Source organism: Pistacia vera, unplaced genomic scaffold, assembly GCF_008641045.1.
Source record: "Pistacia vera cultivar Batoury unplaced genomic scaffold, PisVer_v2 Contig1022, whole genome shotgun sequence".
NCBI lineage: Eukaryota > Viridiplantae > Streptophyta > Magnoliopsida > Sapindales > Anacardiaceae > Pistacia > Pistacia vera.
In genome coordinates, this window is record NW_022195053.1 from 1655 (window position 1) to 73743 (window position 72089).

Here is a 72089-nt window from a genome sequence, read left to right on the forward strand (position 1 = left end):
GCAGTATCGACTCAGGAGCACATCCCAAGTCTGTTTCAGCGAGGGGAAGGGAGTACCTCTCTGAATAGCCTCTACTCCGGCCCAAAGAATACTGCTCCTTAGATTAGACTCTGCTAGCACTACTTGCCAATCCCTCTGCTCCAACGGGATGGCTAACACCCTCTGCGTAGCTACGTCTAAGCCGTCCCCGCTCTGCCCAGCACGATTGAAATCGAGCTCTGTAAACAAAAAACACAATCAAGATTTAGTAATCAAAAGTACGAAAGAAACGACGAAGTTCTCACCAGTGGCTCACCAGCCGATCGGGATCTCGCCCATGCCCCTATCTCCGAAAACGGCCTCACCCTTCAGGAAAAAGTATCGGTCTTTCCAGTTTTTATCACTAGACCACAGGTCGGTCACCAGATGAGACCGGTCGTGCCCTAAGTTTAGCAGATATCGGCCCTTCTTCTTATCATTCTCCTTCAAGAAGTACGAGTACAGCAACTCGTGCAACCCGAACACAATTTGGTGCCGAACACACAGATCCTCCAAGGCCATCAGCAATCTCCAGGCGTTCGGCATAAGTTGGGAAGGGGCGATAATGAAGTGATTCAGCACCTCCCAGACGAGGCGAGGCACAGGCAACCTCAACCCATCATGAAACCATTTCTCGTACACACAAACCTAACCTTCAGCTTATGAAAAATTTCTTGCCTTTTCTTATGAAAAATTTCATAATCATAACCTGTGAACTTGGTTAACAACTTATGTTGCAAAGGAATGGCAACCCCTTGGTCAAGCAAATATTTGAGGTTGAAGTGGTCAATGCAAATTGTTATGCCTAAAAAATCACGGCTGATGTAAGCCTACATCAGCTAGCTCCAATTAGAGTTTAGGAAGGTTTTGCGCTATCCAGGAGCTGCCACGTCGCCCCAAGACAGAGAGAATACGGTTGTCACTAATTTGGTAGATTTAGGTTTTGTCTCTGAGTGAATGGGAGCCGCACACTTGTCCAAGCCCCAGGTAACTTGAGGATATATCCTAAGTTATCAGCCAATGGGAGGCGAGGAAAGACTTGCACAACACCTACCCACTTGTAGATTTGTAATCATTACCTTGAAGACTCCCTGTCATTTTCAGAATTCTGATACAAAAAATCCTCATTCTAATTGTAATCTATATTATCAGAGCAAAGATAACCTATGAGAAAGAGATTGACTTGATATTCTATCTGAATAATCAGTTATTGTAGTTATGCTCGCTATTCGCTATATGCGACCTCTTATAATCTCTCATATATAAAAGAACAGTGGATGTAGGATTCGCTTTAAGCATCCAAACCACTTTAAAAATCGTCTTTCATTTATTATTCAGTCTTTGCATTAGATCATCCACAATCATTCATGTGTAATTTCTAAGAGCAACTTAGCACTTGGCACATGCGAGTCGTTGGTGTCAAAATCAAACATCAACAGTTTGGTGCTAGAAGGAGGGCATGATTTAGTATCCGCTCTTCATCAGGAATCTCTGATCAACTAGTTCTATTCACAAACAAATGGCTTGTGGTCTTGAAGCCGAGCTCGCTAGCACCAACAAAGAAGAGATTCTCCAGGCACAGGATGATACTTCTCTTGAAGTACCTCCAATTCTGTAGAGTACTGTGGCGGATATTCCCTCGAGCTCACAGCTCAACCCAGTTGTGAGGGATTACCTGGAGAGGTTCAACAATACTCTTCAAATAGTCAGCCGAAGGCTAGATCATTTGGATTAGGTCGTATCGCCCAATTTTGATAAAGCGGTGTCACTGCTAAAGATGCCTGTAGGTCACACTAAAGCATGGAAACGGGCGAAAGCCCATGTCGTGTGAACTATAGTGCGTAAAGATAAGGGGAAGCATGTGGCTGATAATGGGCCAAAGGGCTCTAAGGGACCAGCAAATACCGGTCGTGAAGCAAGTATAATACCTATGGCTTTGCAACTTGGTGGTATGTCGCATCATGAGCCATCCCACACCACATCGAATGGGCACCCTCACAAGAGTGCATGGCAGGGAGATTCCCATTATCGTTGGGGTGATGGTTCCGACCATCACTGCGAGGGAAATACCCACCATTCGTGGGTCCATTCTAACCATCGTAGAGGTCGGGATAGCTCCCCTAGCCATTCCATGCCTTCACATGGCTCCAGCCAGTGTGTGTCAAGGTATGCTAGAGGATTCAGCCTAGGTGAGGAAGAGTCCGACCTACGGTCTTTCCTCAACCATAATCGTGAGGGTCAAACCCACATTGCGAAAAGTGATCCCCAAGTAGCTTCGCTTCCTTAGATTAAGGAGTTACAGCGAGCTCTAGATCAAATTAGAGCTTATTAGAATGAGTGAGGGTAGATCGCTGAGGCATCTCCGTTTTCTCTAGCAGTATTGACTGCTCCTCTCTCATTAAGATTCAGAAGGCCCGACATGAGAGCATTTGATGGGAATTCTGATCCGCAAGATCATCTTTATGAGTTCAACAACCTCATAGAGCTTCACCAAGTTTCCAACTTGGATAAATGTCATTGCTTAGCTGTGACTCTAATTGCCCATGCCAAGCGCTGGTTTAGATCACTTCCGCCAGGATCTATTAATTCATGGCAACAGATGAGTTCGTTATTTTTTAGACACTTCCAGGCTAACAGGAAGTTCTTAATGTCGTTGAGCTATCTAAGCAATATACAACAGGAGAGGAATGAATCCCTCTAGTTTTATATCGACAGGTTCCATAGGGAGCTGCATAAGGTGGCCAATATGCTTGAAGAGTTAATTTGGACTCCTATTATTACGAGAGTTTGCCCACAAACCGACCTATGGAAGAAGCTGCAATCTGAGGATGATATTTCCCTCACCTGTTTCTATAACCTTACTGAGAAGTATCTCAGGATTGAAAATTCAGTGGTCGCCTTCTCAAAAAAAGATGTGGTACGATTGCATCACCCCCACGAGGATGCACTCGTTATCATGCCGAAATAGGTCGGTGCGAAGTCCACAGGATGTTGGTGGATAATGGTAGTGCCATGAATATCCTATTTCAGTGAGCATTCGAGGAAATGAAATTGGACGAGGCAGATCTGAAGCCTGCCTCTATCCCCCTCTATAGCTTTACAAGGGATCATCTGATTCTCAAGGAAATAATTGCACTTCCTGTCACTTTGGGTGAGACCCACGAAGTGACTAAGATGACCGAGTTTTTGGTTGTAAACTATTCGTTCGCTTTCAATGGCATATTAGGGTGACCTTTACTTCAGAACTTCAAAGTTGTCACCTCCATCTATCATCTGAAGATGAAATTTTTCACACTGACAGGGTGCGGGGAAGTTAAGGGGTCTCAAAGTTAATCTCACGACTGCTATGTAAGAGTAGTGTAGATGGCATGCAAAGGGAAAAAGGAGCCAATCAGCATTCTCGAGCAGGTTATGTCGATCGGCAAGATTGAACCATAACTAGGTCCAGTGAAAGACAGTTTGGATCCTCGGGTTCGTGAGGAGTATTCCCACAGTGGGCTGTTGAGACTCTATCTGAGGTACCAGTCAACTAGAGCAAGCCAACCCATGTATTGAGGATTGGAAGTAATCTCAGCCTTCAGCTCGCTACAAATCTGACAAGCTTCCTTAGACAGAATATTGATGTTTTTGCATGGACTTCTGTTGACATGGTTGGGATCAGCCCGAATGTAATATGTCATGCACTCAACATCGATAGTGAGATCAAGCTAGTTCACTAGAAAAAGGAGAACCCTGGATCCGAAACGTTATGTTGCTTTTAATGTTGAGGTGGATAAGCTCCTCTTAATCGGGTCCATTTGGGAGTCTCTTTACCCTAGTTGGGTCGCTAATCCTGTTTTGGTGAGGAAACCTAACAGCAAATGGCAAACTTGCATTGATTTCATCGACCTTAACAAAGCCTGTCTGAAGGACAGTTTCCCTTTGCCCATAATTGATCAGCTCGTTGATGCCACTTCTAGGCTGTTAAGTTTTATGGATGCCTACTTGGGGTATAATCAAATCCCGATGTACGTGCCCGACGAGGAGCATACCTTGTTCATTACGGATTGAGGACTGTACTGTTATAAAGTCATGCCTTTGGTCTGAAAAATGCTAGCGCAACTTATCAGCATTTGGTTAACCGTATGTTTTTTGAGCAGATCGAGAAGTCAATAGGAGTCTATGTTGATGACATGCTAGTCAATTCGCACGTCGCTTCAGATCACATAGCCAATCTTGCAGAGATGTTCGGCATACTCCAGAGATATAAAATGAAACTTAATCCTCTCAAGTGTTCATTCGGAGTATCCTCAGGGAAGTTCCCGGGGTATTGTTAACCATCGAGGAATTGAAGTCAACCCTGAAAAGATCCAAACTCTTTTAGATATGAAAAGTCTTGCCAACCGAAAGCAGGTTCAGAGCTTAAATGGGAGGATAACGGCTTTCAGTCGCTTCATATCAAGAGCAACAGATCGTTGTTTGCCATTCTTTAATATACTTAGGACCAACAAGAGGTTTGAATGGACTTCAAAATGTGAACAAGCATTCCAGAGTCTTGGAAAGCCACATCTTGTATCCAAGCCACTTCCCAAGGAAATTTTATTTCTCTACCTATCCGTCTCTTGGTATGCGATCAGTGTAGCTCTCATCCGGGAAAAAGGTAGAATTTAGTGACCAGTATATTATATGAGCAAGCGGTTACTAGATGTCGAGACATGATATCTAGAGATAGAATGATTAGCTTTTGCCCTATTGATCGCTTCCAGGAAATTGCGACCTTATTTCCATGCTCACACTATCCATGTATTAACCAACTACCCACTCAGACAAGTTCTTCAGAAGTTGGAGGCTTTGGGTAAGTTGCTTAAGTGGGCTATGAAACTAAGTCAATTCGATTTACATTATAGACCCAAAACAACAATCAAAAGGCAAGTTGTTGCTGATTTTATTTCGGAGTTCTCTCATCAACCAGATCGGGAATTTGAACAGCCAACCAGCGAAGTTGTCTAGGAAATTGTTCAAAACTTGTCAAACTGGAGTCTCTATGTTGATGGGTCTTCAAATAAGAGAAGAGTCGGAGCTGGCTTTCTACTCATTAGTCCCAAAAGGACTCGCATTTATGGAGTCCTCAGGTTTGGGTTCAATGCTACGAATAATGAAGCTGAGTATGAGGTGCTATTTGTTGGTCTATGACTAGCAGGAGAAATGGGGTCAGATATGGGGTCAGATATGATTGACATTAATAGCTACTCTGAACTAGTTGTCAATCAAATTTTGGGAGAATATTAAGCCAAAGAAGAGAATATGATCAGTTATTTGAAGAAAGCTAAGGTCGCGCTCAAGCCCATCAAACGCTATACGATCAAGCAAATCCCGAGAGATTGTAACTCTATTGTGGATGCTTTGGCAAAGATAGCTTCATCGCTAGATTCCGATACTCTAAACAATATTCTGGTTCGATACATCGAGGTTCCCAACATCAGCTCGCCTGATCATGTCATAACTTTAATTGAATCTATTTCCTAGATGACACCGATTGTTCAGTATTTCTGAGATGGGCAAGACTCATGCTAAGTAGAGCTGCTCATTACACACTTATCATGGATCAGCTGTACAAGCAAGGGTTTAACACTCCCCTCCTCCGATATGTAACTAAGGATGAAGTAGACTATATCATGAGAGAGATACATGAAAGGATCTGTGGTAATCACACTGCCGCACGATCTCTCACTAATAAAATTATCCGTTAGGGATATTATTGGCCCCTACTTCACGAAGATGCCTTCAACTATGTGAAAAAGTGTGATAAGTGCCAGATATTCGCGAACATCCCATGAGCTCCTTCCTACTAGCTAACGACAATGACTAGTCCTTGGCCATTCTCTATGTGGGGAATTGATCTTATCGGGCCCATGCCAGCCGATAAAGGGGAAGTATGTGGTGGTCGCAGTGGATTATTTCACTAAGTGGGTCGAAGCAAAACCTTTGGTCGCGGTCACTACAAAGAAGCTCAAAGACTTCATCTTCAAGAATATAGTGTGCTGCTATGAGATTCCTCATACACTCATCTCAGATAATAGGAAGCAGTTCGACAATGAGGAATTCAAGCAGTTTTACGAAGAGTTGGGATTCATAAGAAATTCACCTCAGTGGCAAGACCACAAGCCAATGGTTAGGTTGAAGCTGTCAACAAAACTATTAAGCACACATTGAAGGCCAAGCTTGGCGTAGCCAAGTGCCATTGGGTCCAAGATCTCCCAAAAGTTCTATGGGCATATAGAACGACTCCAAGAACCTCTACTTCAGAAATACCTTTCTCTCTAGCATATGACGACGAGACAATGGTTCTAGTGGAAGTAGGGACTGGTTCACTTTAGAGAGAGTTTTTTAGTGAAACAGACAATGAGACACTCTTACATGCGAGTCTGGACTTAGTTAAAGAACACTACGACAAGGCTCGGTTAAGGATAGTTTCCTACCAGCAGTGGGCAAAAAGATTCTTCGACTCTAAAGTCAAGAGAAGAGAGTTCCAGGTTGGCGACCTGGTTTTGAAAGAAGTCCTTCTTGGCATAAGAGAACCAAGTGCAGGGGTATTGGGGCCTAACTGGGAAGGTCCATATCACTTTGCTAAGTTAATACGACTCAGAACGTATCATCTCAAAAGGCTTAATGGTTCTGAGGTGCTGCGAGCTTGGACTGTTGAGCATCTTTGCCCTTATTATCAGTAATTATAAACTCGCTTATAGCTTGATCATTTTTCACTTGTAAAGTTTTATTGTTGTAAATATCGTGAATAAGATTGTTCCAATTCTCCTCAAAAGAAATACTGTGTTGTAGTCTTAAGTTTTCAATAAATCTTTTTCTTTATAACATTTTACAAGTTCAATGATCGAATATGCTATGTTTATTTTGTGAAGTGCTTGAGTTATAAAAGTGCTATCACAAATGATCAAAAATTCCTTTTTATATATTCAATAAATGTATACAAAAATGACAAAAAGCTACATTATAAAAAGACTCCATTCCAACAGAAAAGTGAGCGATCACAGGTCTTTGTTTTTGGGCCCATTGGGTGCGACCTCTTGGTCGTTTTGCTGACCACCAACCTCCAGATCGATTGTGCAGTCTTCAGAATATCTATTTCTAGCTGATCATCCTCCAGAGAGGTTCTTGTTCCTCTTGTTGTTCAACCTCTTCAGCCTTGAGCATAGAAACAAGAACCGCTTGGTAATCATCAGTGAGGTCAGAGATATCCAATTTCGGATATCTCGGCTACAAGTTGTATATAGCTTGTATTGCCTAGTGAATAGCCTTCCTCTCAAGCTTAAGGTCCTGGTGCCTCATATGTTCATTCAGCAAAGTAACGTGCCCTTGAGCTAGCTCGAGATTTGTCTGTAGTGCCCTCTTCTACTTTTCTGAGTCTTCCCACAACTCAGCTCAAGTCTTTTCTGCTGTTTTTTTCGCACTCTAAGCTTGCTTGCAACTCATTTTCTCTTTGGCTCAACTCCTTAGTGAGCCTCGCTATTGTTCAAAGGAACTCTTTATTTTAATCATTCTTCTTCTCGAGCTCAACCTTGTTGAAGTCTGACGCTCGCAAAATAGAGTTCCTTTCAGTCATATATATATATATATTCACCTGAACTTGGACAGCTTTTGCCTTTGCATCTAAAGTTCCGAGATCTTGCTTGACATTTTCTTCTTTAGTTCTTGAAGTTTGCTGGCAGAGTCCATATCCATCTTCTGTTGAGCCACATTCAAAACAAGCAAAGACTGCATAAGAAAGGAATGGGAAATTAGTTTTTTTTTTTTTTTTTTTTTTTTTTTTTTTTTTTTGTTCTGAAAAAAATAAAGCTTCTGTTGGTAAGCAAGAGTTCTTCAAGAGAATGGGTCGTTTTACCTAAGTTTGCATTTGGAGTGTGGTGGCCACTAGGTCGACGGGTCGAGCAGCCATGAACCCGTCAAAGGCTGTGCCAAGTTGGCATTCTAAGTAGGTGTAAACCACCGATTGTAAATGGTCTGGTAGTTGCCCTAATGAATCCAGCACGGACGGGTCTCTCCTTGTGGAGGCAGGCGCTCCTTCGACCCGTTGCTTGCCTACTCCCTCTTGGGTAGTTGTGGTCGCTCCCTCTCCCCTTCTCGAGCTCTTGGGAGCAACCCAAGTCCTGGGAGCATCTCTTGAGGGCACCCCTGTAGAAAAGACTATAAGTCAGAAACCTGCTTGGCAATACCCTGAAGTCCTCTGGTTCGGATTCAGTGTCTTCTTCAGCGTGTAATTGCTTTCTTTTCTTGGACTTCTGGCCCATAATCTTCTTCTTTGAAGCTCAAGCAGCCACGGGCTAGGGAGCTTCTTCTCGTTGCTTTGCGGGTTATTGCTTTTTGGCACCAATTCGTACCCCCCTAGGGATACCGCAAAAGGTCGTTGCTACTGGTTCGGTCAGGTTAATCCTGTGGAATGTGACCGCCCCCCCCCCCCCCCCCCCCCCCATTTTCTTCGACGTCTTTGGGACCCTTGGTGGCATGGTTACTACATGGCATGAAAATGAATCAACAAGAAAAGTCTTCTCTTGTTAGTAAAAGACTTAAAAAGTTCTTTTACAAAAAAAAGTTACTTACGTGCTGTAGCTTCCAATGACGCCTCGACACTAAAAAAACCATACTTTCACAAATTGACGGTAGTCACGAGCAGCTTCGCGTCATGACTGTTTTTGGCCAAGCGACCAAATGCCTCGATGTAGCTAAAATCAGCTAGCGCAGACAACCTGGTCGTTTTGTTTTCTGCAAGAAAGCAAAAAATTCATTAGCCTTAGTTATCAAAGGAGAGTAAAAGATAAAGTATGAGTAGTTTGAGAATAAAAAGGAAAACCTACTCAGTTCTCTAAATTTACAGACTCTGTCATACTCAAAGAAAAAATACTTGGTTTCGTAAGCCTTGACATTGCTAAGGTAACCAAATATCCCTCATTTGATTGTTGATCGCTTAGAGAGGTAGTATGAATCCTTGTCTTTACTCCTCTTTAAATTATAGGCACAGCCGAGTTCCAATGCTGTTGGCACGCCGAGGTTGTATTCGCCAAATGCAATATACATAGTGACTGCTATCGTATATGCATTGGGTGTCAACTGGAACGCTGTAGCTTGGAAGTGGTCGAGAATCGACCTACTGTAGGGGTGGAAGGGTATCCTCACCCCACATTTAAAAATTGCTTCCGAGATCGCAGCCATTCCCTTGGGAGGGTCCTGAGCAGTATGTGACCTGTGTTGGTAGATGTTTACATTGATCGTAAATTGGTCTATCGCCTTTTGTATCTCTTCTATAAGTGTATATTAGTGTATAAACTAGAAACCATTCGTGTTGTCGGTTTCAGAGCATTTTGTCTTGTATCAATATATCATAAATAGTAGAAGAAATAATTCTTCAATTCATATATATAAATTGCTTCCTTTATTCAGTCATGCATTTAAAATAAAGTATGAACTCTTCAATTCACATATATAAATTGCTTCCTTTATTCAGTCATACATTTAAAATAAAGTATGTATATGAATTGTCCAGATGATTCATTTAATCGGTAAATGAATTATCCAAAGGTTCCCTACGGAAGCAATATAATTTGGGCAACTATATTGCATAGTAGACATACTGGATGCTTTCGAAAGATATCATAAGTTGATATAAGTATGGATGACGATGATAGTCATGTCACTGGGGCAATAGGTTGGATTAGCGGTTGATGAACTATTTTTCGAACGTGACCAAATAACGACAAATTACTTGGAAAAACATGTAGTCAATGATTTATCGTTTGGTTATATCAGTGAATGATGTAATCCTTTGATTTGAGACATTATGGTCGGATTTGATACGGATGCGTATGGTTCATACGGTGTATAAGTATGAGACTAGTAATATTTCGTATGATAAAGCCTATTTGGTCATGCGTTGTTCATATGCGGAAATGAACAATGGTCAAGAAGGGATCCATTGACTCAGAAATATAGGATCAGCAGTACCGCTGACTCCATTCGGATTCGAGTTCTTGGACTTACGTCGATAAATGTCAGAAATCAGAATCTTTGGCCAGAGTCTATTATTAGTCATACGAAATGTAACACCTACTGAAAACTAGTACAATGCATGCAATTAACAATGAAAAATTGGGCCCAAAATGTTTCTTTTCATTACAATTCACATGTCTTTTATACACAAAGGTTACTGTTTACAAAAGTGCATTTTAAAAGACAAAATAGGGGAACAGTGTAGCTATTGCTCCTCGCGCGCCGACGCCCCTCCAACCGCATCAACACCTAGAACCTGCATCCACAAAGGAAAATAACGGGGTGAGCACAAATAATGCTCAGTAAGTAAAACTCTCTAACTGTCTGTCCCCGTGTGTGACTCTTAATTCTTTCCTTTTCTAATTCTGTTTCTATTTCTGTTTCTANCAAACTAAAGAATTAAAAATATGTTAAACGAATAAACAGTTTATGAACATATCTAATAACAGATGAAAGAAAGATAGATACCTATTATTTAAGGTATTGCCATGCTGATTGGGAGAAGGAGCATTTGACCCAGATGGTGAAGCTGAACCATGGTCACCTTGAACTGAAAGCAGTTGTACGTTTGATTGTGAAGAATCTTCAGCCACAGTCGGAGGAGATGAGGGAGTAGCTGTAGGAGCTGGTTCACCTTCTTCTCTCTGAATAGGAGATGAAGAGACAGAACCGGCCGGAGCTGAATTAGGATGAGCTGAAAACACTAAGAACTGTGGACGACCATGAGCTGATGATCTATTCCTATGGCCTTCCCTTCTAGCAATGTGGCGTGCTCGCCCCATTGCAGCAGCTGCAGCTAAGTGCTGGATTATACGCTCTTCAAGTTCGGCATCATTTGCACCCACTGGCAACTGCATTGAAGGCAACAACATTGAAATAACACTAACAATGAGACATACGTGCAATTATTGACCAAATACAGCTTCCAAATATCATAGGAAGAGTACAAACATGCTGCAACTCAAAATCTCCCAGAGTTGGATGATGAAATATGGTAGCATTTCTAGACGTATTAAAACTAAAGCTTCTCTCCTGCTCTACAGCCTCAAGCAATTCCTGGCTGGCAAAGTGAGCAAAATCATAAGTTCTGTTGAACTAAAGGTATAGGTAAATAAAGAAAACAAAGAAGACATGGAATGGGATACAGACCTGGTAGGATCCTTCAGGCTGATAGGTTGCCAACACATGGGGCACTGGGAACTTCTCTGACACCTACAAGATTGAAATAATATCCAAAACTCATGTCAAATATCTGTTTCAAATGTCGTGGGACTGAAAATCTAGACCTGCTATAAGCTTTTGACCAGATTTTCTTCTAACAGAAAAAAGAGATAAAAGGTAACTTATGAGTACTGGATGGCCTGAACTTACATGAAAGTAACCAGAAAGCAACACTCTGATAGATTGAATCATCATTAGCCAACTAATATTAAAGGGATAAAACTCAGGAAATCCAAAACTAACAATTTCCAGAGCAAGGCTCACATTTATTCCGCATTAAGAGTGTAATATGGCATATGAAAGATTTAACTTGGAGTTCACATGATAAAGAGATTGAAGATGAAGTAGATTTGAATGTTTTCAAGAGACTAATTGTCTAACGCAAGCATTCCGAATGTATGCCCAACAATGGAAGAATACAAATGACTCATAAGTTGGTTTCAAATTTATGTTTTAATTGCAATATCAACAGCAAACCAACAATTTTAATTTTAATCCATATTAACAGTTAACCTACCATCCCTGTTTAATGAAAGCTTGTAACCTCTCATCTGAGACATTCAACCATCAACATGAGAAACATATAAAATATTAATTTTAGAATAGCACATCTACATCCAACCAAAGAACCTAACAATAGATATCCTCGGAGTTTGATAAAACCAATTTCACAGTAAACTAGCATGAGTTCCATGTAAAACAATTTATACATTCAAGGACCCTGAAACTACTTGATTCCATTTCATTTACTTAGCATGCAAACTTATTGGGAAATCTAGCATCTTTTGTGACTTTCAAAGCTTCCTATGTTTATAAAACTCATAAGGTAGACATTAACTTCAACTTAGCATCGAATTTAATTTAATCTCTATCCTTGAATGAAAAAGTAAACCTTTTTATGAAAATCAAAGGAGGCTAAAGTGATTTTGACAGCATTAATCACATCTTGGTCATGTTCAAAAGATTATTAGGACATATATATAGACTTCTCTTGTTTGTATCCCAACTCCAGTCAAGTATTGAGCAGAATTAATAATATTATTCGGCTATATAATACCAAGAACAGTACAACTCAATTGCACGTTTATGTGAAATGCAAAGCACTAAATAATCTTAATCGCATTTCCATATGCCCTGTGATTAACAAAGGTCACAGATTGGTAAACATAAAACACTGATACTACCTTCCAAGCAATGCACGCATGATTTTGAGTCAAACTGAGGCTATTAAAGGTCAGTTGCTCATCCACATTGACATTAATTGAACCAGCCATATGTAAAACTACACTAGCAAGATAATTGCTGACACTCTTGTAGTTTGGCCAGGATATAGCAAGGATTTAATGTCATAAAAGTTATTCACATAAAAAGTTCCTTAACGTCTCTTCAAAATCTGACTTGTCCTAAAAAATTTGCAATCTCAAAAACCAAAACACTGTAATAAAAACACTCAAAATCATTATCTACTTCTAAATATGCATCAATATTCCAAGATCATTCATTAGGGTATATTATTTTAATAAGAGATAAGGGTGTATTATTAACTCAAGCATTCGTTTGTTATGACCCAATGAATCCATCAAGAAGAACTATAAATCCCCAAAACTGAAATTGAAATAGATACCATTCAAGAATGCACTGAAGATGGAACTCATGCTTGCAACTAGTCACCTGCATAAAACAACAGACAACACTTTCAAAAATATGTAAAAATGACCAAGTCGAAAGAACACACCATCAAAACTGAATTATAGAATACCGTTGAAGGTTCACTCTCAGAAAAAGCTTCCAGACAAATGCTGCAAGCATCATCACAAGCCTCTTGGATTCCCCCTTCAACAAAAGCTGCAGCCGACGTCAAATGAGCCTCAGACTGCGTGCTCTCATCCATCACTATAAAAAAGACCAAGCCTAAACAGTCAGATTCCAACCAAAATGAACAAATACCTATAAAAAATAGTCGTTTCACCAAAACTGAGTGGTAAAAATTCAAAACAACTAACGAATTCGTTCAGGTGGCAAGTAGAAATGACCGAATTAAAATAGAATTTACCTGTGAATGAAAGATGTAGGAGTATTGAGATGGATTGAGAAACCCTAGATTTTAGACAGGGTAGAATTTTGAGTTGGGAGTAAATGGTGATGACTTTTGAGAAGAAGAGAGAGAAAAGACTAAGCTGAGTCTTCTAGTCGTTGGAATTGCGAAACGTGGCAAAGCGTGTTGCTGATTGAAATATCTGTTCTTTTTTTAAGAGTCTGGTCTTGCTTTAAAGTGGGCCACTGTGTTAGTCAGTCTATGATAGCTCATACCATAACATAATTATAACCCATTCCAAATTCCAAAACAGAAGCCCTCTGCCTTGCCTGCATTTTTCTGACGTCAGATAATAATAAAATTAATGCTTGGTAAATTATATTAAATACCTTAGGCTCCCTTTGGTCGGCTTCGTTTGGTTCAAAATTTGGGGGTTTTGAGAAATTTTTTTTAAAAAAAATTAAAAAAAAGTTGAATTAAGTGGGTATTACGAAATAAGATTTATAAGTTAATAAAATATCTCCTATATTTATTTTTTTACAAAATACCCCCTATAATAAAACATTAAAAGTTAACAAAAACACCCATAACCCACCCTCAAATACTCCCAGTCAGCCACCACCACCGGAGGTGGCCGGAGTCATCTTATCGGTGCATGACCGGCTGGATCTTGTCTGTCATGCACCGCTATAGCCTTTTCCGGTCAGATCCACGTCTGGCTGTAGATCTGGCCTTTACCGACCAGATCCACGGTGGATCTGGCCGGTAAAGGCCAGATCTACGGCCAGATCTGGCCGTATTTGCTCTCAACGATAGCCAACAAACGGTCGTCGTTGATGGTCAACGACGACCGTTTGTTAGCCGTCGTGACCGACTGTTACAGCCAAAGATATGGCTGGAAAAGGCTAGATCGGCACACTACCGGCCAAATTCAGCTGGTACTGCGTCATCCTACCAGATTCCGGCCATTTTCTGACGGTGGTGGCCGAAATCTGGTAAATGTGGATTGTTGGGGTGTTTTTATAATTTTTAAAAAAATATTTATGGGTATTTAATTAAATTAACAAATTTAGAGGGTTTAAAAAAAATTGAATAACATTGAAAGTAGTATTTCCAAAAATGAGAGTTTTTGGGCATTTTACTGTTTAACTTTTTTGGGAATACTAAGAGTAGTATTCCCAATTTTGAACCAAACGAAGCCTTGGTTTTTGGGAATACTACTTTTAGTATTCCCATAAAAGTTAAACAGTAAAATATCAAAAACTCATAATATTATTCAATTTTTTTTAAACCCCATAAATTTGTTTATTTAATTAAATACCCCTAAATATTTTATTAAAAATTACAAAAACACCCTAACAATCCACATTTATCAGATTCCGGCCACCACTGCCAGAAAATGGCCGGAATCTGGTAGGATCGGCCGGTAGTGCGCCGATCTAGCATTTTTTGGCCAGATCCACCGTGGATCTGGCCGAAAAAGGCCAGATCTAAGGCCAAAGATCTGGCCGTTGCCAGATCTTTGGCCGTAACCAGTCAATAACGATGGCCAACAAACAGTCGTCGTTGACCATCAATGACGACCGTTTATTGGCCGTCGTTGATGAGCAAATACGGCCAAATCTGGCCGTCAATGGCCAGATCTAGCCGTAGATCTGGCCTTTGCCGGCCAGATCCACTGTGGATCTGGCCGAAAAAGGCCATATCGGCGCACGACCGGCAAGATCCAGCCGGTCATGCGCCGATACGGCGACTCCGGTCACCCTCCGGCGGTGGTGGCTTGCTGTCCATATTTGAGGGTGGGTTGGGGGTGTTTTTGTTAACTTTTAATGTTTTATTATAGGGGTGTTTTGTAAACAAACAAACATAGGGGGTATTTTATTAATTTATAAATCTTACATCGTAATACCTATCCAATTCAACTTTTTTTTAACTTTTTTCAAAAAAAATTTCCCAAAAACGCAAAAATGTGAACCAAACAGAGCCTTATATTCTTCAAAATCCAATCTAGGCTATATTTAACACAAAACATTTAATGAACACATTTCACAATAAAAAATTTAAAATTAACAAAAATACCCCTACACACCTAACTTTTTATCGATAGCCGACCATCATCGTCAGATGGTGGTCGTCAGTCGTCAGAATAGCATACAACAGGTTGGATTTGGCCAGTCGTGCACCGATCTTGACTTTTTCAATCAGATCCATGATGGATCTGACCATAGATCTGGCATTTTCCTGTTAGATCAACGATAGATCTGGTCGAAAAAGGCAAGATCGACGCATGACCGGCCAAATCCAACCGGTCGTGCGCCATTCCGGCAATTCACGACCACCTTTCGGCGATGATGGCCAGTTGCCGGAATTCGATTGGTGTTAATTTATAAACTTTTATTGTTGAGGGGTGTTTAACTAAATTAACGAATGTATGGAGTTAAAAATAATCTAAATATTTTCAGAAAATGTTTTCCAATAACATACTAAACACACTCTCAGAATCATATCCTAAAATATATTCAGAATAGGATTTTACAAATGTTAAGAAAAGAAATGTACCAAACGCAACCTTACTTTTAAGGCTTCAATTCAAAAATAATCTATCCTGAAAGTTTCACAGCAAACAATAACAATTGTTAGTCCATAGACATATATCGTTGCCATGTTTCTGATTAGCGATGGTCATCGGTTAACCCATAGAAAACATAGTGATATTATTGAATGATTTTAAATTTAAATTAAAAATAAATTAAATAATTAAAAGAGAGTATATATCAAATTTATAGAATTATCAAATTTATAGAATTGTCACATCAATTTGTGAAAACTAGTCTATATAAATTATTTGTAAAAATATATTATTACTTTTTTAAAATTCACAAAAAACATACACATATACAGTAAAACATCTCTATAGTGATACTCTATATAGGAATAAATTTTACATAGTCATAAAAAATTCTAGTCCCAATTTGGGATAATTATAAATAAGAATAAACTCTACACTGTAATAAGTTATAATTTTTCTAATTCCCGCCTTAAGGAAAGTTATCTCTACATAGTAATAATTATATGTATATTACAAAAAAAAAAATATGTTATGTAAAATTAAAGGTTTAAAATGAAATAAAATATTTATTTAAAATTGTTTGGGACAATGATTTATACTTTAAAGTTGTTATCACACCTTTTACGTTACGAGTACGTAATAGCTCGTTAGCTGGATACCTTCTTATTGAAGCCAAAATATTTTTAGTTTCTCAAGCATGTTTAGAGCTTCATGGTGCAAGATTTTTTGTATTTCCGTACTATTATCCTTAGGATTATTTCCTTTCTCTTATTGTCTAATTGCGACAATGATTTCTCCTTTGGTTAAAGCATACACGATTTGTTGCTCATTTGGATAATCGAAGAAGACATTAATATTCATTCGATTAGTGTAGTGAAGTTGTCGAATCTGATCACTCAATTCTATAGTGACTCTTTTATTCTTCTCATCCACTTCATTTGTAACTTACAATTTATTGACATTAGTGATCCTAATTTTGCAGCGCTTAAAAACTATTGACAATTGTCTGTGGCTTCACATCAATTGACCATGCATCAACTGCATTTACAGTTCCATCAATGACATTTCTTTTTGCTGGTTCTAAGAAACAATCTTTTATCCATTTCAAAAGTAGGCAATTGAAGCGCTAAATTGAAATCCTAATATTGAACTACTAAAACATGAATTATAAAATAAGAAATCAAAACTATAATTTTTGTAACTACACCTCCATTAAGTTATAACCTCCTTATAGTAATAAAATTAGTTAGTCCTACCATTATGACTATAAAGGGGTTTTACTGTATATATATATATATATATATATATATATATATACATGCCTAAAAATTAGGGTTGATGTAAGCCTACATCAGCTAGCTCCAATCAAAGTTTAGAAAGACTTTGCGCCATCTAGGAGCTGCCACGTTGCCCTGAGACAGAGAGAATATGGCTGTCACAAACTTGGCAGATTCAGGTTTTGTCTATGAGTGAATGGGAGTTGCACACTTGTCCAAGCCCTAGGTAACTTGAGGATATATCATAAGTTATCAGCCAATGGGAGGCAAGGAATGACTTGCACGACACCTACCCACTTGCAAATTTGTAATCATTACCTTGATTTCCTCTATTATAAATAGAGGACTCCCCCTCTCATTTTCGGGATTCTAATACACAAAAAACCCTCATTCTAATTGTAATCTATATTCTCAAAGCAAAGATAACCTACGAGAAAAAGACTGACTTGATATTCTGTCTGAATAATCAGTCATTGTACCTCTACTCGCTGTTCGCTATACACGAGCTCTTGTAATCTCTCATATATAAGATAACAGTGGATGTAGGATTCACTTTAAGCATCCAAACCACTTTAAAAATCGTCTTTCATTTATTATTCAGTCTTTGCATTAGATCATCTACAATCATTCACATGTAACTTCTAAGAGTAGCTTAGCACCTTGCACATGCGAGTCGTTGGTGTCAAAATCAAGCATCAATAGTTTGACGCTAGAAGGAGTGTTTGATTTAGTATCCGCTCTTCATCAAGAATTTCTAATCAACCAGTTCTATTCACAAACAAATGGCTCGTGGTCTTAAAGCCGAGCGAGCTAGCACTAACAACGAGCAAATCCCCAGGCGTAGAATGATACTTCTCCTGAAGTACCTCCAATTTCGCAAAGTACCGTGGCGGATATTCCCTCGAGCTCACAGCTCGACCCAGTTATGAGGAATTACCTGGAGAGGTTCAACAATACTCTCCAAACGGTCAGTCGAAGGCTAGATTGTTTGGATCAGGTCGTACCACCCAATTCTGATAAAGTGGTGCTGTCGGAGAAGACGCTTGTTGGTCGCGCTAAAGCATGGAAGCAGGTTAAAGCCCATGCCACACGTACTACAGCGCGTAAAGATAAGTGGAAATAGGTGGTCAATAATAGGCCAAAGGGCTCTAAGGGACTAGCGAATACCGGTCGTGAAACAGGTAGAATACATATGGCTTTGCGACTTGGCAGTATGTCACATCATGAGCCGTCCTACACCACATCGCATGGGCACCTCCGCAAGAGTGCAAGGTAGGGAGATTCCCATTATCGTCGGCGTGATGGTTCCGACCATCACCATGAGGGAAATACCCACTATCTACGGGTCATTTCTGACCACCGTGGAGGTCAGGATAGCTCCCCTAGCCATTCCATGCCTTCATATGACTCTAGTTAGCGTGTGTTAAGGTATACCGGAGGATCTGACCAAGGTGAGGAAGAGTCTGACCTGCGGTCTTTCCTCAATCATAATCATGAGGGTCGAAGTCACATTGCGAAAAGTGATCCCTAAGTAGCTCCGCTTCCTCATATTAAAGAGTTATAGCTTGCTTTGGATCAAATTAGAGCTCGGTAGAATGAGCGAAGGCAGGTCGCTGGGGCGTCTCGCTTTTCTCTAGCAGTATTGACTGCTTCTCTCCCGTCAAGATTCAGAATACCTAACATGCGAGCATTCGATGGGAATTTTTATCCTCATGATCATCTCTATGAGTTTAACGACCTCATGGAGCTTCACGAAGTTTCCAACTTGGCTAAATGTCGTTGCTCAGCAGTGTCTCTGACTACCCACGCTAAGCACTGGTTTAGATCACTTCCACTAGGATCTATTAATTCGTGGCCGCAGATAAGTTTGTTATTTTTGAGACACTTCCAGACTAACAAGAAGTTCTCAATGCAGTTGAGCTATCTGAGCAACATACAGTAGGAGAGGAATGAGTCCCTCCAGTCTTATATCGACAAGTTCCATAGGGAGCTGCATAAGGTGGCTAATACGCCTGAATAGTCAGTTCAGACTCTTATTATTGCGAGAGTTCACCCACAAACTGACTTGTGGAAGAAGCTGTAGTCTGAGGATGATATTTCCCTCACCCGTTTCTACAACCTCACTGGTTTCTACAACCTCACTGAGAAGTATCTTAAGATTAAAAATTCAGTAGCCGTTTTGAATCACCACGACCCCAGTCCTTCGACTAGCACTCCTAGTCAAAGGGAGGAAAACCGGGGGGAAGGTAGTAGAAAGTCTGATCGCAAATGGGCTAGTGACAATCAGAGAAAGGAAAGAAGCAGCGGTTTGAGCCCAAGAAATCTTAATCTCAGGTTCCTCATCGCGATCGCGACAAGAATCAATATACTCCACTGTTGGTATTTCTAGATAAATCAGAAGAATCTAATTTGCTCGGAGAGTCGGTGCCTATGAATAACCCCCTTTCAGCAAGGAACAATAAGAAATATTGTCATTATCATCGGGACAATGGGCACCATACCGATGAATGCCGAGCATTTAAGTAGGCAATTAAGGACTTCATTAAAAAATGGGCACTTAAAAGAGTATGTTGATGATCCAACTCCCACTCGGGAAAATGATCAAGGGGACCAGGGGAAGAAGCGCCATGGTCGTAAGGGCCTCTATCTTGTCGGAACGATATTTGGAGGGCCGCACCTTATGGGGAATTCTCGAAGTGCTCAAGAAAAGTACGCTCAAGAAGCTCACCATGACCTAGTGAGTTTGATGAGCACGACGTCGCGACCTACAAGGGTGTGCAGGGAGGAGGAGATTATCTTATTAGAAAAAGACGTGGTACGATTGCATCACCTCCATGAAGATGCACTCATTATTGTGCTTGACATAGGTCAGTGCGAAGTCTACAGGATGTTGGTGGATAATGATAATGTCGTGAATATCCTATTTCAGTGAGTATTCAAGGAAATGCAATTGGACGAGGCAGATCTGAAGCCTGCCTCTATCTCTCTCTATGGTTTTACAAAGGATCATCTGATTCCCAAGGGAACAATTGCATTTCCTGTCACTTTGGGTGAGACCCACGAAGTGACTAAAATGACCGAGTTTTTGGTAGTAGACTATCTGTCCACTTTCAATGGCATATTAGGACGACCTTTACTTCCAAACTTCAAAGCTATCACCTCCATCTATTATCTGAATATGAAATTTCCCACACCGATAAGGTGCGGGGAAGTTAAGGGGTCTCAAAGTGAATCTTGCAACTGCTACGTAAGAGCAGTGCAGATGGCGTGTAAAGGGAAAATGAAGCCAATCGGCATTCTCGAGCAAGTTATGGCGCTCGGTAAGATCGAACCACAGCCAGGTCCAGTGGAAGACAATTTAGACCCTCAGGTTCAAGAAGAATGTTCTCACAGTGGGCCTGTTGAGACTCTATCTAAGGTACTAGTTGACTAGAGCGAAGTTGACCTGTGTATTGAGAATTGGAAGTAATCTCAGCCCTTAGCTCGCTACAGATCTAACAAGCTTCCTCAGATAGAATATTGATGTTTTTGCATAGATTCATGCTGACATAGTCAGGATCAGCCCGAATGTAATATGTCATGCATTCAACATCGACAGTAAGATCAGGCCATTTTACCAGATCACTACAAAGAAGCTCAAAGACTTCGTCTTCAAGAATATAGTGTGCTGCTATGGGATTCCTCATACACTCATCTTAGAAAATGGGAAGCAGTTCGACAATGAGGAATTCAAGCAGTTTTGCAAAGAGTTGGGGATTTATAAGAAATTCGCCTCAGTGGCAAGACCGCAAGCCAATGGTCAGGTTGAAGCTGTCAACAAAACTATTAAGCACACATTGAAAGTCAAGCTTGGCATAGCCAAGGGCAATTGCGTTAAAGATCTCCCAGAAGTTCTATAGGCATATAGAACGACTCCAAGAACCTCTACTTTAGAAACACTTTTCTGGCTAGCATATGGCTGCGAGGCAATGGTTCTAGTGGAAGTAGGGGCTGGTTCACTTTAGAGAGAGTTTTTCAGTGAAACAGACAATGAGGCACTCTTTCTTGCGAGTCTAAACTTAGTTGAAGAACACCATGACAAGGCTCGATTAAGGATAGCTTCCTACCAGCAGTGGGCAAAAAGATTCTTCGACTCCAAAGTCAAGAGAAGAGACTTTCGAGTTGGCGACCTGGTTTTGAAAAAAGTCATTCTCGGTATAAGAGAACCAAGTGCGGGGGTATTGGGGCCTAACTGGGAAGGTCTATATCGTGTCGCTAAAGTAATGTGACCTAGAACGTATCACCTCAGAAGGCTTAATGGTTCTGAAGTGCTACGAGCTTGGAATGCTGAGCATTTTCACCCTTATTATTAGTAATTCCAAACTCGATTATAGCTTGGTCATTTTTTACTTGTAAAGTTTTATTGTTGTAAATATCTTGAATAAGATTGTTCCAATTCATCTCAAAAGAAATACTTGTGTCATAGTCTCAAGTTTTTAATAATCTTATTCTTTATAACATTTTACAAGTTCAATGATCGGATATGCTATATTTGTTTTGTGAAGTGCTTAAGTTATAAAAGTAGTATCACAAATGATCAATAATTCCTTTTAATATATCCAATAAATGTATACAAAAGTGACAAGGAACTACATTAGGTAAAGATAAAAAGACTCAATTCCAGTAGAAAAGAGAGCGATCACTAGCCTTCGTTTTCGGGCCCCCTAGGTGCGACCTCTTGGCCGTTGGCTAATCGCTAATCTTCAGATCGATTGTGCGGTTTTCAGAAATATCTGTTTCTGGCTGATCGTCCTCCAAAAGAGGTTCTAGTTCCTCTCGCTGTTCGGCCTCTTCAGCCTTGAGCATAGAAACAAGAACCGCTTGGTAATCATCAGAGAGGTCAGAGATATCCATTTTCGGATTTCTCGGCCGCAAGCTATATATAACTTGTATTGTCCAGTGAGTAGCCTTCCTCTTAAGCTCAAGGTTTTGGCGCCTCATCTATTTGTTTAGAAAAGTGACTCGCCCCTAAGCTAGCTCGAGATCCGTCTGCAGCACCCTCTTCTGCTTTTCTAAGTCCTCTTACAACTCAACTCGGGTCTTTTCTGTTGTTTTTTTTTTGCGCTCTAAGCTCGCTTGCAGCTTCTTTTCTCTCTGCTCAACTCCTTAGTGAGCCTCGCTATTGTTTGCTGGAACTCTTTATTTTCATCATTCTTCTCATCAAGCTCGACCTTGTTGAAGTCTGATGCTTGCAAAGTAGAGTTCCTCTTAGTTATATATGGATTCGCCTAAACTTGGGCAGCTTTTGCCTCTACATCTAAAGCTACAAGATCTTGCTTTAGTTTGGCATTTTCTTCCTTCAGTTAGTGAAGTTTGTCGGCAGAGTCCATATCCATCTTCTGTTGAACCACGTTCAAGGCAAGCAAAGACTGCATAAAGAAGGAATGGGAAGTTAGTTTTTTTTTTTTTTTTTTTTTTTTTTTTTTTTTTTTTTTTTAAGTTTTTAAAAAACTAAAGCTTCGACTGGTAAGGAAGAGTTTCGAAGAGAATGGGTTGCTTTACTTGCCTTTGCATTTGAAGTGCGGTGGCCACTAGGTCGAGAAGCCACAAACCCGTCAAAGGTTGTGGCAAGTTGGCATTCCAAGAGGGTGTAAACCACCGGTTGTAAATGTTTTGGTAGCTACCCTATGCATCCAACACGGACGGGTCTCGCCTCGTGGAGGCAGGCACTCCTTCAACCCATTACTCGCCTGCTCCCCCTTGGGTAGCTATGTTCGCTCCCTCTCCCCTTCTCGAGCTCCTGGGAGCAACAGAAGTCCCGAGAGCCTCTCTTGAGGGAGTTCTTATAGAAAAAACTTGATAAGGTGGAAGCCCGCCTAGTAATACCCCGAAGTCCTCTAGTTCGGATTCAGTGTCTTATTCGGCGTGTAATTGATTTCTTTTCTTGGACTTCTGACCCATAGTCTTCTTCTTTAAAGCTTGAGCAGCCACGAGCTAGGGAGCTTCTTCACGTTGCTCCGTAGGTTGTTGCCTTTTGACACTAATTCGTACCCCCCCCCCCCATAGGGATACCGTTGGAGGTCGTTGTAACTGGTTTGGTCAGGTTAATCTTGGGGAAATTGAACCCCCCAATTTTCTACGACATTTTTGGGACCCTTGGTGGCATGGTCGCTACATGGCATGAAAATGAATCAACAAGAAAGTCTTCTCTTGTTAGTAAAAGACTTAAAAATTCTTTTACGAAATAAGTTACTTACGTGTTGGAGCTTTCAAAGACACCTAAAGGCTGAAATAACCGTACTTGCACAGATTGGCGGTAGTCATAAGTAGCTTCACATCATGATTTTGTTTAGGCAAGCGACCAAATGCCTCGATGCAGCTAAAATCAGCTAGCACGGACAACCTAGTCGTTTTGTTTTCTATAAGAAAGCAAAAAATTCATTAGCCTTAGTTATCAAAAGAGAGTTAAAGATGGAGGATGGGCAATCTGAGAATCAAAAGGAAAACCTACTTAGTTCTATAAATTTACAGACTCCGTCATACTCGAAGAAGAAACACTTGGTTTCGTAAGCCCCGACGTTGATGGGGTAACCAGATATCCCTCATTCGCTCGTTGATCGCTTAGAGAGGTAGTATGAATCCTTGTCTTTACTCCTATTTAGATAATAGGCGCAGTCGAGTTCCACTACCGTCGACACGCCAAGGTTGTTTTTGCCAAATGCAAAATACATAGCGACTGTTATCATATATGCATTGGGCATCAACTGGAACGGTACGACCTAGAAGTGGTCGAGAATCGACCTGATGTAAGGGTGGAAGGGTATCCTCACTCCACATTTAAAAATTGATTCTGAGATTGCAACCATTCCCTCGGGAGGGTCTTGAGTAGTATGCAACTTGTGTTAGGAGACGTTTACGTTGATCGCAAATTAGTCTATCGCCTTTTGTATCTCCTCCCCTGTAACTGTTGTTCGTACCGCCAGCCTGGGACTTGTCAAGGTGCCTGGTGGCCGCGAGCTTTCCTCTCCTGTTGTTCTTACCTCAAGAGTGTCTATTACTCTTAAAGTCTAAAAATGTGTGATATGTAAAGATGACTCAGTCTCTGTACACATTGTCTCGTACAATGACTTAAAAGAGTAAAGAAACCCTTATTTTTCTTCCATAAACCCTAAAAATTCTTAAGGATGGTGTTTTTTAGGATCTTTGCCCTAAGTTTATATTCTTAAAGGTGTTTCTTTTCAATCACTACCCAAGAATGCTCATCGTCCAAACCCATCAGACGTCTATACCCACCATTATTGTAAAAACAGAGTTTTTTTAATAAAAATGAAAAAGAGAAAAAGAGAAGAAATTTTCTTTACCTCTGGATTGCTGGGAATGGACGTTCTATCGTAACGATGAGTGTGCATCAACCGAGAAGAGAATGAACTGATTTCTTAAGTGTAAAAACGTTGTTTTTCTCTCTGAAAGTGTAAGTTCTGCGAAAAACTTGAAATGGGCTTAGGGTTTTATAGGGAAGATGACGTTTGTTTCTTTTATATGCGACGATTGGGCAAGACGCGTTTCTAGCCATTGATTGTGACCACGTGTCGCCAATCTGTACGAAGAGTAACCATCACGCTTCGTGGAAATCAATCGACGTTTCCCTTCATTTAAATCACCAAGCGACAACATGATTATCTCCTCCACATTAAATGCGCCCTCATCTGTATTTAATGCTTTAAAAGATAATGTCATTTCAGCATGGCTCACATTTAATGCTCATGGCTGGCACTTATTGCGCAAGGACACATCTGTTAGATAAAGCTTATTTTATTGACTAAGACAACTATCAAGCACAACGGATAACATCTGAAGACGTTGTTCGAATAAAACACTCTTCTTCATGTATCTAGCTGTTTTCATGTCGCGAGTGATAGATAAAGTTCGAAACACATTGGTATAGCACTAAGTAGGATCCAACATAGGTTGTTGAACCTTTTTGGAACGATCACCTTAGGTCACTTATGTAACACTCGAAGATCCATGTCGTGACCTCAACTCAATTTGCTAGTCGAGTTAAGCTAGCAACCTCATGTCGTTTTGGTTGTTCTCAACTGTTAGTTTGGGCAGGTACTCCTCGGGACAATTCAGATCGCGACATAATCATGAAGTTCTCAAGATTCAATTCTTGAACCTCAAGAACTGGGGAGTTCTGTTATGCCTAAAAAATCAGGGCTGATGTAAGCCTACATCAACTAGCTCCAATCAGAGTTCAGGAATGCTTTGCGCCATCTAGGAGCTACCACGTCGCCCCAAGACAGAGAAAATATGGCTATCACAAACTTGGTAGATTCTGGTTTTGTCTATAAGTGAATGGGAGCCGCACACTTGTCTAAGCCCCAGGTAACTTGAGGATATATCCTAAGTTATCAGCCAATGGGAGGCAAGAAAGGACTTACACGGTACCTACCCACTTGCAGATTTGTAATCATTACCTTGATTTCCTCTACTATAAATATAAGACTCCCCTTCTCATTTTCGGGATTCTGATACACAAAAAAACCCTCATTCTGATTGTAATCTATATTCTCATAACAAAGATAGCCTACGAGAAAAAGACTGACTTGATATTCTGTCTGAATAATTAGTCTTTGTACCTCTGCTCGCTGTTCGCTATATGCGACCTCTTGTAATCTCTCATATATAAGATAACAGTGGATGTAAGATTCACTTTAAGCATCTGAACCACTTTAAAAATCGTCTTTCATTTATTATTTAGTCTTTACATTAGATCATCTGCAATCATTCATGTGTAACTTCTAAGAGCAGCTTAGCACCTTACACGTGCAAGTCGTTGGTATATATATATATAACCCTTCCTAGAATAGATCAATTTATATATTCAAATCCACTCAAACTTTTAAATAAAATATCAAACACCCCTTCAATCTCTTAATTATACTTAATTTATTGGTAATTTTTTGTTAATGTATAAGATAGGAACTTACATTTTTAATCCATTTCTATAACAATCTTAATAATAGGTTAAAGACATTATATAATATCTCACCATAAAATAAAAATTCATAAATTTCTACAAGCCTTGGATAGCTGAAGTCCACTTTAGTCTATACTCTTGTTTATATTTGCCAAAGTTATTTCGCTTAACTATTGATGTGAAAAATTGCACCAACCAGAAGTACGTGATTGATAATGCTAGAACCATGTAAGATGACTGTGTAATCCTGATGGATTAGCGATGAAAGTTATGCGGTGAGGAATGTGCAATAATAATCACGTAATAACAAAGAACAAAAAAAACTTTTTAAAGTGGTTCGACTGCTTATAATGCAAAACTTACATCCACTATTATGGAACGAACTGAGTAACTGAGTTATAAAGAGTTATTATGAATTACAAAGAGTTATCTTAACGAGTTTTCCCTCTTGAGTTCTCTTTTCTCAGTCTCTATCAAGATTGTAAATTACATCTTCACTAAATCAACATCTAAATCCACTATTGATGTTATTAATTTTTGTTGATGGATTAAGTTATAGTAACATAAATTCTTGAAAATCAATTCAATACAATCTAATAGCTTGGACATTGTTGACTCATAAACATAATTTCTTTTAACTTCTCTTACGAAACAATTAATCTGTCATGAATTAATAAACCATAATATAGTATAACCTCTATATAGTGATACTCTATATAGTAATAACCTCAAGATAATCATTAAAAAATTTAGTCCCAACTTGGGCCCGCTATAAATAAGAATAAGTTTCACATTGTAATAAGTTATAATTTTTCTAGGTTCCGTTTTAAGGAACTTGCCTCTACATAGTAATAATTATATATATATTGCAAGAAATATATGCTATGTTACATTGAAGGATTAAGATGAAATAAAATATTTATCTAAAGTTGTTTGGGACAATGATTTATGCTTTAGAGTTGTTATCACATCTTTTATCTTGTGGGTACGTAATAAGTCACCAACATGGACACCTTCCTATTGAAGCCAAAATATTTCTAGCTTCTCAAGCATATTTAGAGCTTCTTGGCACGAAACTTTTGGTATTTTCGTACTATCATCCGCAGGATTATCTCCTTCATCTTCTTGTCTAATTCCAATAATGATTTTTTCTCCAGTTAAAACATACACGACTTGTTGCATAAAAAGTCAGAGCTTAGGTAGGCCCACAGCCAATTAGAAGCAGTCACGTCGCGTGGTGACAGGAGCAGCACACTTTTGTCAGTAAAGTGGGTGCACGCCAAACCAGCTAGAAGCTGTAGTGATTCCACGTGTCCAATCCCTGCACTAAATCTCGTAAATCACTCTAGAAGGTAGGCAATGTGACATAAAGAAGGATTTGCACAGATAATCCCACCAACTCGCAGATTTAGTAATGATAACCTTAATCTATCCCACTATAAATTGGGAGCTCTTCTCTCATTTAAGGGATTAGTTACTCTCTCTAAAAAAGATATAGCATTCTCTTTCTTGTACAATCATTTGTAAGTCAGTGCGCTAACACAACCTGACTTCTATCATTAATACAAAAGTTAGTGGACGTAGGATTCGCTTCCTTAGCATCCGAACCACTTTAAACGCTGTTTTCCATTGCATTTATTCTCATTTTTCGCATTCGTGTGTGTCTTCTGGGCCTGCTCAGCATTTCACATGTGCATTTGGTTGGTGTCAAAATCACGCATCAACAGTTTGGCGCTAGAAGGAGAGCTTGATTTAGTATTTGTCCTTCATCAGAAGAATCTCTAACTTACTGGTGCTACAACAGCAAATGGCCTGCCAACTTGAACCTGAGCGAACCAACCAGGGTGCTGGGGAGATCCCCCAAGTCCAGGACACCTCTTCTGAGGTACCTTCAATTCCACAAAATGTCGTGGGGGATATCCCGTCAAGTTCACAACTTAACCACGCCATCAGAAGCTACCTGGAGAGATTCGACAATACCCTCTAGACGATCAACCGAAGGTTGGACCGTTTAGACCAAGGCATGCCACCCAAATCAGCTGGGGTGGTGCAACCGCCAAAAACGCATGCAAGTTGCACGAAAGCGCAGCAAAGGGCGATAGCCTGGTCCGTGAGCATTGTAACGCATTGAAGAAAGTGTAAACAAGTGGGGAAAAATAGGCCTAAAGGCTCCAAAGGGCCGGCGAACACCGACTACGTCCTGAGTAGAATACCCGTGGCTTTAAGACTCAGTGAAAAGTCACAAGCTGAGCCATCCCAGGCCACATCGCATGCACACCCCGATAAAAGTGTTGGGCAGGGCGATTCTTATCACCACAAAAAAAATGATCATGATCGTCATCATGCGGGAGGTTCCCACACTTTGCGGGGCGGTTCATACCACCGCGGAGGTCATGACAATTCCCCGCACCATCCATTGCTATCACAGGGTTCTAGCCAGCGTGTGTCGAGGGCGACTGGAACTACTAGCCGAGGCGAAGTGGAATCCGACCTCTGAACCTTTCTCAACCGCAACTGTAAGGTTCAGACTCGCATGGGAGAAAGTAATCCCCAGATAGCTCCGTTGCCTCAGATTGAGGAGTTACAGCGAGCTCTAGACCAGCTAAGAGCTCAGCAAAACGAGCAGGGGCAGGTCACGTCCGCATCCACTTTTTCTCCAATAGTATTGGCTACCCCACTCCCATCAAGATTCCAAATGCCCAACATACGGGCGTTCGATGAAAATTCTGATCTGCAGGATCATTTATATGAATTCAATGACCTGATGGAGCTTTACCAGGTCTCAGATCTAGCAAAGTGCCATTGTTTGGCAGTAACTCTGACCTCTCATGCCAAACGATGGTTCAGGTCGCTCCCAGTGGGATCGATCAGCTCGTGGCCTTAAATGAGCGCGACATTCCTGAGGCATTTCCAAGCAAATTGAAAGTTCTCGATGCCTTTGAGCTACCTCAGCAACATAAGGCAAGAGAGGGATGAATCCTTCTAATCGTACATCGATCGATTCCACAGAGAGCTTAACAAGGTAGCTCACACTCCCGAGGAGTCTATTCGGACTCTCATCATAGCAGGAGTTCACCCACAAACCGACCTGTGGAAAGAGTTACAGGCTAAGGATGATGTTTCCCTCACCTGTTTCTATAACCTGGCGGAGAAGTACCTCCGTATTGAAAGTTTCGTGGCCCCCCTTCACTGCCATGACCACGGTGCTTCGGGTAGTGCGTTTGGTCGGGAGGACAGGAGAGTTGATCGTAGATGGGCTACTGACGATCAACGAAAGGGAAAGAAACCGTGTTATGAGCCCAAAAAGTCTTATGCTTTTGTTCCTCATCGCGATCGCGACAGAAATCAATATACGCCTTTGAATGCATCTGTATCGACTATTCTTGACAAATCAGAAAAAGCTAGCCTGCTCGGAGAGCCTGAGCCCATGAAAAGTCCCCCATCAGCCAGAAATAGTAAAAAGTACTGTCGCTTTCATCGGGATAATGGGCATCACACCGATGAGTGCCGAGCTCTCAAACAGGCAATCGAAGACCTCATCAAGCAGGGACATTTCAAGGAATATATTGACGATTCCACTCCCGCACAAGAGAAAAATAAAGGGGAACCAGGAAAGAAGCGTCGTGATCGCAAAGGCATAGGCAGTATCAACCTGATCTTTGGAGGGCCGCACCTCGCGGGGAACTCACGAGGTGCCCAGGAAAGATATACTCGCGTGGCCCATCACGACCCTATCGGTGTGATGAGCACGACACAGCGACCACAAAAGGTCTGCAGGGAGGAGGCAATTACCTTCTCCGAAAAGGATGCAACTCATTTGCATCATCCCCACGATGACGCTCTTGTAATCACGCCCCTTATAGGGCACCATAACGTCCACAGAATGTTGGTGGATAACGGAAGTGCTGTGAACATCCTATTCCAGACAGCTTTCGAAAGAATGAACTTAGACGAGGCCGATCTGAAGCCCGCCTCGATCCCTCTGTATGGTTTTACCAGGGACCACCTGATCCCCAAAGGAACGATCTTGCTTCCAATCACGCTGGGTGACTATGACGAAGTGACCAAGGTAACTGAATTATTGGTAGTGGATTGCCCATCCGCTTTTAATGGTATCCTGGGGCGACCTCTGCTGAGAAACTTCAGAGCGGTCACTTCGATATACCATCTGAAGATAAAGTTTCCCACCCGACGGGGATAGGGGAAGTTAGCGGATCTCAACGCGTAGTAGTCAAAATCTCAACCCCCAGCTCGCTACCGAGCTGACCAGTTTTCTCAGAGAAAACATCGATCTGTTCGCATGGTCACAAGCAGATATTGTCGGGATCAGCCCGGATATTATTTGCCATACATTAAACATTGACAGTGAAGGATCCAGAGCGATATGCCGCCTTAAAACTAGAGGTGGATAACCTCCTTCGAAACGGATCCATCCGAGAAACACTCTATCTGACCTGGGTTGCCAACCCGATCCTAGTAAAGAAGCCTAACGAAAAATAGCGAACCTGCGTCGAATTCACCGATCTTAACAAAGCATGTCCGAAAGATAGCTTTCCCCTACCTAGAATCGACCAGCTCGTAAATGCCACGTCGGGGCACGAGCTGTTGAGCTTCATGGATGCGTACTTGAGATATAACCAAATTTTGATGTATGCGCCGGACGAAGAGCATACATCCTTTGTTACATATCGGGGACTATACTGCTACAGAATTATGCCCTTCGGCCTCAAGAACGCTGGCGCAACCTACCAGCGGTTGGTTAATCGGATGTTCTCCGAACAGATCGGGAAGTCAATGGAGGTCTATGTAGATGACATGCTGGTCAAATCCCATGTCGCTTTGGATCACATAGGCATCTCGCTGAGATGTTTGATATCCTCCGACTATACAGAATGAAGCTAAACCCCCTCAAGTGCTCGTTCGTAGTATCCTCGGGAAAATTCCTAGGATACATGGTTAACCAACGGGGAATAGAGATCAATCCCGAGAAAATCCAAGCGCTCCTCGACATGAAAAGCCCGACTAGCAAAAAGCAGGTCATGAGCCTTAATGGGCGAATAGCGGCGCTAAATCGCTTCATATCGAGGTTAACAGATCGCTGCTTGCAATTCTTCAATGTTCTAAAGGCCAATAAAAAGTTCAAGTGGACTCCCGAGTGTGAACAGGCATTCCAAAGTATCAAGGAACACCTCGGGAAGCCACCTCTTCTGTCCAAAGCCTCTCCCGCAAGAGATCCTTCTCCTGTATCTGTCCGTCTCTCAATTCGCGGTCAGTGCAGCCTTAGTTCGGGGAGAGGACAGGGTCCAATGGCCAGTGTACTACGTGAGGAAGCGTCTGTTGGATGTTGAAATGCGGTATTCGGAAATGGAACGGTTAGCCTATGCCCTGCTGATCGCTTCCAGAAAGGCGTCGGGCAAACTACTTAAGTGGGCCATGGAATTAAGTTAGTTCGATCTGAAGTACAAACCAAGATCGACTATCAAAGGGCAAGCTATTACCGACTTCATATCTGAATTCTCATATCTTCCGACAAGTGAGTCGGAACAACAGCCTAATAAAGTCATTCAGGAAACTGCTCAAAATCTATCGACCTGGAGCCTCTACGTCGATGGATCATCGAATAGAAAGAAGGCCGGTGCAGGCCTCCTCCTCTTGAGCCTCAAAGGGGCTCGCATTTATGGCATTCTCCGGTTTGGGTTCAAGTTAACCAATAATGAGGCCGAGTATGAAGCTCTGCTTGCTGGACTGTGGTTGACCAGAGAAATGGGTGCAACCACGATCAGTGTCCACAGCAACTCCATACTGGTCATTAACCAGATTTTGGGAGAGTACCAAGCCAAGGAAGAAAATATGATCCGCTATTTGAAGAAAGCTAAGGTCGCACTCGAGCCATTCAAGCACTTCACAATCACTCAGATTGCCAGAGATAGCAACTCTGTGGCAGATGCCTTGGCAAGGATAGCCTCGTCATTGGATTCAGATGCACCGGATAGCATTCCTGTTCGATTCATCGAGACCCCCAATATCAGCTCGATCGAATAGACCGTGAATGTAACAGAATCAGATTCCTGGATGACCCCCATCATTCAATACCTCAAAGACGGGACCTTGCCTAACGACAAGGTCGAGGTAAGAATTTTGCGAACAAGATCTGCTCGTTATACCCTCATCGGAGACCAACTGTACAGGCAAGGATTTAGCGACCTCTCCTCCGATGTGTAACTGGCGAAGAGGCAGATTACATCATGAGGGAAATACGTGAAAGGATCTGTGGTAATCACACCACCGCACGATCTCTTGCCAACAAAGTTGTTCGTCAAGGTACTACTGGCCCTAAATCCAAGAAGACGGCTACAACTTTGTCAAAAGGTGTGATAAGTGCCAGCTGTTCGCGAACATACCGCGAGCTCCTTCCCACCAACTGATAACCATGACCAGCCCCTGGCCATTCTCTATGCGAGGAATTGATCTAATTGGTCCCATGCCAGTTGGTAAAGGGGGAGTCAAGTATGTCGTGGTCGTAGTAGATTACTTCACCAAATGGGTAGTAGCCAAGCCACTAGCCACGATCACGACCAAATAGCTCAAGGACTTCGTTTTCAAAAATATTGTGTGCCGCTACGGGATTCCTCATACCCTCATCTCAGATAATGGCAAATAGTTCGACAACGAGAAGTTCAAGCAGTTTTGCGACGAGCTGGGTATTCATAAAAAATTCGCTTCAGTCGCGAGACCGCAAGCAAATGGCCAAGTTAAAGCTGTCAACAAAACCATCAAGCACACTCTGAATGCCAAACTTGGCGCAGCCAAGGGGAATTGGGCCGACGACCTTCCCGAAGTCTTATGAGCATATCGGACAACTCCGAGAACCTTTACTTCAGAAACCCCTTTTTCGCTAGCATATGGTTGCGAAGCAATGATCCCTGTAGAGGTAGGAACCGGTTCGCTATGAAGGGACTTGTACAATGAAGCCGACAATGAAGTGCTTATGAGAGCAAGTCTGGATCTTGTTGAAGAACATCGTAGCAAGGCTCTGCTAAAAATAGTAGCCTATCAGCAACGCGCGAAAAGGTTCTTCGATTCTAAGGTCAGACGAAGAGACTTCTAGGTTGGTGACCTTGTATTAAAGGAAGTTCTTCTCGGTACTCAAGAACCAAGTGCAGGAGTCCTGGGACCGAACTGGGAGGGCTCACACCGCATCACCAAAGTGATAAGACCGGGGACTTACCACCTAAAAAGGCTAAATGGTTCCATAGTACCGCGAGCTTGGAATGCTGAACACCTTCGACTTTACTATCAGTAATTCCGAACTCATTTTTTTTTTTTTTTATTTGTAAAGCTTTTCCAACCTTTGTAATGGATGTAATTCACTTCTTTTGTAATCGCTTTACATGTATGATTCTGTTCGCATACAATGTATAATTATGTTCGTATAGGCTTATTCTAAGTGTAATTATAAAGTTACTATGTGATCTCATATGTAATGGAGGGTACCAAAAATTATAAGTACTCATGAAAAATCACCAAAAGCAATCTTTATTTATTTGTATTATAAGGGAGTACATAAAGCAAGAACGAAGAGCTACTAAGGCGGATCACTGATCCCAGCTCCTGGGTCCCGGAAGGGTGACCTTGACGTCCCCAGACTGGTCGCTGATCTCTTTTTTGGGTACCACCTCTGGAACGTACTCTGGATGTTCTTCTAGATTAGGTCCCTAGGCCATTTCCACGGCCTCGGCCTGCGCCAGAGCAGTCAGTTCGTCTCGATACTCACCAGGGAGATCAAACAAATCCATCTCATGGTTCTTCGCTTAAAGAGCAAAGATGGACCTGATTGTCCAATCCGCAGCCCTATTCTCCATCTCCGTTTCCTGCTATTGCATTTCCGCGGTTAGTGAGGCAATGCGACCCTACGCGAAGTGGAGCGCGGCCTCAAGCTCTATTCGTTGCTTTTCAGTGGCCTCCCATAGATTGCCCCTTTCCTGCTCAGCTCTCATGGCTCGTTTGGAGGTATTCTGCAGCGTTTGATCCTTCTCACTAGCCTCTCTAGAGAGTCTAGCTATGGTTCGCTGAAGCTTCTTCACCTCCTCGCCGCGTTTGTCCAGCTCAACCTTCTGGAAGTCCACCGTGCGACGAACAGCGTCCCTTTCAAACATGTACTGGTCTACCTGAGCAATGGACGAGTCTCTGTTTGCTCGTGCGGCCTCCAGCTCCGACATAAGCCGCGTATTCTCCTCCCGCAGCTCGACCAATTTCTCGGTAGACCCCAACTGGGTCTTCTACTGAGACATGTGCAGGGAAAGCAAAGCCTGCACAAATAAAAGCAAAGAGTTAGTTTAGTTTCCTCAAGAAAGTGAACAAAGGTCTTCGTCTGCGATAGCTCATTTACCTGGCTAAAGAGTTGGAACGATGTGGACAGCAGCTCGACAGGACTGGATGCTAGGAACTGCTCAAACGACTCCGCAAGTCCACATTCCAACAATGTTAGGACCACCGGCTGCAAATGGTCCGAGAGCTGGGCCATTGAGTCTAGCACAGGCGTTCCAATGCCCTCGACAGGTAGAGCCTGTCCCACGGGCTCTTTGCCTGGCCTCCTCCCGGGGACTGTGGCCGCAGGTCGCGTCGACTGATAGATGGAAATGCCGGTCACGACTCTAAACGACCCTCCCGAGCTGAATGCTCGGTAAGGCTGCGACCTCTCGGGCTGAATGCCCAAGCCTTCCTCTTTGGACTCTGTTTCCTCGGACTGAATTTGTCGCCTCTTCTTAGGCCTCGAGGCCATGGTCTTCTGCTTCTTGAAAGCAACCAAGGACAGAGGAGCTCTCGCAGGTCGAACCGGGGCATCTGCCTGTGCCCCTCCGATGGGGGGACCACTAGGAGCATCTCCAGTTGGCCCGGCAGTATGTCTCTGGGGGAAAGAGAATTGTCTTGATCGTGGCGACTTGGACACCCGAGGAAGCATGGTCGCTGCATGCGAGCACCGTTAATAAAACAGTTCACTACTAGAAAATTATAAACGACAGTCTAGAAGCTTACTTAGTGGGGGCTCTAAGGCTGCATACTCGTTGAAGAAGTCGTACGTTCGTAAATTCTCGGTTGTCACAAGCAACCTCGCATCTTGGCTTTCCTTGGGCAGAAAACCAAATGAAACAATCCTATCCGGCTCCGCGAGCAAGTTCAAACTGGTCGTTCTATTAACTGTCAAGAAAAACAAATAGCTCGTTAGCGAAGAACGAAAATCAAGTAAGTTCAGAAGGAAAGATAACCTACTCGGTCCCAAAAGCGACTGATGCCATCATAGCGACAAAAGAAAAAATTTTGTGTCGTATGCTCCCGCATTGCTTGGATAGCTATGTATCCCAGCTTGTATCGAGCTTCCCCTGGACAAGTACCAGGAATCCTTGTCCTTGTTTTTTTTCAATATGTACGAGCAATCGAGCTCGACTGCAGTTAGCTCGCCCAATCAGTTCTCCCGACACGCGATGTACATGGCAATGGCAATGGCGATCATGTACGAGTTCGGGGTGAGATGCATCGGTGCGATCCTGAAGTGATCGAGGACCGACCTGGTGAAAGGGTGGAAAGGCATCAACCCCCCACCCTTGAAGATATCCTCCGAGATCGCAACCATTCCACGTGGCGGATCTCGAGCAGTATGCACCCTATCGCGAAAAATGTCTACGCTGACAGCGAACTGGTTAACCACCCTTTGCAGTTCGTCGGCTATAAATGCCAAGTAAATTTCTCGAGGGGGGCCCGCAGGGGCATCCTTTACAGGCGAGCTGGCTCTCTCATTGGCTCTGTCTATTGGGGGGTCCATTTTTGCAATCTGCAAAAGCGACAAAAGGGGACTATTTAGTTTTTGTACATTTTCGTATGATGACATGGAGAAAAGTTTTTCCTCCTTAAACACATAAAAACCCTAAGATTATACTTAAAAGGGCCACCAATGGCTCCAACCCACCGGAGAGTATTTCGTCTCTGATAAGCTACCGATGGATAGCTATCATATGATAACTGGTGAAAGCAATAAACATTGAAGATAAAACAAGGGAATCATCTTTACCTCTAGGAATGAGAAAGATTGGCTCTCTTATGTACCAAATATCGAACGAACACCGCTCTGAAAGGCAAAGAATCAAGACTGGCAAAGGTTTCTTGCTCCTTGAGAATGAAAATACTCTGGCTTTGCCTGAAGGGAGCTTGGGGTTTATACAGTGAAGAAAATGGCGCTTTGGTTTCCCGAAATCAAACGACGTTTGGGCGGAAAACACATCTAACCGTTGATTGCGACCACGTGTCACGAATCAATGAAGAAGATTGACCGTCACACCTCAGGAAACCAGATCGTCATCCCCTTTCGTTGAAATGCTCAAGCGATGGCACGTTTCCCCTTCTCCACATTTAATGCGCCCACAGCTACATTTAATGCTCTAATAAGGAATGTCATTTTAGCACGGCTTGCATTTAATGCGTGCAGCTAGCACTTATTGCGTATAAGACACGTCCGTTAGAGCAAAGAGCACTTCATTTAGTGCGTCCATTGTAAAAGGTGCAACGGATAATATCTGAAGAGATCGTTACTAGAAACACTCTTCATCGTCAGTCGCGAGGCAACATGACTCTTTGGGCTTCTTATCAGTCATGAAGCGACGTGATTGTCCGATCCCATCTCACGTTGATCGCGAAGCGATGTTACCGACTACAAAGCAGCATGACCGTTTACCCTAAAAAGTTACCAAGTGAGAACAGGTCGGGAATCCCTCAGGTCGGGATCGTCACTAGCACTGGGTGACCGTGACCAGGTCGCTGACCTTGAGGTCGCAGATCATCCAAGGTCGCTTAGGGAAAGATGTCCTCTCGATCTCCTTTATAATCAGGTCAAATCGACCAGCGTCTCTTCAAACATCAGATCGAGGCATTTATAGTTTCCAAGGCTTGATTCTCAAACCTTAAAAACTAGGGGACTTCTGTTATGCCTGAAAATATAGGGCTCATGCAAGGCTCAATTAGCATAAAAAGTCAGAGCTTAGGTAAGCCCGCAGCCAGTTAGAAGCAGCCACGTCACGTGGTGACAGGAGCAGTACACTTCTGTCAGTAAAGTGGGTGCACGCCAGACCAGCCAGAAGCTGTAGTGATTCCACATGTCCAATCCCTGCACCAAATCTCATAAATCACTCTAGAAGGTGGGCAATGTGATATAAAGAAGGATTTGCACAGATAATCCCACCAACTCGCAGATTTAGTAATGATAACCTTAATCCATCCCACTATAAATTGGGAGTTTTTCTCTCATTTAAGGGATTAGCTACTCTCTTTAAAAAAGATACAGCATTCTCTTTCTTGTATAATCATTTGTAAGTCAGTCCGCTAACGCGACCTGACCTCTATCATTAATACAAAAGTTAATGGACATAGGATTCGCTTCCTTAGCATCCGAACACTTTAAACGCTGTTTTCCATTGCATTTATTCTCATTTTTTGCATTCGCATTGTGTCTTCTGGGCCTGCTCAGCATTTCACATGTGCGTTTGGTTGGTGTCAAAATCACGCATCAACACTACTATTTCATATCGTGCCCACCAAGATTGGATCCAATGAGTGGCCAATTCCTACTGTGTCAACTCAATAAAAAATGTTAGCGGATATGAGGAGTTCAGTGGCGGATCTAGGAATTTCACTCTATGGGGGCAAAAAATAAACAAAAAAATAAAATAAAATAAAATAAAATAAAACCAATCATATTCATACTTTTTTTTTTCATTATGATGAGCTTCAACAAAAAGTTACAAAATACAAATAAATATCTTCCAAAAACACAATTTTTGTAAAAATAAAACAATTTTTCTACAATTGTCCTCAATGAGTTTTCATATTCTGAAAACATTGGATAATTATCTCATCATCAACTGTATCAAATACATCTTTCTCAATATAGGTGACCAAGCAATCATTCATCCATTGATTTCCCATTTGATTGCGTAACCAACTTTTCACAAGATTCATTGTAGAAAAAGTCCTTTCAACGATCACAATCGCAACTAGTAGAACCAATGCAAGTTTCACAAGGTTATACACCAACAGATACAAAATGTCTTTTTTAAACTGAACTAAAATCTTAGTCAAATCATCAATTCCTTCTAACTCAGCAAAATTCATCACAAGAACGCCTGTCAATAACATAAGTCCTAGTATGGTTCTCAAATACCATAAACTCAAGTGCAGAAAAATCAGTTGGATAAAACTGGGCAAAACAGATCAACTTATGCTTGTCAAAAGCAGAGAATGAAATACTTGGATCTAAACATGTCATACAAAGAAGCAGCTCAGTACTAACCTTAGTGAAATGAGTGTTAAGTTCTTAAAGTTGCATATCTATCATTGTATAAAACAATTCAACTCGATAATGATGCAAATTTTTCATGTGCTCAACTCTTTGTCGTGGCTGCCTTCGAATTGCAAACATATCATCCATATTCAAAATGACAATATCATGTTTTTTGCAAAATGAAGAAATTTCACTCAACAAAGATTTCCATCCTTCATCTCTCAACAATTGTAGCCGTTGTTTTGGAGACTTTGACTAGGGCCATAGCAGTTACAATGTCTTGATCTTTTCTCTACAATGCTTGTGGCAACTCATTAGTAATTGCCAATATACTTTTCATCATATGCAAGCTAAATGCAAAATCAAAGGAATAGATTACATCTAATAGACTTAGGGGTGAAATCGAATCAAGTCGAGTATTTGGTAAATTGAACTCAACTCGATCTCTATAGTACCGAGTTCAAGTTCAAGTTCAAGCTGGATCGAACATGAGAAACCAAGTTCAAACTCAAACTTGGTACTTGAAATTGGAAATCGAGTTCGAATTCAAGTTCGTATAATATCGAGCTTTTTTCGAGTTTTAGTTGAGTTTTATTCGAGTTTTAGTCGAGTTCAAGTTCGAACTCAATTTCAAGCTCAGTTAACATGAGTGGATTTGCAAATTTTATAACTTTTAAATTACATATGACCCCTATTACTTTAAAAACTGCCAACTTCACCATCGAGCTTGGAAATACTCGCGAATATATTGAGTCGAGTTTTACTCGATTAACTACTCGAACTCGACTCGACTAATTCGGAGTCGAGTTTAAGCCAACATCAAGTATAGTTTAAGTGGCTCGACTTGATTTTCACCCTTAAATAGATTACATGCTTCACCCATTTGTTCAGGATTTAAACCATTATGTGCAAACCCAACAGCTCTTATTCATTTCATTTTCACTCCCAATAAAATTTTTAAAAACTAATAAATCCTCTTGTATAAAAATAAAAATCACAAAGAATATGTAATAAATATATTAGAATTAAAAACGGGGTTTTACAAAAACAAAATCCAAACTTATCGTGGGGGCCGGCTATTCCGTTCTCAAAATCTCAAAGATTTATAAGGAAATTTAAATAAATAGAAATAGAAATAGAAATTCTGAAATTTTTAAAAAATTGAGTAGGGGTCATGGTCCCCACTCGTCATTCATTAAATCCGCCCCTGGGAGTTTCTTTCTCTGGATCTTGCAAAAGTTGTCCACCTGGATTCGGTGGCCCGACCCGATGGAGTCATTCACAGCGTTTCACAGGTCTGGGTCCCTCGCATAGTTCTAGATGAGTTCAATCGTCGAAGGAGTTTACGTTCAATTACAGTTGTGAAACCGGAAGGAGCACCGGAGGTTGACTAGAGAACAATCCGGTTGAAGAAACCGGCTTCACCAGTTAAACCTAGTTTGCCACAGGCTTTACCTATGTTTGATGCTATGGCGACGGGTCCGGGTATTGCCCTGGCTTCAGCCCCGGGCCCCGGAGGGCCTCACCATCACTTTGATGGAGAAACAAAGGTAAAGGATTTCATCCAAACTTTATTACACTATGGTGGGTACAATGAATTGGCTGATATTTTAGTGAACTTAACTTCATTAGCTACTGAAATGGGGAGGTTAGTGTGTGAAGGTTATGTTTTGACCATTTTGGCCCCAAATGATGAGGCCATGGCTAAGTTAACGACGGAGCAGTTGAGTGAAGCAGGTGCGCCAGAGCAGGTAATGTATTATCATATGGTGCCAGAGTATCAGACTGAAGAGAGTATGTGTAATAGAGTGAGGAGGTTTGGGAAGGTGAAGTATGATACATTGAGAGTTCCACATAAGGTGAACGCGCAGGAAGTGGATGGAAGTGTGAAGTTTGGGGCTGCATATTTGTTTGATCCTAATATTTATACAGATGGTAGGATTTCAGTGCAGGGGATCGATGGGGTTTTGTTTCTGGTTGAAGAAGAAACAGAGGTTGCTACTAAGGTCGTGGCTAAGCCAAGCCTTGTAGCAAGAGAGGTAAGGTCGATTAGAATTTTGTTTTGATATTTTTGTGATGTGATTAATGTTCAGTTTTTGGGCTATGCATGTTGTTTGATGAATGAAAGTAAGGAAAATGGATTTGTTAATGGTTATAAAAATGATTAAGCTGAGTTAGGATATGGTATTATGCTAGAAACAAATGAAATATGTTATGGACATTTTGGTTTTGGACACAAAAGAGCTGGAGATTGACGATAATAACTAGCGGAAACAGTTCAGCTAGTGGAAGATGCACATTTTATAAATGAAGGATAGGTTAATATGTGAAACATTGGGGCATGCCAGATGCTAGGGGCTTTTGTACAGGATTCTCAGTTTCCCACTTGCCATTGACAAACCCTGTCTTATATGCTGAAAATAGCAAAAGGTTCTATTATATTATTCTCAGTGCACATATGTTCATACTCTATATAATTTTGATTACTTTGGCCTTTATGATTTTTCTCCTAGTTATTGATTTAAACATTTATCCTCTCATAACATTACCTTGTTATGCAGTCAGGAATTAGTTGAAAATTTAATGATGATATGCATTTCGTTGATTGCATATTGATACAATTTCAAAGGATGTAAAAAAATAATGGAAAGGGAAGACTACAATCTCTAGGATAAGAGGGTTTATAGTTCAAGTTGTTTCTTCTTTATTTATTTATTTTTTTGGTTTTGGATCCCAGGGCATATATAAATATACTGTTAAATGCACTTTATTAATTGAGTAATACTAGCCTTACAAAAAGCCATACAAAGAGACAAATCCAGCCTTTGAAAGAAGGGAAAAAGAGAGAGAGAAAGAGGTAATCATGAATTTTAAGGGCTGGATTTGACTCTTTGTATGACTCTTTGTATGCCTCTTTGTAAGGCTAGTTTTACTCTTATTAATTTTGGTTATATTTTTCAAAATATTTTAGGAGGTGGTGGTAAGTTTTGTGTGATGGATGGGCAGTGGCACAAGGTGTCTCACATGTTGTCATGTAGGCATTTGAATAAAAATAAGAACAAAAATATGTGCATACAATTGTGTAATTATAACTCCATTCAGTAATCTTTTAACCTTTTCTTATTATTCATATTTCCCCTCTAGCTTTCTGCATCTTGCATTGGGGATGTTTTCACTTTTTAGTGGTGGACTATGCTTAAGCTAGGGAACTCTACCACCTAATACAAAACATTTACTATTTGATTTCATTTATTATTGTAATTTATCGTGACCATAACAAAACATATTCTATATATGAAGATTAATCAAAACATATAGGTTCATTAAATCTAAGATTCAAATCTTAATTATAAAAACATAATTATCACTATTTGTATATTAGGAAGGTATTTGTTTCTTTACTTTGTTATATGATCATATGAATTTTTAAATATTTTAAATGTTCAATTTACTAATTATTTTTTTTTTTTATCCAAACTTGTCAATGACACCCATGGATACCCAATAGCCAAATGCTACAATTCTAATTAAGGGTGCCAAAAGTCATCTAAGAATTTTTTTTGTAAATGAAAAAGTAATAAAGCCCAAGATCCAAAAAATACTACTATGTTTACAACTAAATCATACAATCAGACAAATATTGTACAAAATTCATGTAAAATGACTACTATGTTTTATGTTTTTTGCCTGACTCAGTTGTAAGTATAAAATTATTCATATCGAAATTCACAATCATGTGATAAATTGATAGGGTTTGAGATAAGATTTGTTTATATGAAGAACAGAGACCTCCAAAAACAAGAGATAGAAGATTAATTGACAAAAATTTTCATTGATAATCACAATCTAGATTTAGGCTATTATATAGCCTTACACTTGACTCCAAATGACTCTCAAAATGACTCTAATTGCCTAATTCAAATCTAATAAGATATTCTATCATAATTATAAAAGGATAATAAGATAATCCTAATTCTATCCTAATACGCAATTATAAAAGATAACTATAAAAGACTTAACATAATTATAAAAGATAATAATAAAAGACTTAACATAATTATAAAAGATAATAATAAAAGACTTAACATAATTATCCTAATTCTAAAATAATCCTAACATTGCCTTCCCCTTCAGCTTAACCTTGTCCTCAAGGTTGCAAGGTACGACACCATCAACAGCAGTTATCCCGGTTCATCCTCGTGCTCATCATCATCTTCCTCCATCAGCAAAAGAAAGAACTTGGCCCTGCAGCGATGCCTAGGTTGAAAGCGCTCATCGCAATTATAGCACAAACCTTTGTTGCACCATTCTTGCATATGTGCCGCTATGAGTCACTTAACAGGCAAGGAACTCAATTGGTTTGGAGTCGGCAAAAGGGCATGCTGCGCTGAAGGAACATTAGGAGTTGATTTACTAGGATTGCAAGATAACGGGCCGACAGATTACAAGTATAGGTGTAGATCTTGCAACTTGTCCTCCTACAAGCGGGCAAGACTCATGGCATGGTTGAGGGTGTGTAACGCCCCACTTGAGGTACGTAGTTAAGATCTTATGAATGGCTTGAATGTTTATTGATTTATCCTCATTTGAGTTTGTATGTTGTTAATATTGGTTGGTTGCCCTGAAAATTTGTAAGACTTGGCGAAATCTTGATGTTACAGTCTTCGCCGGGGCAAAGAAGAAGCTTCGCCGTGGTGATGAAGTGCTACAACCCCTGTGTAGCTACTGTAAGTTTTCGCCGGGGAGAAGAAAGAGCTTTGCCACGGCGAAGACTCGGTTGAAATTTCCCTTGAGTTTTTAAAGAATTCTTCCTTTTGGGGCACAATGACCATTCTACCCCTAATTAGCAGGAAAAGTGGGGAGTGTAATGCAAGGAAATTGCATGGAGAATAGTTTGATTGGGGATGTTTTTGCAAAGAATTAAAGGGCAAAGGTGGAATTCTAAGAAAGAGTAAGGGTAAAATGGGAAAGAGTGGAGAAAATATGAGATATTAAGGGTTTAGCTTTAGAAACCTTTTCATTCCTTCCTTTCCACCGCCTCTTTCATCCTTCAATTCTCTCAAACTTTCTTTCAACTTTCCAAGGATTTTTGAAGGGCTTTTGACTAGAAATTGATACAAGTTGATCCTAAGCACTCAAAGGTAAGGATCCTTACTCTAGATGTGAATTTTATTGGTGTAAGAGTAGGATTCTTATTGAGTTTGTGTTTAAGGTTCAAGAGAAAGTATCAAGCCATCAAGAGTAGAGAGCTTAAGTGGATTCTACTTGAGTATAAGGTAAGTAAATCCACCTAAGTTGTGATTTGCATGATTGAATGATGTGTAGAGATTTATATATGATTAATGCTTGGATTTTTATGTTTGAAATGAATTGATGAGGTGATGAATGAGTTCAAGGTTGATTTATGAAGAGAATTCCACCATGAGAAGGGTGGATTGTGTTGATAAAATTTGGTAGAAGTATGGATAGAATTAGAAGAATTTGAGAGGAATATTTGAAGTGTGTTTTCTTTGCAGGATGTGTGATGATTTGAAGGAGTTGAACTCCAATTTTGGATGGTTAAGAAAGAAGTAGAACTATAGTTAGAGTAGGGTTTTTTTGTATGCACACATACTGTTTGATGAAATGCCTAAGAGAAGCATGAGTAGAAGTAGAGAACCTTACTTTATGCAACATAGCATATTTGCATTTCATGAGTGCATATAATAAAGATTCTAGGCATGAGCCATCCATATGCATATGTTTATTTGAGTAATCACCAAATAAAGAAATATGAGAAATGAGAAAGAAACATTCTAAGAATAGAGATAAAGTAAAGAACTAATTCTCTTAGAATAAAGAGAAAGAAAGAGTTAGCACTAGAGAATAAAATGAATAATAGTGCTAAAGAAGAGAAAAGAGAATAGATTGTGCGATGGGGAACCCGTGAGTGTAGAAATTATCCACGTGTAACCGCCATGAGAGAGCGGTTTCCGCCATGAGAGAGCGGAATGAGAATGAGAAAATGAATTCGTATAGCCGTGAGAATACATGCGGGTGAGGGCTATATACGAGAGAGAGAGTACACTCACACGGCTAAGGGTTCCGAATCCATGCATCAACCAAGACCAATCGACAAAGAATAAGAAAGAATGAGAAAGAATAAGAAAGAGTAAGAAAAGAATAGAAAGAAAGGAAAAGAGAGAAAATGTATTGTTATGCTTTAGTGCATATGCATCTCATCCATGCATGTTCTTATGATATTTTCCATGGGTGATGAGAATAGAAAGAAAGAAAAGAATAGTGAGAGCTAGAAGTAGAGAAAGAACAAGAGAGATTGAATAAGAGAAAGTGACAAGAGTAAGAAAAGAATTGAAGAGTAAGACACGGGGACTACGGAGTAGAGGTTTTACTTACTGAGCATCTTTGTGCTCATCTCGTTGTTTGCTATGTTTTTTTTCAGGACATAGGTGAGGACGTGGTCGGATGGACGTCGGCAAGCGAGGAGACTTGGCTGCACTGTCCACTGTTTTTGAGAGTCTTTTTGTACAAATGATACTGTACTATGTAAAGAATGTATATATTAAGTAAAGAAAATTTTTTGGGCCCAACTATTTTGATAAGTATACTTGTCTTCTTATTAACATATTTTATGAGTATGATAGAAGAAAAGAAGTTGTTACAAGGTGTGAGGTCAGAATCCCTTCACATTTCTGGTTTGAGCCCTGATACAAAGCAACTTAGAAGGAACGTACCTGGAAGGCCAAAAACTTGATTAGAGAGTTCCTCAAATTTTGTTTGATAAACGACTACAAAACCTACTTGAGTAAGTTTTGCCAACTACCCTTGGTAATCCACAAATTCCGAAGGCCCAAAACAAACATCTAAATCTTGTAAGAAAGAATGCCAAGAACGAATCTGCCCATTGGAATGGATCCAGCGATACTAGGAGAGAGCTAACCCATCCATGTGAAAGGAAGAGATCGTCAACCGTTGCTCGGTGGGGATATTATGGTAATCAAAGAATTGCTCGGCTTTAAACCTCCAGCCATGCAGATCCGTGCCATCAAAACGAGGGACTTCTAAACGGAAAGACTCGGGAAAAAACTCCCAGAAGTCGATCCACGTCGCCCAATCAAATATGAAGATGATTCACTGAAATGTTGGTTTTGCTGGTAGGTTTGATTAAACTTGTTGTTTAGAGCTTAAATCTGCAAAGTAACATCTTGAAAACCACCTGTTAAAAATTCCAATTTCTCTGTTAAAGAAGTGAGAGTCTCTACCTAGGCAGATTGTAGGGCCGTAATTTTAGCAAGCTGCTCATCCAAAAGACGCAAGTGAGTACCTTAAGCCATAACTAGGGAATGAGAGAACCAATGATAAGGTTTGGGATATGATCTATTTATATGAGGAACAGATACCTCCAAGAACATGAGACAGATAGATTAATTGACAAAATTCTTCATTGATAACCATAATCTAGATTTATACTATTATATAACCTTACACTTGACTCCAAATGACTCCGAAAATGACTCTAATTGCCTAATTCAAATCTAATAAGATATTTTATCATAATTATAAAAAGATAATAAGATAATCCTAATTCTATCTTAATAAGATAATAATATAATTATAAAAGACTTAATATAATTATAAAAGATAATAACAAAAGACTTAACATAATTATCCTAATTATAAAATAATCCTAACATAAATGAGCTCTACAGTCTACACATTACTCTAGGCTAATAAATTAGGTCACACCAATATTCATTAAAGATTCAAGATTCAAAACTCAAAATTTAAGATTCAAGGTGGACAATGAAATCAATGGGGAGTAAGCCACTTATCAAACACTCGAAAACACCATAAGTCTAACATGTGTGTGTAATGCTGGAGACTTATGCTTGGAACATATCGATGTGTGACTTTTCATGATCTTTAAGATGCAATGTCAGTAAAAAACCGCTTATTAAACTGAAATATCTAATTAGGGTCCCCAACTGCACCTACTTCAAAGTGGTATTTCAATTTTAATAAGTTCTATTGAGATGGCTTGGATCCTCTAGTTTCGGGAAAATAAGAAAAAAAGTTTTAAGAAAAACAAACCTTCAAATATCTTGATTTGTTCAACCCAATTGGCTACGTTGAAGTGTTAAATAGGTTTAGAATTCTTCGACCTGAAGCTTCTTGAAATTGATCTTTAATCGGGTCTCTTCGGACCCTATTAAGCTTTATTAACAAAAGCTTTACTTGACAGACTTTATAAAGGACTTATACCTTATAATACCCTTGTTGTTTCCGTAACTAACGAATCAGTCTCTATATTATCCGAATTACTCTTTGCCATTAGTTTTTCAATTAAAACTAACTTTTGACTGATTTTGACTACTAAATGGCAATATTGCCCTTAAATATAAGTTTTTTTAAAGAAAATCCTAAAAATTTCGAAAAAAAAATCTTATAAGTACTAAAAAATCTTACCCACAACAAATTCACATGAAAACCCATCTATATTCACACAAAAACCCACAAATCCAATAACCCCAACCAAGCAACCAGAAAGCAATACTTCAATCATTCTTCACATGAAGACCCACAAATTCTTCACATTTGCCATAAAATATTTCGTATAAATAAAGTACTCCACAAAATCTTTGCATGAAAATTGAAAACCCTAGAAATTGACATACAACTAATGTCAATCAAATTCTTCACACAGAAGATTGAAGAAGAAGAAGTTGAAATTGAAGATTCAAGATGGTAGATTCAAGAAGCCAAATATTTGAGGGTTGGTGTCGATTTTGTGAATGAAATTGAAATGGGAATATGGATTCATGGTTTTTGATTTTAGGGAATGAAGTTGAAAACCCTAGAAATTGACATCTAATTACTAGTGTCAATCAAATTCTTCACATGGAAGATTGAAGAAGAAGAAGCTGAAATTGAAGATTAAGGAAGATGGTAGATTCAAGAAGCTGAATAGAGGGTTGGTGTTGATTTTGTGAATGAAATTGAAATGGGAATAGGGATTCATGGTTTTTATTTTAGGGAATGAAGTTGAATTGGTTTTGTGCCAAAATCAGTTGAACTGGCGGTTTGTTAGGAAAAAAACTGGTTCAACCACAAGTCAAAACAGTTCAATTTCATTTACCGGTTTTTTTATTGAACCAACCCGGTTTAGCCGTTGGTTCCTAGTTTAATCGGTTGAACCGGCAAGGCAAAGCCGAGACGGGTTTTAAAACCTTGTTTACAAAGATTAGATTTCTATTTGCTCCCCATTGTGAAACTCTGCATCCTATGTTGATGACATCATCATCGATAGATAGATGAGCCATTGATAACCATTTTGGTGTATTAAACACCAACCATTTAACTATGGCCATTAAGATTTTACTTTAAAAATTATATATTTAAATATATCAAGATATAATTGTTTTTCATTTTAAGTATTTATTTAGTCCTTTAGAGATATTTAGGGTTTCTTTGAAGGATTAGTACTCAGCGTCTTTCCAATGTAAGAGTGTCAAGCGAGTTGAGCCGCTCATGACTAGCTCGGTGTCGTGTCGAGTCGAGTTTAAGCTTCCCAATACTTGGCTCGAGCAACTTGCGAGCTTACTCGATCTCGACATATTATAACCCTTAATCTATAATTATTTTTTTCTCTCTTCTTTCTCCACTTCACTTTCAGCACAAACCAAACAATCACAAAGAAAAAATCTTTAAATCTCTCCTCAACATTCATCTCTATACAACTGCAATGGCTCTCTCAAGAACAACTCTCATCTCTTTCCTTCTAATCTCACTCCTCTTTGCCTCCTCAACGGCTCAGTCTCCAACTCCAACTCCGACATCTTTGCCTCTATTCCCTTCCAACACTCAGCCAATGGTTATGCCATCTCTTTCAAAGACTACATTGGTGGCTGCTTGTTATGTGTGGGTGGGCTACTACTTGTTATTCTATTATTGCCGCAATTATCGTAATCAAGCCAACGACGAAGTCAGTAGCTATTTGATATTTCTTGATTTATTTGATATGTTTTGAATGTTGTAGTCAAGGGGTTGTTTCCCTTAAAAGTAGGTTAGTTACTCTGTTCTATTTTTATGCTTTTTATTGCTAATCTTTAGCTCACGTTCATAGTCGAACATTGCAAATAAATGTATAAATTTAAGCTGCTGCAATAAGAGAGATATTAGTTTTTTGAATCCAAACTTCGTTCAAGACTTACCTTGACAGAGGCCAGATCACCTCCCAATTGGTCAAAATCTACTTCTTTCCAGCTCCATTCTTTAACTTTCTTTGATAGCCATAGGGCCCAAGAAGAAACACGCTACAGATTGGTATCAGAGCCTGGTAGAAGGTATGGAGCAACAAATGGGAAATCTAGAGACTACAGTTCAGTCCTTCTCCGGTGGGCAGCAAGCACTCGCTAAACAAGTTCAGAGTCTCTCAGGAGGACAACAAGCACTTGCTGACCGGCTGAATGAAATCCTCTCAAAGATAGATCAGTCATCGTCTCAACCTTGCAAGGAAGGAGATACCTCTTCAGTTGCAGTGTCTCGGCCTCGTAGGGAGGAGATACCTCTTCGGTTGGAGGTTCCCACAGCCGGACGACACCGACGAACAGTAATGCTTCATCGGCCTATACCCTTAAACCAATAAGGTTGGACTTTCCATGGTTCAAGGGAGAAGAGGACCCTACAAGTTGGCTTTGTAGAGTTGAACAGTTCTTTAATTTCCATGAAAAACCCAACGAAGAACGAGTTTCCATTGCTTCCTTTCATTTAGAAGATGAAGCCCAGTTGTGGTTCCAACTTTTGAAGGAAGATAAGCTTGAAGTTTCATGGGATGACTTCAAAGAAGGTCTTTACTCAAGGTATGGACCAAATCAATACTTAGACTTTTTTGGAGAGCTTGCCAAACTGCAACAAAAGGGAAGCGTCCAGGCTTATCAGGTGCAATTTGAAAAGCTCTTCTCGAAGGTAGGATGGTTAGCACCAGAGCGGAAGGTTAGTTGTTTCATAAGTGGTCTTCAAGACTCGATTTGCATTGAAGTTCAAGTAGGACGACCGAGAACTTTATTAGAAGTAATTGGACTCGCACGCCTCTATGAAGCAAAGTCACTTACACAGCGAAAAATGCTTATAACGCCAAAACAAAGAGGTCCTCATACAAGGCCAACAAGTACAACCGCGTCACCTAAAATAAAAAGATTAAGTGTTGAAGAGCTAAATGAAAGAAGGAAGTTAGGATTGTGCTTTCGGTGTAACGAGCAATTTGGACAGGTCACAGATGCAAAAAACCTATTTCTATATAGGCAATGCTTGATAAAAGTGACAAAGATGTAGAAATGGAGGTAGAAAACCAAGATTCTCCTGATATTCCAGCTATCTCTATTCATGCATTAGCAGGTACTCCTAATCCTCGGACCATGCGAATAAGGGGAAAGATATGTGGACATGTTGCTACTGTTTTAATTGATTCTGGGAGCACTCATAATTTTATTAATGATGGGTTCACTGCTACGATTGGTTTGCAACCAGTGAGGGGAGGATGCGTTGAAATGTTGATAGCATCAGGTGAGAGACTTAAGAGGCAAGGTAAATGTCAAGAAGTCCTACTTCTCCTTCCAGGTGCATCACTACTAGTGGATGTATTCTTACTACCCTTAGAAGGGTGTGAATGTTGAAAAAGAGTTTGTTTGCTAGTTGTTGTCCTAGTCTTTTTGGGAACTTGTTGTGTTCAGCAAGTTAATTTTTTATTTACCTAGTCTATAGGTGTTAGTTTTGGCACGTTGTGTAATGCCTATTTTCTTGCTTTTATTTCTTATGTATAAGCCTATATAAAAGTAGTTCTTTTTGTTGAATAAATACACAGACAATTACTTTCTCCTATCTACTTTTGTCCTCTTTTACTTGTTTCACCAACAACACTATTTTTCTCTTCTTTATTTGTAACAGTGGTATCAGAGCTTGGTAGAGAGAAAAAGAGTGAGAAAAGTAAAATTGAGAGTGTTAAACAAAACAAAAAAGAGAGTGTGTGAGATAGTCGTACAGCAGCAACTTCATTTCTATTTCACCTAGTTTTTTGTTTTTACAGTAGCAGTAGAAGAGAACGATGGCCTTTGAAACTTTTGTGCAGCCAGCCATTCCACGTTTCGATGGTCACTATGACCATTAGAGCATGCTAATGGAGAATTTTTTGAGATCAAAGGAGTATTGGCATATTGTTGAAGATGGAGTAACAAAATCAACAGCAGGCACGAGACTAACGGGCTAGCAGAGAACTGATGTGGAAGGGAAAAAGTTGAAGGATCTAAAGGCAAAGAACTATCTCTTCCAAGCAATTGATCGTTCAATCTTGGAAACCATTCTTTACAAGGACACCTCCAAGCAGATTTGGGACTCCATGAAGAAGAAATTTCTGGGGATAGAAATAGCAAAGCGGGTTCACCTTCAAGCACTTCATGCTGAATTTGAAGCTCTCCGAATGAAGACATGTGAATTAGTTTCAAAATACATTTCGAGGACAATGGCAATCACAAACAGGAGGCGGATTAGTGGATAAAAGCTCGAGGATGTCACCATAGTTGAAAAGATTCTTCGATCCCTGACAGCAAAATTTAACTATGTTGTTTGTGTGATTGAAGAATCAAAAGACATCGACACTCTCCATTGATAAGCTACAAAGCTCCCTGCTTGTCCATGAGTAGAAAATTGTCCAGCGAGATAAGGAAGAACAAGCCTTATAAGCTGCAACACATCCCAAAGGTTCAGGTCCTGGCAGAGGTAAATGGAAGGACAAAAATGATCATGCTACTGATTCAAGAGGGAAATGGAAAAGCCATGACAACAACTACTCAAATGGCTATAAATCGAAGTCTGCAAACAAGTCGAAAGTTGAATGTTTTCGATGTCACAGGTATGGCCATTATAAGTCTGAGTGTCGAACTAATTTGAATAAGCAATGTGGAGAAATATCTAATTTTGCAAAGAAAGAAGAAATTGTTTCCCTCTTGATGGTATGTCATGCGAATCAAGGCACTCACCAAAACTTGTGGTATATAGATACTGGTTGCAGCAATCATATGTGTGGGGACAAGTCAGCATTCTCAGACTTGGATGAAACATTTTGCAACTCTGTAACTTTTGGCGACAACTCCAAAGTTTCTGTCATGGGCAAAGGAAGTGTACGAATTCACTCTAAAGAAAAATCTAATCAGATTATTTCTAATGTCTTTTTTGTTCCAGATTTAAAAACCAATTTGCTTAGTGTTGGTCAGGTTCAAGAGAAAGGATACGAGATTTTTATTAAAGATGGAGTTTGTCGCATCTAAGATGAGAAATTAGGCTTAATTGCTCAAGTCAACATGGCTACAAATCGAATGTTCCCGCTGTATCTAGACAACACGACTCAGAATTGTTTCTCTGTAAAATTGATGGATGAGGGATGGTTATGGCATTTTCACTATGGACATCTGAATTTTGGTGGTCTAAAGTCGCTACAACAGAAGAACATGGTGACTGGACTTCCACGAATTCAGACTCCTTCTCAAATTTGTGAAGAATGTGTTGTTGGTAAACAACATCAAGATCATTTTCCTAAAGGAAATCATGGAGAGCGAAGAAGGTGTTGGAGCTAGTTCACTATGATATATGCGGACCCATTAATCCAACATCGAATGGTGGTAAACGTTACTTTATAACGTTCATTGATGATTATAGTCAAAAAACTTGGGTTTATTTTTTACAGGAGAAATCTGAAGCTTTTTCAGCTTTAAGATGCTAGTCGAAAAAGAAGCAGGCAAACCTATTAAGATTTTTCACAGTGATCGTGGTGGAGAATACACCTCAAACGAATTTGTAAATTTTTGTGAGAACCATGGTATTCAAAAGAAACTTACAGCAGCATATTCGCCACAGCAAAATGGCGTTTCAGAGAGGAAGAACCGTACAATTCTAAAAATGGTGCGGACTATTCTGTCAAAAGGTCATATCCCAAGAAGTTTTTGGCCTGAAGCAGTCATCTGGAGCATTCACATTTTGAACAGAAGTCCCACTCCAGCTGTTCAAAACATGACGCCTAAAGAAGCATGGAATAGACGCAAACCAGGTTTCAACCACTTCAGAATCTTTGGTTATATAGCATATGCTCATATTCCAGATCAAAAGAGGAAAAAGCTTGATGACAAGGGAGAAAAATGCATTTTTCTTAGTGTTAGTGAGATGTCAAAAGCATACAAATCGTACAATCCTATCACCAAGAAAATTGTCATTAGTCGTGACATAATTTTTTATGAAGGAAGATTCTGGAAATGGGATGAAAACACTACCAAACAACAAATACAAGCTACTTTTGATGGTGAAAATGAAGAAGAAAGGCAGCAGCCCCCACAACAACAAATTCCCACAGTTTTTGTACCTGAAATTCCACCAAATGAAGCTCCAACTTCAGCTGAAACTTCACCAACAGCAGTAGAATCTGATGAACATGTTGATGCAGCAGCAAGTTCATGTTCCCAACGTGTTAGAAAGAAGCCAGTATGGAGGTAACTAGGATTGATCAATCTGAGGATCTACTTACTCATTTTGCTTTATTTTTAGATTGTGATCCTACAGTTTTTGAAGATGTCGTCAAAGAATTGAAATGGAGGAAGGCAATGGATGATGAAATTACTGCCATTGAAAGGAACAACACGTGGGAGCTGACTGATCTTCCTAAAGGGCATAAGACTATAGGTGTCAAGTGGGTTTACAAAACAAAGCTGAAGAAGAATGGAGAAGTTGACGAGTACAAGGCGGGCTTGGTGGCCAAGGGCTATAAGCAAAAATTTGGTGTTAATTACAAAGAAGTGTTTGCTCCGGTTGCAAGGCATGACACAATCAGATTGGTGATTGCATTGGCAACTCAAAACTCGTGGCCTATTTTCCAATTGGATGTGAAATCTGCATTTCTACAAGGAGACTTACAAGAACAGGTATTTGTTGATCAACCTCCTGGTTATGTGAAGCTAGGTAATGAGAATAAGGTGTATAAGTTGAAAAAGGCTCCATATGGGCTAAAACAAGCTCCAAGAGCTTGGTACAGCCGTATAGATGCTTATTTTTTGAAGGAAGGTTTTAGAAGATGTCCATATGAGCATACTCTTTTTATTAAAATTGAAGATGGAGGAAATATGTTTTTTGTATGCTTATATATAGATGATTTAATTTACACTGGAAATGATAGGGCCATGTTTGAAAATTTTAAAAAGTCCATGATGAGTGAATTTGAAATGTCTGATCTTGGAATGCTGCATTATTTTCTCGGCATTGAAGTTGTTCAATCAGCTACTAGCATTTTTATTTCTCAAAAGAAGTATGTGCGAGAAATTTTAGACATGTTTCAGATGAAGAATTGCAATTCGGTGAATACACCAACTGAGTTTGGTTTGAAGCTAAATAAAATCATAAAGGAAAGGAGGATGATGGGGCTCTTTACAAGCAGATTGTGGGAAGTGTAATTTATTTAACAGCAACGAGGTCAGATATAATGTATTCAGTGAGTCTCATCAGCAGATACATGGAGAATTTGACAAAGATACATTTGCTAGCTACCAAAAGGATACTACGGTACCTGCAAGGTACTAAGGAATTTGGGATGTTCTACAAGAAGGGAGAGAAGTCAGACTTGATTGGTTTTACTGACAGCGATTATGCAGAGGATCAAGATGATAGAAAAAGTACTTCAGGCTATGTTTTTATCCTTGGTTCAGGGGCTGCTTCATGTTCATCAAAGAAACAGTCAATCGTCACTCTATCAACTGCTGAAGCTAAGTTCATTGCTGCCAGTTCATGCACATTTCAAGCCACATGGTTGAAGAGAATTCTTGAAGAGCTTCATTTCAAGAGACAAGAGCCTACTACAATTTTTTGTGACAACACTTCAGCAATCAAACTCTCCAAAAATCATGTTCTACATGGGAGAAGTAAGCACATAGATGTGAAGTTTCACTTCCTAAGAGATCTTACAAAGGCTGGAACAATTAAGCTCATCTACTGTATAAGTGAAGATCAACTTGCAGATATATTCACAAAGCCTCTCAAATTTCCTTCATTTCTGAAGTTAAGAGAATTGTTGGGTGTTTGTATGCTGGATATTTGAGGGACTTCGGAGTTTTTTTGTTTTGTTTTTGAATTATGTATTAAACTGAATGTTTGAACATCAGTTTAAAGGAGGGATTGTTGAAAAAGAGTTCGTTTGCTAGTTGTTGGTCTTTTGGGAACTTGTTGTGTTCAGCAAGTTAGTTTTTTATTTATCTAATCTGTAGTTGTTAGTTTTGGCACGTTATGTAGTGCCTATTTTCTTGCTTTTATCGGTTATGTATAAGCCTATATAAAGGCAGTTCTTTTTGTTGAATAAATACACAGACAATTACTTTCTCCTATGTACTTTTGTCCTTTAGTTTTTATTAAGTAAAAGCCTGTCCTCTTTTACTTGTTTCAGCTTAAACACTATTTTTCTATTCTTTATTTGTAACAGTGAAGTGGTGCTTGGGACGCAATGGCTTCAAACCCTTGGTCCCATCACATGGGATTTCTCTAAACTCCTTATGAGGTTTAACACAGGAGGTCGTGAGATCACATTACAAGGAGCTATAACGTCTGAAAATCAGGTGGTCGACAATCCACAAGTCCAATCGCTCAGTTGCAAGAACCGTTGGGGTATCTTCCTCAAATTGCATGCAGATCCGATTCAGGCTATTGGTTAAAGGGTGATTCTACTAAAGATACGAAATATTCTTAATAAAAACAAAGAGGTGCTCCATGAACCAAACACTTTACTCCCCTCCGGATTCAGGACCATCGAATTCCTTTGATAAAGGGATGTGATCAAGTTGCATTAAAACCTTACAGGTACCCTCATTTCCAGAAGACATAAATAGATAAAATTGTGGCAGATCTTCTCCAGTAATAGGTCGTATTCTTCACCAGTGATCCTTGTTAAAAAGCATGAAGGCTCTTGGCAGATGTGTGTTGATTATAGGACGTTGAATAAGATAACAATCAAGGACAAATTTCCAATTCCAGTAATTGATGAATTATTAGATGAGTTACATGGAGTGCAATTTTTCTCAAAATTAGATCTTCGGTCAGGCTATTATCAAGCTCGCGTCCATCCACTTGATGTTGAAAAAACAACATTTCGTACTCAACAAGGCCACTGCGAATTTTTGGTAATGACATTTGGCTTGACCAACGCACCTTTCACATTTTAGTCCCTCATGAACGAGGTATTTAAAGTGTATCTTCGAAAATTTGTTCTTTTTTTTTTTTTTTTTTTTTTTTTTTTTTTTTGACGATATTTTGGATTATAGCAAAAACTAGGATGATCACTTGGAGCATCTAGAGACTGTTTTTTCAATTTTACGAGCTCATCAATTATTCGTGAAAAAGGAGAAATGTCTTTTTGGGCAGAAAGAGGTTAAATAACTTGGCCATATTATTTCCAACCATGGAGTTGCAGTAGATCCTGAAAAAATACAGGCTATCACAAATTGGCCAAAACTCGCTACATCGAAAGCCATGAAAGGATTTTTGGGACTTTGTGGTTACCATCGAAAGTTTATCTAGAATTTTGGCAAGATAGCTAACCCCTGCACTAAAATGCTTAAAAAAGATGGTTTCGCATGGTCTACTGGTGCAGAATCAGCTTTTTGTCAATAGAAGGTGGCCATGACTCAAGCTCCAGTTTTGGCTTTACCAGATTTTTCAAAAAAAAATTTGTAATAGAATGTGATGCTTCTAGACCTGGTATTGGTGCTATATTGAGACAAGAGAGACCCATCGCATTTTTTAGCCAAGCACTGCAGGGACGCAATTTATTTTTATCTACTTTTGAAAAAGAAATTCTAGCTTTGGTCCTTGCAGTCCAGAAATGGAGACCTTATCTGCTTGGAAGACAATTCATTGTTCAGATTGACCATCAAAGCTTGAAGTATTTGTGGACGCAGAAGATTACTACGACAGCCGAACAATGGTGGTTGTTTAAACTAATGGGATTTGATTTTGTTGTAGAATACAAAAAAGGAAAGGAGAATATTTTTGCAGATGCTTTATCCAAGAAGTATGAGGAAGATTCTGAAGGGAGCCTACTAGCAATTTCTCAACCCATTCCTGGCTGGTTGGAGACAATTAAAACGGAGCATGCCACCTGTCCCAACATTCAGAGTATCATTCATTTGGTTCAAAAAGGTGAAGTCGTGGGTCCTTGGGCATTTCAGGAAGGGGTGTTATATTACAAAAATCGAATTTACTTGGATGAAGATTCTCCTTCGTTGCAGGTAATCATTGCTCAGTTTCATAATAGTACTCATAAGGGGTTCCACAAAACTCTTCATTGAATCAGAGCTAATTTTTACAACAAAAGCTTAAAGGAAACAGATCTTGAAATTTATTCAAGAATGTGATGTCTGCCAAAAGCATAAGATTAAGAACCTCTCTCCTGCTGGTTTGTTGCAACCCCTACTTGTTCCACAACGAATTTGGGAAGACATATTCTATGGACTTCATTGATGGTTTACGCAACTCGGCTGGAAAAACAACTATATATATGGTGGTGGATAGGTTATCCAAATATGCCTACTTCATTGCAATTTCTCACCCATACAATGCTGTAAGTATAGCTCAAATTTTCTTTGATGAAATTTTTTGTTTACATGGGATGCCAAGATTTGTTGTTTGTGATCGAGATCGAGCTTTTACAAGTTCTTTTTGGAAGGAATTATTTAGATTGACTGGGACTGCTTTCAATTTTAGTTTGGGTTATCATCCTCAGACTGAGGTGGTCAACAAAAGTCTAGAGATGTATTTACGGTGTTTTTCTAGCTCTCATCCAAAGATTTGGAAAAAGTGGTTGTCATGGGCTCAGTATTGTTACAATAGAAGCTCTCATTCCTCAACTGGAAAAACGCCTTTTGAGGTGGTTTATGGAAAGGAGCCACCATCTTTTCTTAAGTACGTTTCAGGAACAGCTAAACTTTAGTCTGTTGAGCAAGAGCTGCTTAGTCGAGATGCCATCATCAGAGATGTTCGTGAGAAGATTGCAAATGTGCAAAATTGAATGAAGCGAATATACAATTCTAAGCATAGAGAACGAGACTTTTCTGTTGGAGATATGGTGTATCTCAAATTGCAAGCTTATCGGCAACTTTCTGTTTCTAGAAAGAAGATGCACAAGTTATTAGCTTGAATTGGGAAGGTTCAAGATTCTTCAAAAAATTGGGAAGGTTGCCTATAAACTTGAATTGCTGTTGGGGAGTAGGATTCACCTTGTCTTTCATGTATCACTCCTTAAACCATTCGTTGGCAATCAAAGCACAGTTCAGACGCAGCTTCCTCTCCAATTAGAAGAGCCTTCTATCACACAACCTCTTGCCATTTTGGATCGCCGTGTTAGCAAGGGCATTCACGAGCTTCTCGTTCAATGGCAAGGTCTTGACCCATCTGAAGCTACCTGGGAAGAGTTGAAGTATTTACAACAGCAATTTCCGAATTTTGCACTTGAGGACAAGCTCAATATTTAAGGGAAGGGGAGATGTTACATGTGGGTGGGCGGGCTACTGCTTGTTTTTCTATTGTTGCCGCAATTATCATAATCAAGCCGACGACGAAGTCAGCAGCTATTTGATATTTCTTGATTTATTTGATATGTTTTGAATGTTGTAGTCAAGGGGTTGTTTCCCTTAAAAGTAGGTTAGTTACTCTGTTCTATTTTTATGCTTTTATTGCTAATCTTTAGCTCACGTTCATAGTCGAACATTGCAAATAAATGTATAAATTTAAGCTGCTGCAATAAGAGAGATATCAGTTTTTTGAATCTAAACCTCATTGAAGACTTATCTTGACAGAGGCCAGATCACCTCCCAATTGGTCAAAATCTACTTCTTTCCAGCTCTATTCTTTAACTTTCTTTGATAGCCATAAGGCCTAAGAAGAAACACGCTACACTGCTCCTTCTCCCGTTGTCGTCACCTCACCATCGATTTCTTCTTTGGTTCTAGTGACTCCTCCCTCGTCGATTGCCTTCCCACCGTCTCAAGCTCTTGCTCCAATAGAGAACGCTATTGTTTTCAATAGTCGTTACTGGATCTTTGGCTATTGGCTTATTCGTTGTAGTTTTGATTATGTAGAGTGAATAGAGAGGAGGAAAACGAAGAAAGGAAGAGAAAAAGAAGGAGAAGGGAAAAGAAAAGACGAGGAGAAAAAGATGAACGGAGGAGGGTGAAAAAAAAGCTTTATGAAAAGCATGTTGAAAAGTCAAAATTACCTTTTACAAGTGAGTGGCTCGAGCTCGACCTACATACGTAATCGAGCTCGGTCGAGCTGGAGCTGGAGCTCCCACTATTCCAATCGAGCCAAGCTCGAGCTAGTCAATACTTGACTTAATTTGGCTCGATTACACCTCTACTCCCATGTAGAGATAACATAATATGAACTAATAATTAGATGATTCTTAATAATTGGAATCTTGAATATTCTCAAAAATATTTATTAATTAATTTAGTGTCAAGCTACAATATCTAAGAGGTTTTCATTTTTAATGCAAGCTCATGAATTAATATTCTATAATAATGGAGTAGTAAGGGTGTGCCTAAACACTCCTAACCTAAAATAGATCACTCAAAATTAACTAAGATACTTGCTTTTATGAATTTTGTGAATCTATTTTTTTATTTTTGAAAAATATTAAAAAAATAAATAAACAAAAATGCTTTTAACATGTTTATCTAAAATTTTTATATTAAAGATATGAAATGAAAATACTAAAAACATTAAAAAATAAAAAAAAGGAATAATAATGTAAAGTACGAAATTTATTATCCACGCAATCAATTAAACCTTTTCAAATTATTATTTATTTTATCAGTTTTAAAGAGTTTATCTCGGAATATATCAATTTTTTTTTTTTGTTTTATGCAAGAAGATAAAAGATAAAAACAAAAATTAAAAGTTTTTATTGAAATTTTTCTCTCTACTTACTCTTAAATTTTGTGTCATGGGAAAATAAAAACAAAAAATTTCGTATACGAACGTTTATAACATATTTTAATGCAAGAAAGAAAATTCATAAAGAATCAGGGCCTAAGTGATTTGTTTTTGACTTATAAGATACTACCAAACAGAACAAAACTTATGCAGTTGATTTGGATAAACTATTAAAGTAAAGCCTCGACCTCGATCAAAACTAATTAATTTGACATCTAAGGATGTTTTTCAACATATACAATACTACATTCCTCACCTTTATCACAATTCAATTTATTTAAACGCATGTAGTTAAGGGAAATAATAGGAACAACTGCTGTGGGTTGCACTTCTATCAATTTGCTTCCTGAAAAAATTATTCAGAATCCCTCAAACCCAAATATACAAAATTCCAACATCAAGCAGAGCTGCATAAGTAAATCAACCATTACATTTTGGACATGGAAGCATTTAACTCTTCTTCTAGAAAGGAAAACAAAGTTTCAGCACTACTTTCAACTGCAAATCAAATTTTACGCCCTTCCCTCAGTCTTTCTTTCCCACCATTCCATAAACTTCACCTGTGCAGCCATGGTATCCAACCTGTAAAGTTGAAACCACTGGTTGGCAACTTCATGTCCAAATGTCCAACCAAAAACAGCTCCAGCTGCTAAGGACAACCCAGTGCCTGTTAAATAGAATAGGGGTGAGATACTTAGCACAAACCACCTTTGTCGAAACCAATAACAGTACTTGTGCAATCCTACACATGATTTTTTATTGTTTAAAACATAGCTAATGAAGAATCATAAAATACTATCAAAGACAAGACATCTAATCAAGCAAGACAATTAAGTTGGTCTTAAACATTTTTTACCAAACCAGATTCGCAGCTGACACTATATATCAATGACCAGCAGTTGCAATGGATTGGTCCAAACAAATTGTCTTGGTCAGAAGAAAAATGTTCATCATGTGCATATGAACAGAACTTTGACCGTGCACCCACTCAATATATAGAGTGGAATGAAAAATCTCTCTAGAACAAGGCCCGGTTTTTGTATCAAAAAAAGTTAATTCCGAAACACTAAATTCCATAAGCCTTGCTTTCACAAGTGTAAGAGAGAGACAGAAGCAACAGTAGCACTCCAATTACAACCTATTAAGTGGGCACAGGTTCATTTCTCCAGCATATCTCCTATTGAAGGCTCCATGATAGATAAAAGTATCACATTGTGCAGAAATGATACTTTAACATTAGAGAAGGCCCGATCTTAACATTAGAGAAGGCCTGATCAGGCCTAGAACACATAAGAAATGTGAGGAAAAATAGAAAAGCTTTCTCAAGGTGCAAAAAAGTGAAAAAGAAAGATCCAGCAGAAAGCAAAAAGATAGGACATTCTTGTTCTGTACAATTTCTATCAATAATCTCTGTTATACTAATTATGAAAATTTAACATTGTGTACTCCGTACGATTAAAAATTCAGTAGGGAAAATGTAGATACAAACAACTAAAAGTAAAACTTCTAAATATTTATGGTGTAATTAAGTCCATTTCTTTCTATAGAGTAACGCGATATAAATCATCCCTTGCAAATTAGGAGGCATACTTCAGTATGAAGAGTTTCAACAGCAACCATAGAGAAAAGGCAGTAAGTTACCATGTAAACTCCTTGAATATTTCCATGCAATACCTGCAGTCGATGCTGCTCCAATAGCACTTCCAGTGATAGCAAAGTTCACTGCTTCCCTAGCAGTCTTCAGCTGAAAAAGGAAAGGACATGAGCATTCATAGCCAAAAAGAAAAAAAAAATGATGCAGTAAAATATTAGATAGAACCATCAAAACAGAAGATATATTATACCCACTGATATCAGCCTTCTGGAGCAGGGATATATCTGGATATGTACTAAGAAATAACTCAAACAAGTAAATCAATACATTTATAATCTAATATCACCGGCAAAGTCAACATAACCAAAAAATTAATGATGTGGCTTCATCATAGTTAGAAAGCTACAAAGTTTATGGTTTAATTACGAATGGAATGGGAAATACAAGTTTTCATCACCAATTTTTCTCCAATGAAAGGCAATACATTTAACAAATCTACCCAGAGAATACAATCGATAAAAATAAATGATGTCCTTCTAAATCCATCAAGCAGCAAATTCACATTATGTTAAACAACCAAGAAAATCAGAGCTAAAAAAGAAACAAAAATAAATATGGCAAAGAAAAGCAATTCAACATAATTATTAGGTAGAAATAAATAAAATGAGGTGCATATACTTTCAAAGCATTCTTGCTTGTTTGATGAAGTATTGATTCCATCTAATACAAACTTTTCAGTTCACCTTGCTCAGAATCAAAGGTATCTGTACAGACTGACTATTGTCAGAGTTGCTACAGAAGATCAATCTCATAGAAAGTGGGGAATATAATAGCAATTGCAATAGGTTATATTGAGACATTTCAGACACAGAACTTCACTAGTACTTCCCTTTACAGGCCGCAGAGCTAATAACACAATTTACAAGCTTAAAAATAGAGAACTAATTGGGTAAAGTAGACTCTTTCGGTTTCTTAGGGAGGAAATATAACTCCATTCCTTCAATCAGCTACGCAATTTGAAACATTTTCAACTTTGGAAGCATTGATATGGAAAATTGGACTTTTGCTTTTCCAGTTCTTTTGTCTCAGTCGTATATTGGCATTTCACCAAAGAAAAATCCAATCAAATTGTCTGGTATCATTGTCAAAAGAATAAAACAAAAAGAAAATCCAATTTAGTACCAACAAAGAGAAAAATTTTAGCTACTGTTGAATACTCCTATCTAGTTCAAATTCATTTACCCTCCGAAACACATTTGACTCTTTCAAACAAAACCCCCTTAAATTCACAACTAGAACTTAATATAATTAAAAAAAAAAAAAAAGCTGAATTGGTAGTAATTAAAATCAATTAGAGTTATTCATAAAACTCAATACATTAAAACCACTCATCACAATCTAAAATCAAATCCAAAAATAACAATTTTTTCTCTCCACAAATAGAACAAAACTTCCAATAAAAAAGGAAAGCAGTACTCCATCAAACAGTAACTCTCAAATGAACAGACAAGAAAAAAAAAATATAACCAGGCCCTCATCCAAAAGCAACAAAAAAATTGTTCCACAAAGCTCAAAATATAACCACAGTTCAAGATTAAAATCAAATCTAACTAAACTATTCTGATTAAAAGCAGTGCAAAGAAGCCAAAGAAAAAAAAGAGCGAAGAAGAAGATTACCGTGGGGCCATGAACGGGATCGGAGGTGATGAATTCGTCGACATCAGAAGAGGACCAAGAAGGAAGAGGTTTATGACGCTTGATGAATCTAGAATAGTTGTTAAGAACGGGAAACCTTTCACTCCAGAACTCTTTGTAACCTTCCAAATGCTTCTTAAAGAATGATTGCTCTCTTGATTCTACCATTTTTCAAATACTTCTATCTGCCTCTACAATGTTCACTTTAGACCTTCTCTCACTCTCTCAACCGAAACCCTGCACTGCGCACGCCAGCGCAATAATTTGTCTTTCTTTCTTATTAGATTCCAATTTTTTATTATAATGATGAGAAGTGATGGTGCGGTGAGCCCAATTTATGAATTCCAGGCCCAGTGTGTAGCAGTACATGGCAGTAATGGTAGACGTACATCACTCCCATACGGCTTACATCAATCTCACCGTTATGATTCATGAGATCACCCAATAATGTCTTACTAATCAAATTTGGCTATTCTATCTTTTGTTTTTATTTTTTTGTTATGTTTACATAAAATTTATATAAAATAATTACTATATCATTTATTTATTTATTGTTTGTATAACTCAGTTATAAGTATAACATTGCTCTTAATCACTTGCCTCGTCACTCCCAAAAAAAAAAAAAATTTATAACTCTACCTTTCAAATTTCATTTCTTCTAAATTAAATCCTAAATCAAATTCACCAGCTTATATGTACTTTAACTAATCTTCGAAGTCGATTGAACACTCTACAAGCCTAAAGGACCAAGTAAACCACAATATTATTATACACTAAGAAAGGTCTGTACATATTTTGCAAATAATTTTTTTAGTTTTTGCAATTATCTTTACGTGTAAGTAAATTTTTTTGAATGCTTGTTTGTGTTATATAAATGTTAGGAGTTCTAGGGTAATAATAAAGTAATTTTAAGACTTATTTCTCATCTTAATTTATGCATATGTATAAAATATAATTTAGACAATTAAAATTCCAAGTAAAGTGCATGCAAAACAATGAAACTTTCTTTCTTAGAATCTGTACTCGAGTTAACAATAGAACGGTAAACACCATTGATAAATGTAGACAAATATGATCAGTGGTCCATTAAATTATCCTATTACTAAATATCAGTCGAAACTGTGAAGTAAATCTTCTTTTTGACTTCATGCAATACCCTTGAAAGAAATAAATATATTTTTGTTTGTTTCTTTGTTGGTTTTTTATTTTATTTTTTTCGGGGGATTTTTTCAGCTAGATAGGGCACAAAATTACAAAATCCAAATTAAAAAAAAATATATCAAGAAGATAACAAAATTTTATTCAATCATCTTAATTCCATAACCGATCCGAGCCTATGTGACTTTTTTTCAAAATGAGGAATCAAGGTCAAAATACATCTAGTTCTTTAAGCCAATATTTTGATAATAGGATGCGGAACTAATCTATCGGAATACTAAATTATTATTCTAATTTATGTTGTATTTTCTTTTAATTTTATTATTCTTAAATTAGTGTTAATTTATTTTGAGTTATGGAAGTTTAATATTTGCGTTATAATGGAGTTTTTTTTTTAATTATATAATTATTATAAATATTAATATAGATAATAATCAAATTAACATAAATACAAATTAATAAAAAATTAAATAACAAAAATAAGGATATAAATGTANGGGGGGGGGGGGGTTGGGGGGTTCCAGCAGATAGGACACAAAATTACAAAATCCAAATTAAAAAACAAATATTGAGAAAATAACAAAATTTTATTCAATCATCTGAATTCCATAACCGATCCGAGCCTGTGTGACTTTTTTTCAAAATAAGCAATCAAAGTCAAAATACCTCTAGTTCTTTAAGCCAATATTTTAATAATAGGATGCGAAACTAATCTATCGGAATACAAAATTATTATTCTAATTTATGTTGTATTTTCTTTTAATTTTATTATTCTTAAATTAATGTTAATTTATTTTGAGTTATGGAAGTTTAATTAGTTTTTTTTTAATTATATAATTATTATAAATATTAATATAGATAATAATCAAATTAACATAAATACAAATTAATAAAAAATTAAATAACAAAAATAAGGATATAAATGTAATAAAATTTAATTTAAGGGCTAAAATATGAGGTTTATTTTGAAAAAGAAAAGAAAAATGACTATATTGAAAAGTGAAAAAAATATTTGGAGTGACTTTTGGGTTGGAGCAACATTTGAACATCATTTTGGTGTCCCATTGAAGATGCCCTAAGACTATAACACAATAAAGCGAGAATTAGAAGAAAGAAAAAGATGGGCTCCCAATATAAGAGAGGAGAAATTTAAGTATAAGTTTAACGTATGTAGTGAATGGCTCAAACACAATAAAGATTAAGGACATCTCCAATGGAACACTATTGCTCGAACCATATACCAAAAGCTACATCAAATTGGCATAAATAAATAGTATCACACTAAATTTGAGGTAATACTATTCATCCACACCAATTTGGTGTAACACTATTCATCCACCATAAAACATATTTTATTTCCTCATTTTTTTTAATTCTTTTTTATTTGATTATTATTTATATTATATTTATAATAAATTCATAATAATTACATAATTCAAAAAATGATGAAAAATTAAAAACAAAACTTCCTTCAATGCAAATATTAAACTTCAATAACTCAAAATAAATTAACACTAATTTAAAAATACTAAAATTAAAATAAAATACAACATAAACTAGAATAACAATTTAGTATTCCAGTAGATTAGTTATGGATCCTTTAATGTTTATTTGATTTAATAAATGCTTAATTTTATTAAATTAGTATAAATTTCAAAGTTATTATTAATTAATAAAAATATTATTCCCAATATTCAATTAATATATACAAAAATAATTAATGAAATAAATTAATTGTTGAGAATTAATTTTAAAAAAATAATATTCTATGGAATATTCTTATTGGCGTAATATTTGGTGTAATAGGTTGGAGATACAACAGTAAAAGGGTATGAAAGGTATACCAATTTGATATAAAAGTTACACCAATTTGGTGTTTGTGGTTAAAGATTGTCTAAAGAGAGATTTAGAAGAAAGAAAAAGATGGAGTTCCCAATATAAGAGTAAAGAGAAATTTAAGTGTAAGTTTAACATATGTAGTGAATGGTTTTGGGAAAAACACACAGTAACTTCAAAAAATTATAACTCACTCATTTGAAATTGGAATTTGACGATTCTTGTTTCTGTAAACTTATCTCTATCTTGGATTTTAAGGAACAAGAAATAAAAACCCGAAGAAAATCTTAATGGATTGTCTTTTCTGGCTTTCAGTATTTTTTGTAGTAGAAGGTTAGGATATTTATGGTTCCAAGATTTATCTCTCCAAATTGAGCAATGATCATATATGGATGTGATTAAGGGCTATTTGAGGATCGGTGTAATGATGAAAAGGACGGTAACTACGGTAGTGTTTGTCAATAAACACAATCGTGGAATAATTTTCCGTTAATTTCATTCATTGTAATTCTAAAATATATAGACTAGATACAAGAACATTTACAAGGAAATAATAAAAAAATTAATTACAGAATATTATAGAAAATATCCTATAATTATAAAAGAAATAATATCCTATAATTAAGAATATTGACCATATCAATCTCTTAATTATAGGATATTCTAACACTCCCCCTCAAGTTGGAGCATGTATATCACACATGCCTAACTTGTCTAAAGCATCATCAAATGCATTGTTGGCTACGACTTTGGTAAGAATGTTCGCTAGTTGGTCTTTAGACTTCACAAAAGGAAATATAATGATCCTAGCTTCCAGTTTTTCCTTAATGAAGTGTCTATCAATTTCTACATGCTTCGTTCGATCGTGTTGAACTAGATTGTGGGCAATCTTTATAGCTGAAGTGTTATCACAATACAACTTCATTGCATCCTAATAGTCAATCCCCAAATCTCTTAGCAAGTTCCTTAACCATAATAGCTCACACACTCCAAAAGCCATGCCTTTGTACTCAACTTCTACACTGACCTTGCTACTACCGGTTGCTTTTTACTCCTCCAAGTCACAAGGTTACCCCCTACAAAAGTAAAGTATCTTGAAGAAGATCTTTAGTTATCAGCTGAACCAGCCCAATCTGCATGAGTGCAACCTCTACCTTCAAATAATTATGCTTAGTGAAAAGTAACCCTTTACCTGGAGCAGACTTCAAATACCTCAATATACGTTCCATGGCATCCATGTGAGGTTTACGAGGATCATGCATAAACTGGCTCACTACACATACTGAATAAGTAATATTTGGCCTAGTGTGAGACAAATAAATCAATTTTCCCACAAGTCTCTGGTACCTTGCCTTATTAGTAGAAGTTGTATCCAAACCATTTATGATTTTGTTCAATAGGAGTATTCACAAGCTTTCATCCAAGCATACCTGTTTCAGTTAACAAATCAAGAATGGATTTTCGTTAAGATAAGAAAATACCATTTTTTGATCTGGCTACCTCAATCCAAAGTACTTAAAGTCACCAAGCTATTTCATTTCAAATCTAAAGGCCAAGTGCATTGTAAGTTCTCAATTTCATCTTGATCATCACTTGTCACCACCATATCATCAACATAGATAATCAAAGCAGTAATTCTACCCTTTCGGTGCTTTAAAAACAAAGTGTGATCTGAGTTGCTTTGTTTATAGCCGAAGTTCTTCATAGACTTGGTGAATCTACCGAACCAAGCTCTTGGAGATTGTTTTAAACCATACAATGCCTTCTTGAGTTTGCACACCTTTGTTACATTTGAGTACTTCTCTATACCTAGAGGAAGATCCATATACACTTCTTTTGTAAGATCTCCATGCAAGAAAGCATTTTTTACATCAAATTGAAGAAGTGGCCAATCCCGGTTAACTACAAACGATAGGAACACTCTAACCATGTTAAGCTTGGCAACTGGTGCAAAGGTGTCTTGATAGTCAATTCCATAAAACTGCATATACCCTTTTGCAACCAACTGAGCTTTGTACCTTTCAATGGTCCCATCTGCCTTATGCTTGACCGCAAATACCCATCTACACCCCATAGTTTTCTTCCCCTTCAGAAAAGGCACAAGTTCCCAAGTAGCATTCTTTTCAAGTGTTGCCATTTTTTCAGCCATGGATTGGGTCCATTTAGCATCTACTAAAGCTTCTTGCATTTTACTAGAAATAGAGATAGACGATAAATGTAGCACATAAGACGCATATGACTTGGACAATTTTTTCGAAGATTCGTGATCACTAATGGGATATCTAACTTTAGATTTAGGATCAGACTCATATTTAATAGGTGGTATACCATAATTAGAACGAGCTAGAAGAAGATAATATTAAGACAATTGAGATTCAAAGTTAACATCATCAACAATCATGGAATTAGGATTAGTGGGTACCTTTGAATGAGTCTTAGGAGAAGATTGACCCAATGGTTGTGTTGGATTGTTAGGAGACACTGTACTATCATGGAGAGAATTATTTTCGGAGCTTAGAGCCGTTTGTTCAACAATTTGGAACCTTTCCCCTTCATTATGCCGATTGGTGGTATCACTTCAATTGTCTAGAACAAATCCGAGACAGAGTCTTCATCTATAAATTCCTCAATATCCCGATTTTCTTTTTTTGATTCTTTTGGTTGTCCGGGAAAGATCCGAGACAAAGAATTATTTTCCGTAGCATTTCCAGATGTTCTATTTCCTTCATCTAAATCTTTGGGAAAAAACACATATGGTTCTTCATGATTAATCACTTTGTCTTACTTCTCCTCCTGAAATGGTAAATTAGTTGTCGGTGTCTTGTAGAAAAGTTCTTACTCATGAAAAATAACATCCATGGAAACATAAAATCTCTGAGAAGATGGATCATAACACTTGTAGCCCTTTTGACTAATCCCATATCCCACAAAAACACACTTCACTGCATGAGACTCAAGCTTAGTTCATTGATGTGGATGCAAGTGGACATAGACTACACATCCAAAAATTCGAGGAGCCAAAAGTACCACTGGTGGAAGAGTGCAGTGATCAAAGAGAGCATCCAATGGTCTTCTAAAATTGAGAATACTAGATGGTGTATGATTTATTAAGTAGACTGTTGAATTCAAGGCATCACCTTACAAGTGAGAGAGGGATGCATAACCTCCAATTAAGAGAGACCGAGTAACTTCCAATAACTATTTGTTTTTTCGCTCTGCAACACCATTTTATTAAGGAGAATAAGGACATGTTCTTTTGTGAATAATCCCTACTGAGTGCATGAATTCTGTCAATTCTTGCTTGAAGTATTCTCCCCCATTATCGAAACGAAGGACTTTTACTAGAATACCAAACTGAGTAGTTACCATTTGATGAAAGCAAGTGAAAAACCGAGCAGACACCACTCTTATGCTTTAATTGATAAACCCAAGTCATTCGAATACAATCATCAAAAAAAGTTACAAACCATCTCATCCCATTAATAGTAGAAATTAGTGTCAGTCTCCAAACATTCGAATGAATTAATGAAAAAGGTAGATTTGCTTTATTATCACTTAAATGGAAAGTAGTACGATGACTTTTTTCCATTACACAAGTTTCACAACTAAAATCCGAAAAATGACATCCACTAAACAAAGAGGGAAATAATCTCCTAAGATAACTAAAAGAGAGATGTCCTAGTCTCGTATGCCACAACCAAATTTCCTCTTTTTTCTTATTCATCAAATCTTCCTTTGGCAAGTGAGATGACCTTCTTAGTTGTAATGTTGGAACCCATCCTCTAGATAGTACAATCCTCCATTTTGTCGACCATTGCCAATCTTCTCCTTGGTATGGATGTCTTGGAAAACACAGTGAAAAAAATAGAGTAATACAATTATGAGATTTGGTTAATTGATTAACATAGAGAAGATTACAATTTAATGATGGCACAAATAAGACATCTTTGATAGCTAAGGTGAGGGAAAATGAGACCTTGTCAACTCTAATAACTGAAGATGATACGCCATTGGCATTGGTAATGGTAGTTTTGGAACATTTAGTGGATAAGTAACTAAACCTATAATGATCACAAGTCATATGATCTGTTGCAGCAGAGTCAATTATCCAATCACTATTTCCCGTAAAAGACATCCCTAACTGAACAGTAAGTCCAGGAGTTGTGGCTAGATTCCCCTTCAGATTGAAGTCTTCCTCATTAGCACTAAAAGACATCTGAGACACTTTCTTGCTCTTTGGATGTCAATCTGGATATCCATGGATTTGAAAGCATGTATCCACTGTGTGACCAGTACCATTACAGTGAGTACACTTCCAATCCTTGTTTGAGGTAGGCATTTTCCGAGAGGCCATTACAACCCCTTCTCCAGTTTTTCCTCCAAGCATAGCATCTTGGCGATTAGCTTCCACACAAACTATAGCATAAACAACTTGTAAATCTGGAAGTGGTTTGGTAGCAAGCATGCGACCTCGAACCCCATTTAATTGAGGTCAAGACCAACCAAAAACGTATACACACGTTGGGAATTAACCTTAGTGGTCTATTTCACAATATCATTGGTACACTCCATGGTACAATCATCAATATCATCAAGTTCCTGTCATATTTTCTATAGTTTTCCAAAATAAGAAATAACAAAACCTTCATTCTAGCAGATAGAAATTACCTCGCAGTGTAGTTGATAGACTTTAGATGCATCCTAGTCGATCGAATATGTCCCTTTTGGCAGCCTCCCATATTTCCTTCGCCGTAGCTAACCGAAGGAGGAAAGATCTGATGTCCTTTGACATTGCATCAAGGAGCCAAGATTTGACCAAGCAATTTTCATCTTCCCATGCTTCATATTCCTCCGAATGAACATCTTTTGGTGTAGCCTTATTACCTGAAATAAAACCCCAACGTTTCCTCCCACGGATCTTATTTTGAGCATTCAAAGACCACTCAACATTATTGGTACCATCAAGTCGTCCCGAAGTGATTAGAGAAGAAGTTTCATGCATATAGAATCCATCCAATATAGTAGTAGATTCATTCTTCTTTAGAAAATTATTACTACTTTCTTCTAAACACCCATAGCAATAAAGATGAAAAAAAAATCGCAGTAGAATGATATGAACAGAAACAACAATTGTGAACATAGGACCAAGCTTCAATTCCTAGGGTAAAAAGAGGAGATTGAAGGAGGCTCTGATACTATGTCAACAAACACAATTGTGGAATAATTTTCTGATAATTTTATTCATTGTAAGTCTATAATATATAGGCTAGATACAAGAACAATTACAAGGAAAGAATAAAAGAATTAATTACAGAATATTATAGAAAATATCCTATAATTATAAAAGAAATAATATCCTATAATTAAGAATATTGACCATATCAATATCTTAATTATAGGATATTCTAACAGTGTTTTGGTGACAAGGCAAAATGGGAAGTAGTAATGGTGTTTAGGGGTTTGCAAGGTTTGGCTTAAACTCACAAAGAAAACAATGGACTCAAGTCTTCTAAATTACCCAACGATGGTAACAACAAAGCCATCGACGTGGTGTCTCTTTAGAAAAAGCCGAAAAAGACTTCTTGAATCTTTAGCGGCATTTTTCAACAAAACATTGTTGTTTTAGGATTTATTGTTACGACCGTTGGATAGATCTACCCAACGATGTTAATAGTGTCGTTGGGCGCACCACTAGCGATGACAATAAGACTTGCCGCAGGCAACCGTTCAACAACTTCATGCAACCACTTTTGTATCCGTTTTAAATCATTATATTACAAATTAAATATTCTTTTAATATTTTTTTAAAACTTTTTTATAAAGTTTGTACCTTTTTTACAATTTTTTAAATCTTTTAATATAAAGTTAATACCTTTTTTAATCTTTTACTATTTTCAAATATTTTAATATAAACTAAATATTTTTTAATATACCTTTAGAATTTCGTAGTTATGCTGAAGAATAAGTTCCTTTTCAAAGATTTAATTCAAGCCTAGCAACCTAACCAAACACCAGTTAACTTTAGCAAATTTTACCATGCGCAAGATTAGTGTAGTGTAGTACACGCAACCAAACACAACCTTAGAGTTTTTTTTTTTTTTTTTTTTTTTAATAATTGATCCTTCAGTGCTTTGAGTAAATTACTCCGTTACCCTTGTTACATTAACTGAATTCTGATAGAGTTAGAAGGCAAGGGAGGTTTTTTGTATAATTTTCAAATAAATTTAAATTGAGGGGGAATGTGATGAGAAGTGCCAAAGTTGGCACGCCCGTGTCAGTTTCCGAAAACATAAGGGTACTAAGTGAAATTATATTTTGATTTATTCTTGCTTTGAAGTATACAAGTGAGAGACAC

At 38.5% G+C, this 72089-nt stretch overlaps 3 protein-coding genes and 1 pseudogene across 3 annotated transcripts; 2 read left to right on the plus strand and 2 right to left on the minus strand.

The window, feature by feature from the left end:
* Nucleotides 1–7140: 7140 nt before the first annotated feature.
* On the minus strand, nt 7141–13479 carry LOC116122398 (E3 ubiquitin-protein ligase RHF2A-like). The gene is made up of 9 exons (XM_031408256.1): nt 13328–13479; nt 13034–13167; nt 12899–12945; nt 11203–11265; nt 11005–11113; nt 10522–10904; nt 8000–8184; nt 7634–7737; nt 7141–7269 (listed from the first exon to the last, which is right to left on the minus strand). The coding sequence occupies exons 2-9, from the start codon at nt 13163–13165 to the stop codon at nt 7141–7143; spliced, it is 1152 nt and encodes a 383-aa protein (XP_031264116.1). The 5' UTR covers nt 13166–13167; nt 13328–13479.
* Nucleotides 13480–35596: 22117 nt separating this feature from the next.
* On the plus strand, nt 35597–40610 carry LOC116122409 (annotated as a pseudogene).
* Nucleotides 40611–51129: 10519 nt separating this feature from the next.
* LOC116122419 lies at nt 51130–51761 on the plus strand. The gene is made up of 2 exons (XM_031408273.1): nt 51130–51346; nt 51466–51761. The coding sequence occupies exons 1-2, from the start codon at nt 51130–51132 to the stop codon at nt 51759–51761; spliced, it is 513 nt and encodes a 170-aa protein (XP_031264133.1).
* Nucleotides 51762–59742: 7981 nt separating this feature from the next.
* On the minus strand, nt 59743–63030 carry LOC116122484 (succinate dehydrogenase subunit 6, mitochondrial-like). The gene is made up of 3 exons (XM_031408326.1): nt 62723–63030; nt 61093–61195; nt 59743–60118 (listed from the first exon to the last, which is right to left on the minus strand). The coding sequence occupies exons 1-3, from the start codon at nt 62906–62908 to the stop codon at nt 59964–59966; spliced, it is 444 nt and encodes a 147-aa protein (XP_031264186.1). The 5' UTR covers nt 62909–63030; the 3' UTR covers nt 59743–59963.
* Nucleotides 63031–72089: the final 9059 nt, after the last annotated feature.

What these genes read in the sequence shown, in the direction of transcription:
- LOC116122484 (XM_031408326.1), bottom strand. Translation starts at nt 62,908, where the DNA reads ATGGTAGAATCAAGAGAGCAATCATTCTTTAAGAAGCATTTGGAAGGT. An exon ending in ATCCCGTTCATGGCCCCACG is followed by an intron (nt 61,196 to 62,722) that starts GTAATCTTCTTC and finishes TTCCTTTTTCAG; the next exon opens with CTGAAGACTGCTAGGGAAGC. An exon ending in ATATTCAAGGAGTTTACATG is followed by an intron (nt 60,119 to 61,092) that starts GTAACTTACTGC and finishes TCTATTTAACAG; the next exon opens with GCACTGGGTTGTCCTTAGCA.
- LOC116122419 (XM_031408273.1), top strand. Translation starts at nt 51,130, where the DNA reads ATGAGTAGAAAATTGTCCAGCGAGATAAGGAAGAACAAGCCTTATAAG. An exon ending in GAATGTTTTCGATGTCACAG is followed by an intron (nt 51,347 to 51,465) that starts GTATGGCCATTA and finishes ATGCGAATCAAG; the next exon opens with GCACTCACCAAAACTTGTGG.
- LOC116122398 (XM_031408256.1), bottom strand. Translation starts at nt 13,165, where the DNA reads ATGGATGAGAGCACGCAGTCTGAGGCTCATTTGACGTCGGCTGCAGCT. An exon ending in CTGAGAGTGAACCTTCAACG is followed by an intron (nt 12,946 to 13,033) that starts GTATTCTATAAT and finishes TGTTTTATGCAG; the next exon opens with GTGACTAGTTGCAAGCATGA. An exon ending in CTTCAGTGCATTCTTGAATG is followed by an intron (nt 11,266 to 12,898) that starts GTATCTATTTCA and finishes TCAATCTTGTAG; the next exon opens with GTGTCAGAGAAGTTCCCAGT.